At 44.6% G+C, this 62688-nt stretch overlaps 2 protein-coding genes and 1 pseudogene across 2 annotated transcripts; 2 read left to right on the top strand and 1 right to left on the bottom strand.

Moving 5' to 3' along the window:
• The first annotated feature begins 6383 nt into the window (after window positions 1-6383).
• On the top strand, window positions 6384-8350 carry LOC120027897 (annotated as a pseudogene).
• Window positions 8351-15562: 7212 nt separating this feature from the next.
• Window positions 15563-33547, top strand: LOC120027582 (ankyrin repeat domain-containing protein 33B-like). The gene is made up of 6 exons (XM_038972561.1): window positions 15563-16569; window positions 30546-30675; window positions 30818-30958; window positions 31157-31298; window positions 31972-32170; window positions 32328-33547. Exons 1-6 carry the CDS (start codon window positions 16147-16149, stop codon window positions 32877-32879), a joined length of 1587 nt encoding a protein of 528 aa, XP_038828489.1. The 5' UTR covers window positions 15563-16146; the 3' UTR covers window positions 32880-33547.
• An 8294-nt stretch (window positions 33548-41841) lies between these two features.
• Window positions 41842-57252, bottom strand: LOC120027793 (death-associated protein 1-like). Its single transcript, XM_038972824.1, has 4 exons — window positions 57063-57252; window positions 54992-55097; window positions 49858-49900; window positions 41842-42432 (listed from the first exon to the last, which is right to left on the bottom strand). The coding sequence occupies exons 1-4, from the start codon at window positions 57115-57117 to the stop codon at window positions 42313-42315; spliced, it is 324 nt and encodes a 107-aa protein (XP_038828752.1). The 5' UTR covers window positions 57118-57252; the 3' UTR covers window positions 41842-42312.
• Window positions 57253-62688: the final 5436 nt, after the last annotated feature.

Here is a 62688-nt window from a genome sequence, read left to right as displayed (position 1 = left end):
TGTCAAATATTTCCTCAAACATGGGATAATACATGCAGCACAGCACATTAATATAAGAAATACAATTATTACGGTCAGAAATCCAGTAACCATCAATGCAGTGTACTCACCAAACCAGCCACCCAGCCAGGAGAACAGTCCACTCTCCTCCACACCTGCAAGACCCTTCATCTCCACAGATAACTTTTCCAACCCTCTCAAAGCTTTTGAAATGCTCCCATCCGGACTGGTATTGTTAGGGATAAACGTGCAACATTGTTCTCCAAACATTGTACAAACACCCCCCTGGTTGGCCAGAATCATGTCTAGTGCTAGTCTATTTTGTCTACTGGTTCGAGAGGCGGCATCCAATTGTTCAGCCATCCCCTTAAGTGCTGTGTGGGTGTAGTTAACAAATCGTTGTTGATTATAGTAGATATAATTGATCCAGGCATTCTGCTTAGCATCAACAATAGCTGGGCCAATAATGGGCAATAAATGCCACAGGCCATCATTCCTGTTTAATGTCTGGAATTCGTGGGGGACCCCTATTGGGACCCCAACAGGTTGGTGTGGATGTTATCTGTACCCTCGGACCAAGGAGCGTCACATTTCTGCCGTCTCCTGGGTTGGTCCCGAGCCTCTGTGTCATGTGCAGCTCCCAGGAGGTGGTTAGCTGTAACCTCAATAATAGTCAATGGTGTTATCAGACTGGCCAAAGCACATGTGCCCTGCCAGTCTCCTTTCAAAATGGGGGTCAACCGCCTGGCAGGTCCACACATCCACCATACATCAGCAACACCTCTAGTTCATAGTGACATTAGTGATGCAGGCAGTAGTAGGGAGCCTCCCATAGTCTATACCCCTACCTGTACCAGTGATACAGCTGTAATATCCCCCATATGCCTTAACCCCCCTGGTGTCTTCTGGGGAGGGACTTCTGGGAACACAAGACTCAGAGTTTTACACAGGGTTGAATTTGGCTTAAACTTTCCAATATGCACATCCAACCTTCCCCATTGCTTAGGGCAAATGGGTGAGCAGCCAGAACAAGTCTGGCATGTCCACATACGACACAGTCCTTTCTATTAAGTGTTTTGGCTGTGTATCTCATATAGGCCAACCACATATTCTCCCTACCCTCTTAACCAGTTTCAGTCCCCAATTAGTCACTATCTGAGATGTCTTTCACATTTATTACCTGTACCGGATTGGAGAGCTTAGGTGATGGTGTGGGACTTGGTCTTGAAGTGGTGGAGGAGGCCGGCTGAACCTGGCCCGTTGGAACTGGTGGCGGCTCTGGCAGTACTGTGATGGCAACCATCCCCATCTTATCCCAATCAGACAGCTCAGTACTACAAGCAGTCCTGTAAAGCCCCACCCTCTCCCAGAGAACACATCATCAGCCAGAGATCAAGCAACACTTTCACTTCTATGAACGTACACAGTGATGAGAGGGCGGGGTCAGGGATTCTTCATTAAGGAGTTGATCCCCGAACTCTATTAGCTACGGTTCTTCTCTTCAGCAGTTTTCGGCAGTGTCAGTGTGTCTCACCCTCCAAGTGCGATATGCCCCCAGGTCGAGTGAATCACCTTCTCCTTTAATTCACCTGTAATGCATAAAATCTTGGACATACAGGTTTGGTTAACAAACAGTTTCTCATTTGTTCTATCTGATTATATATTTAACTTCTATGCCTATTTGTTAGCTAGAAATTTTTAATTTTAAATTAGTTTATTATCCAATAAGCCCCATCCTATCCTAGACCACAATGTACCCATCCCCCTTTTGATACCTGGCTCTGGCCAGGTAACAACCTTACCTATTCTAAATGATGACTTAGGTAAGATTAGTAAAATATCCTTATGTTATGACATTATCATATAGGAACGCCCCTTTCATTTTCCACATGTTCAATTGTCTCTTGGGTTTGGGTGTCCATTCATATCTATCCTTTACCAATTATCTGTCAAGTGACTTATCTACTTTAAAATGTATCTGTGCTGCTTATATATGTTAAACCTTTTCTCTCCTATCTTATTCCACAGCCTACCTTGCTCATTTCCTGGTCCCCCCTCCCCACTCTGCTCTCAAACCTTCAAGGTCTCAACAGTGCGGGGTAGACCCATCTGTCTGCCTTTTTCTCATAATAGTCAATAACAACTATGTGTTCCTTTGCAATATTAACTAAGTGTCTCACTGTTTTGACTTTATCTAAAATCATGGATTTAAAAATAACAACAACATGTCTTATAGTGTCAATCTCTAAAGTCCTTACATAACCTTAATCAACCTATCTCTATCCTATCAATAATCCTAAATCATCACATATGTCATATACCCCTGTCAATTTTAATACTATTTAAATAAAAATCTTCTAATGGCCAAAACAAATGCTAACCATATAAAATCCTTTCTTTACTAATAAGCTCTCTCCCCCTATTTTATTTAACAATAACATTGGTTATCCTTAAAGTCAGTCTCATAAATAATTAATATATGTTTTACAGTGTGGATACCTCATCCACAGTAAATTACCACTCCTAAGAACTGAAACTTATTACTTCTTATTAATAATTTAAATGCTTATGTATTTTCCTGCCCTATTGGCTTAAAATATCTCCTGTTCAAACCTCAATGTATCATATCATCCCCCATTTATTATCGATGACAAATGGGATTTTTCTGTTGTAATACCAAATCAATAATAGCCAATTCAAAACCGTCATAGCCAATGTTTAAAAACAGAATCCTGACTCCTCTGTGGTTCAAACTACAATTATGGTCAAGAGCTATAAACTCTATTATAATTAATTTACCTCAAAACTAGTATCCCAAATGACCACAAATTCATTATCTTCACCGCATCCCCCCGTGGGTGATCAAACCACCGGAGAATGCAATGAAAACAGGTCAAAGGTTACACCACCCCCTTACATCCGTGTTCCATACCATGTCTAGACATACTAAAAGAACCCTTTATCTTAAAAAAGTCCCTTGTCTAAATAAAACTCAGAAAACAAAACTCCTAATATTTCATATATGAGTTTACCCCTTTAAGATATCTTGTCTCTGGGAACACGGAAACCCCTTAACCCAAACGTTTACTACAAAAACAAAACCTAATAATTATGATAATACCCTCAAATCATTCGTTTTAAATTTCCCCGATGTTTCATGTAACTCATTCACACAACTGTGATAAACGTGTACTGTCCCTTTAAAAACTCCCAGCCAGCCATACCAGTTTGCGGGCCGGTCATTGTTCCCCATAATGAAAACAGATCATGTTTAGAATACGTTTACTTCTTGTTCGAATTCCCTGGTGCTACCTAACCAAAAACCAATAACTTTTAGCCACTTTCGAAAAGTGACTCAAAGCTATAATGCACGCCTTTTCCCTCTAAATGACACAAACAATTTTCTCTGGCATAATTTGATACGGCCACACCCGGTGGGGAAAGTACAAATTGTATTCCGTTCCTCCTATAATACCCAATGCTAAAATCAACGTTGTGGTTAAATATACGGATTTGCCAATCATTATCAAATGTTGAATATATAGCCAATGCACCAAATCAAATAGATTAGTATAGTTCAAATCAAGATATGCGTTTACTAGCGCTCAACCTGTGTTCAGAACGCAGCAACTTTCAACAAACTCTAAATCATTGTTGACTAACTGCAACAGGCAATAGTACGGGTCACAAAGGTTTGATCTTGAATAGAATATACAACGTCAATCAACATCTCTTAATCAAAACTATACTGCAAGAAGTAAAGAAAATAGTGTACCTGAACAATGGCCAAATCCATTCGAGTAACGTAATCGTGTATCCCACCTAATGACGTTGTTTTACGTCGTTACAAAACAAATCATCCTGTCTCCAGCAACGTACCCTGAAAATTAGTAGCCAATACAATACCAAAACTAACTGTCTTATTCATGCCTCTAGGCAAAACATCTACTTACTCCAACTGAGTTTTGCATCAAAACTATCGTATAAGTAAAATTAACTTCTCAACTTACTCCACTCCAAAGTGTAAACTTACCATATACTTCGCTAAATTTATATCGCATGTCAGCCAATCCATAACAATAATAACATTAGTCTGTAAATTTAACCTAAATAAGTTATTAAATGTATTCTCTCTACTCCGAATTGGTTTTAAGTTTTTCTCTATGTCACCAGCATTCAAACAGGCTCCCCGTCGACTGGGAGACCGTTGAGTGTGGCAATGCTGCCCTCTTCTGTCCATTCTCTGTATAGCTTTTCACCCAGCCACCTTTTCAATTTGACACATACCTGTTTCTTATTATATCTTTTGTTTAATAATTTTTGTTTTTATCTGTTATTACCTAGTTAGACTAGAGTGTCCGTGACAAATAATGTGAGATTGTAGTACGTGGTTAATGTGTGACTTAAGTATATATGGTTATGTAATCTACATGCATGACCTCACTTTCTGTTATTATAGTAGCCTGACACAGTTAAAACGTACAGTTCAATCATAAAGCAAAAACAATCATACAGTGAATCTTATCTTATCTCCAACACGTCTTATTCAATCAGTGAATCTTATCTTATCTCCAAAACACTGCCGTAGGTAGTATGTGCACATAAACCCATCTTATCTTATCTCCAATGTTTTGCCGTTCACTTGTTACAGGGAACATGTCTTATACAGTGAATTGCCGTCGAGGGACCACCTAGACTTATCTTATCTCCAATTCTTCTGCCTTTCCCTGGACTATGTTGCCGTTCACTTTTAACATTAAGCGACAATTTATTTTATTTCCAACACACCACATAAAAATCCGTGAATCCGGTATATTGCCGTTCCATTATTAGAATCTTATCTTATCTCCAATATCTCGTCATTCACGGTGGTTAATGTTGCCATTGTCCTCACTCACTTCCCTAATCTTATAGACATTTGAGACAACCCTAGCTTACATACATACACACACACACAATCAGGCTTTTAATTTCACTTCATACACATACAGTCATTCCATTGTTATTCTGTTGGCCAATTGAAAATGCATTCGCCATCAAGTAGTACGTAATTAAATAATACGTAATTAGTTTTATCCTTACTTTACTGTAATGAACATATGGTTCGAAAATTTAGTAACTTACACCAGTTAGGTTTTCTCACAAAATAAATTTGGTTAACGTCAATATGCAGAATTTCAGTTTTGAAACAATAGGCTCTGCTTACCTGCTTTAGTAGACCCGGGCTTTTTGTGAGAGGACCCCGTCTGGCGACAGTCTAGGCCAAAGGCTGGCTGTCTCAATGTCCAGCAAAGTTCCCTCAGATCACGTCGGGGTCACCAATTGTTAGGGTTGCGAAAGTTCAACTGAGATAGGAACAGTAGCACACCTGAACTTGGTTAAAATAATTGTTTAATTCAAAAGTTAATAAATGGCAAATACATTTTTCGTATATACGGGTTCACTGCACCACCCCGCAGGGTGGAACAGAGAAGACACTTGTTCCTGACAAAGATAGTATATTATACTCGTGACAGAGATTAGTTCCCACTTCCGAGCCGGCCTGTCAGAGTAGAGACTGGGCGTGGTTTAGACTCACCCAGCCTATCGTTGGTGTTGGCACATAAGCTGGTCCCAGCCTCTTTGCGCTTTCTGGTGTCCTGTCGCTGTGTAGATTACGCTCCCTCACTCCAGAGACTGGGGTCAGACAGTTTTATAACATTGTCTGAGATATTCGCACCTGTATACAATGTCCACTGTTCTCGCTCAAGGCTAACTACAGCTTCCCAGCACTCTTATCTGAGCTAACTGTTACTTCCAGCACACACGCACAGACATCCAGGCGCCCAGACCAACAGTTTGTCAATATCCAATCACATTTAATACAGTTGCTAATCACGTTTGTTATAGTATTCAATCTCATATGATATAGTTGCTAATATTCAATCACGTGTGTTATAGTATAACTCAGAACCTCACATATGTTAGGGTTAGCCCTAACCCTAACCACAGTCAGCAGTCTCATGATTCACCCCCTCCTGTGTGTCTCTAAGATTAGCACAGTCTCGGTCACACAGTACAGCTTCACACTACTGATACATTTGTTGCATACACACACATATTTCATACACACACATATTTCAGGCTGTGGCCTCATGGTTAGACAGAGCATTGGTAAGAGTAGAGACTAATGGAAAATACAGGTTCACATGAGTCAGTAATTCAAACTTTAATGCATAAGAAGCCCTACTAGCTTATAGTTAGTTAAGCATGTCAAAAAACCTTATAAAACCCCACATCTGCTAAACGTGGCTAGCTAAGACTGCACTAGTTAATACTATTTATACTAGCTAATATATTATCACAGCTTGAATAACATTTAATTCCCACTTTATGTCCCAGCAATGCCTTCTCCAGATACTTTTCCCAGCAAATCAACATCCCCCACTGAACTACCAGACATCCTCAAACAGTTCACCAAAGCTGCCATCAGAACCCAACCCTGGGATGTACTAGCTACGGTGGTCTGCAGCGTAAGTACAGGCTACAGCCTCCCTGGCTGTGACGGGACTGTAGGAGAGTTAAAAAGGTTATTCCAAGTTCAGACAGAAGGGGGGAGTCAGATCGCTATGATGCTAGGAACTTTACTTTTGGTGTCTATTTTTAATTGTTGCGCTACTGGTGCTGCCTGTTGGTGTTAGGTAGGAAGCTACAGAAGCTGAATGATGTTAATATCTTCGGGTTTTGTTTCATTAAATGTATTTTATTTCATCTGGGTGATTGCACCACCTACTAACACCCTGGTATTACCCGTAGCTCCAGTTCTCAGTCCGAGAAAACACTGAGAGAAAGTATATTATCTACCTCACTTGCTTTGGCAATGTTAACACATGTTTCCCATGCCAATAAAGCCCCTTGAATTGAATTGAAAGGTATGTGTTGCAGATTACTCCTTTGTAGAAGTCCATAACGTGAAATAAATAAGACATCCCAATGTTAATGCTGTAGATATTGTTATAAGGGAGTGTGAGACTATTGAAACATGTAACTTTCAGAGTTTTATTGTTATTATTATAGTTTACAGAGTGCTAAAAGTGCTGCTGTTGCTAGCTAGCATGCCTTTCTATGACGCAGACGGTTAGCTTAGCTGCCGACTGGTGCTGGCGTTGCATTATGGGAGATGTAGTTTTGGCCCTCTAAGGTCTGAATGGGATAGAGGCGATTTCACGTTGTAATTTGTTTGTGTTGCAGTGTTTTTGTACATGAGTTGTTGCATTTTGGTACTGTCAACACTGAAAGCAAGCACCTAGCAATGTATTGGGGATGTGAGACAGGATATGTATTTTACCTTTCTTCATGCTTCTGTGTAGAACAACTTGTCAGATGGTGCATTGGAGACTGATGTGTTCCTGTCCTGTCTTTTCACAAGACTATTGCAGATCAACATCAAAAGCCAAAAAGACAGCCGTGGTGTTGCTCTTCATTTCTTGGTTCTCCTGTGGTACATATAAAACCCGCTACAGGACCACCAAGAGAACCGGGCTTTTATGGTACAGGTGGTCGTACATTGGCCGTGTAACTACCCAGTATCTGAGCAGAGTAAGGTGAAATTGTTTCGTTAAAGTGTATCTGTTGTTGTTATATCGGGTACTTCTCTGCCCTGTCCAAAGGAGACATTCTACCAACCAAGGAGAGGCTGGAGAGGCCTGTCGCCACACAGAAGACAGATACCGGACTAACTCCAGGCCTGCTCAAGGTCCTAAACAAACAGATACTCAGTAACCCACAGAATGACACCAGGCCTCCTCTCTCATATTTGGTACTCTAGCTTGCCCCTATTAAAACTGTCCACGGTAGTTGAAACATTGAGAGGAACCAAGCTAATTGAACCCCTGTTCTCCCTCCATGTATGTTTCTAGCCTATTCCCGAGACAATCAGTATGGAGGAGCTGCAGCAGAAGTGGAAGGGTCTGTGTCAGCCCTCAGAGCAGCTGGACACTGCTGGCCCTGGGGAACTTCTTCGCCAACATCCACTGGATGCAGTTATTCGCTCTGTAAAGGGTGATTGACTGGCTCCCATATGTCAGTCAGTCTCCAGAGAGAAAATGTGGTGTAGTTCTTATAAGTACCACATGGAGGCAGTATTGCACTGTCTTGATGACCCGGGGTTTACTGACTTTTCTGTGTGTGTTCAGATCTTCAATGCCCTGAGGTATGCGTGTGAAATCCTGACAGAGTATGAGGGGGGTGGAGCGGCGACGATGCCCTTTCATCTGTTCGCAGGGCTGTACACCTACCTGGCCCACCTGGGCGGAGAGATCCCCAGGACCAGATAGACAGCTTCCTAAGCAGCCTGCAGAAGCCTGTCTGAGTACACTACCCTACACATACTTTCTCTATCACTCTGTAGCTGTCTGTCAGTCTCTCTCACTATCTATCCCCCTCTGTCTCTACCTCTCTCATACTATCTATCCTGTTGTTCATTAGCCGTATAGGCCTAGTACAGTAGTCACATTGGTTTGTAGGGCGAGAACATACCTGTAGTATTCACAGCATATCTGTACTGTGGATGGGACATTACATTACAAAGGCGGTCAATACCCTCTCAAATATCCTAACCCTAATTCTATTGGCTATCATTGCGTAAGATCTGATTACGTTATCAAACACTGCCTAAGACGATTGGGAATATACCCTCAACATGAGATGGTAGAGATACCGTAGTTATAATCATAGATTTGATAGTAAGCAGCATGAAATGGTTCTAAAACAAGGCATTAATGTTTACACCACCAAACAGAATGACATGATTCAGGTGACTAACTTCTACAGCGGCAAAAACTGAGAATAGGAGAGGGAGAGAGACGATAGGGAAGAGGAGAAGGAAGAAACTGAGAATAGGAGAGGGAGAGAGACGATAGGGAAGAGGAGAAGGAAGAAACTGAGAATAGGAGAGGGAGAGAGACGATAGGGAAGAGGAGAAGGAAGAAACTGAGCATAGGAGAGGGAGAGAGACGATAGGGAAGAGGAGAAGGAAGAAACTGAGAATAGGAGAGGGAGAGAGACGATAGGGAAGAGGAGAAGGAAGAAACTGAGCATAGCAGGAAAAAAGGGTTTACTACTTACTCAACAAATACATTCTCAAAATCAACATGAATTCAGGATCAGTGATTTTCTTCTCTATTAATGCTCAGATTTGGACAATAATAATAAATAATAGCCAGTGCTTGAATTATATCTCAAACTGAATGCTCTCACGGTCATTGAGTTTGGTCCATATCTTATTGAGAGTTGCTGTGATATTACATGGAAGGCTACTGTATGTAAGTTAGTATCACTGGATCCAAACACCCGCTTCTGTCATGACAGGTTAGTCGATAGTTAATTTGTCATGCTCATGGCTTATCAGTCAAGTGCCTGTTGCATTCTCTTTCCACTTGGCATATTCTGTGAGAGGTTCTGAGACAGAGCGATTGTCAGCTCTTGTGAAATGGAGATAGTGTTGGTATCAGTGGTCCTCTCGACAATAGAACAGACACTGATAAGGCTAGTGAGTGAGAGAGCCCCCAGATCATCTGTTCAAAGCTAACACACACACGGGTACACAGTAGCACATGCTGTAATACACAGAAGATTGCCTGTGTGTGATAGTGAAAGCCAGAGAACATATCACTGCAGTGGTGGAACACAGGAATCAAAACAGATAATCTCTCACTTTCTGTTTTCCCATACAGTCGTCATGTAGGATGAGGAAATATTACAAGGAATTGACATCTATGTTTGACAATGTATCGAGAACTCTCATTGCATATACCAGTTGACTGCTTGCAGCATAGTAAAATCATCTATCTATCATGAAGCAGCCTAGGTAGATACAGTGCCTTGCAAAAGTATTCACCCTCCTTGGCATTTTTCCTATTTTGTTGCATTACAACCTGTACTTTTAAATTGATTTTTATTTGGATTCCATGTAATGGACATACACAAAATAGTCCAAATTGGTGAAGTGAAATGAAAAAAATTACTTGTTGCAAAAAATTACAAAAAATTCTAAATGGAAAAGTGGTGTGTGCATATGTATTCACCCCCTTTGCTATTAAGACCCTAAATAAGATCTGGTGCAACCAATTACCTTCAGAAGTCACATAATTAGTTATATTGCACACGGGTGGACTTTATTTAAGTGTCACATGATCTGTCACGTGATCTCAGTATATATACACCTGTTCTGAAAGGCCCCAGAGTCTGCAACACCACTAAGCAAGGGGCACCACCAAGAAAGTGCCACCATGAAGACCAAGGAGCTCTCCAAACAGGTCAGGGACAAAGTTGTGGAGAAGTACAGATCAGGGTTGGGTTATAAAAAAATATCAGAAACCATGAACATCCCACGGAGCACCATTTAAATCCTTGATTAAAAAATGGAAAGAATATGGCGCCACAACAAACCTGTCAAGAGAGGGTCGCCCACCAAAACTCACAGACCAGGCAAGGAGGGCATTAATCAGAGAGGCAACAGAGAGACCAAAGATAACCCTGAAGGAGCTGCAAAGCTCCACAGCGGAGATCGGGGTATCTGTCCATAGGACCACTTTAAGCAGTGCGCTCCACAGAGCTGGGCTTTACGGAAGAGTGGCCAGAAAAAAATTGTTAAAGAAAAATATAAACACGTTTGATGTTCACCAAAAGGCATGTGGGAGATTCCCCAAACATATGGAAGAAGGTATTCTGGTTAGATGAGATTAAAATTGAGCTTTTTGGCCATCAAGGAAAACGCTATGTCTGGCGCAAACCCAACACCTCTCATCACCCCGAGAACAACATCCCCACAGTGAAGCATGGTGGTGGCAGCATCATGCTGTGGGTATGTTTTTCATCGACTGGGAAACTGGTCAGAATTGAAGGAATGATGGATGGCGCTAAATACAGGGAAATTCTTGAGGGAAACATGTTTCAGTCTTCAAGAGATTTGAGACTGGGACGGAGGTTCACCTTCCAGCAGGACATTGACCCTAAGCATACTGCTAAAGCAACACTTAAGTGGTTTAAGGGGAAACATTTAAATGTCTTGGAATGGCCTAGTCAAAGCCCAGACCTCAATCCAATTGAGAATCTGTGGTATGACTTAAAGATTGCTGTACACCAGCGGAACCCATCCAACTTGAAGGAGCTGGAGCAGTTTTGCCTTGAAGAATGGGCAAAAATCCCAGTGGCTAGTTGTGCCAAGCTTATAGAGACCCCAAGAGACTTGCAGCTGTAATTGCTGCAAAAGGTGGCTCTACAAAGTATAGACTTTGGGGGGGTGAATAGTTATGCACGCTCATGTTTTCTGTTTTTTTGTCTTATTTCTTGTTTGTTTCACAAGAAAAAATATTTTGCATCTTCAGAGTGGTAGGCATGTTGTGTAAATCAAATGATACAAACCCCCCCCAAAAAACTATTTTAATTCCAAGTTGTAAGGCAACAAAATAGGAAAAATGCAAAGGGGGTGAATACTTTCGCAAGCCACTATATAACAATGGGGGTTTCATGCCAGACAAAGTGTTTCTTGAATCTGTGCCAGGGTTTCATTGGGTTAATCTAGTTCCCTGGCTAGCCTGTCACTGATGGTAATGTAATAAACTCCTTTACCTCACAATACCCTGTCATCCCATTGGCTGTTGGCAGCGCTGCTTAATAAGCCCTGTGATCTGAATTGCTCCTGGCAGCGCTTGATGAGCTCTGTAATCTGATTGGCTTCTTGCAGAAATTGGTTAGGCAATCCTGTGATTTAATTGGCTGCTGACTGTTTTAGGTAAAGGAGTCCTTTGATCGAATTGGCTCTTGGCAGTGATGGAGTGACGGAGCAGAAAAGGGTCTTGGTCAACGTTACCCCTATTGGTTAAGGTTAGGATTCGGGGATTGGGTAATCCGATTCTATATCTGTGGTTCTGACCTCCAGATGCTGGGTTATGGAGAGGTTTGGGTAAGTGTGCTGCTTATAGACACACCACATCATGGTGCCAAAGTCATACACACTGCAAATCTCACAGGGAACACACACCCCTTGAGGCTGTTGAGGTGAGGGCTGGCTGGCTGGCTGGCTGGGTGCTGTGAGACAGACTGCAGCATGATGCCAAACCTGAAGAGCAGACAACTCACTGCTAGGGAATCTCTTAATCCCTAACACACGCACTGCAACTCTCGCAGAGTACACACACACACACAAACCTCTGACAGTGAACACTTACACAAACACACACACACCCTCAGAGAACAAGTTTACAAACACACAAACATAAGTCTCACACACACACGCTAGCATAGGTAGGACAAAGTTGAGGAAAGTAGGGTTTTCCTCTTTATCTTCCCAAATGAAGGGATGTAACCATATTACACAATAGTATAGGTACTAACCAGCAGTAGTGTAACCCTGGCTAGGTACAGGTATAAACATGAGGTTTTCATGCAGTGAGTGTGGAGTGATCCAGCTAAGTTACAAGCCAGGTCAGGAAATAAGATCAGGGGGATTTTATGTTTCCGGGACTGTTTAGCAGCAGGCTAGAGGGGGCAGGAAGGGGGCTCATCAGCACCCCTCCTCTTCTAACTAACCCCCCTCTAGTCTGGGGTCCATGCCAGGACTGGGGGCCATGGAAAGTTGTATATGTTTTTCATGACCAGGTTTTTAACATTTTGTTTAAATGATCTCTTTTATGCTGTGATCCCTTCTAGGATCTGTCCATATAATCATATTCATTTTGATCTAAAAAGGCAAGACTGATCCTGGATCAGCACTCATACTCTGAGATGCTGTGTGGATATGTGCCCTGGTCTCTTTATTGCTCCTTAGGTAGCTCACGACTGAAGCTTGTGCACAAGACACCATAGACCTCAATTACAGTCTGTGTAGCTTTGTAAAGTTAGTGGGCTGGGGTCCTGGAGAAGAATTTGTTGCACAACAGCAGTCTCTACTTTACTGCAGCCTGTCCCTGGGAAATAACATTTCTAGGGAGGTGACGCTATCACAGAATAGTAGGTAGGTAGGAAGGAAGGAAACGAGTGGCCAGGGCCAGAGAGAACACAAAGCCCTCAGTGAGGAGAGGGAGTAACTAGGGAGATGGAACAGGAGGAGAGAAAGAGAAGATGGCAACAAAGAAAGAGTTGGACCCGAAGAGAGGGAGGGAGAGAGTAAGGAAAACAACTTCTGTCCACTGGCAACATGCTGTCAGGGTAGGTCACAGCTAACAATACAGTAAGGTCTCTCTCTCTGCAGAAACTCATTTTCTTTGTTTTACCAAGGAGGAATGGTGCAGCCAGCTGACTTCAGGGATGTGATTTTTCCTGATTTTTATTTTTTTTCTGAAATCAGGAATTACTGCTTTTCTGTCATCCTCCATTCAAAGAGCGTTGGAATTGACTACCTATACCGCCCCCAAAAGCAGTATCCCATTTTCCCTGACTTTGTATGTTGTCTTGAATTATACTGGTCTCTGTATTGTGGACATGCCTTTTTCCAGACCAACAGACTGCACTGAGTAGAACCCAGGACAGATGGCTTTCATATCCAGAGGCCTCATTCAAAGACCTGTCTGTCTATTGCCTGTCTATAATCATGTACTATGATTTGACTGTATGGCTGTCATGAACTGGTTCATTCTGTATGTGTGTATCTGTATCCATGTCCCATCTTATGTATCTGTATCCATGTCCCATCTTTTAATAAATGGTACACACACACAGACAAATACGCACGCATGCGAGTGAGTACATACAAACAAGTCGTGTTAATGAAGGGGATTTGCTCTGTGATTAGAATTTGTTAATTGCCACTCAGAAGCCTGAATAAATGCTATTGGAAGCAGTAAACACACTCCACCTATCTCTCGTTCCTTTGCTTTCTCCCTCCTTTAGTGTCTACCTGGTGTTCTCTGCTCTGGCAAATTAACTTATACCTGTCGGTCAAAGAGCTACTAATCAACCTATTAATACTCAGCAGATTGGTGCTTTATGGGAAAGGGGAAACAACTCAGAGACCTGTATAAACACACACGGTGTACTCAAACCCACACAGAGGCCAGGGTGTGTCTGAGTAGTCATAAGAGGGCTTTTGTACACTGCAGCACAGGGTATTCCAGGTGAGGGGATGGCTTGTTAAAGGGATAGTTCACCTCAGAAATATATGTACATATTCTTTTTTACAGACATTTCCCGACCTCGAAAGTAGAACCACTTTTGAGGGCTGAAAACAACTTCGGGTGGATCTATGCCTTCAAGGTGTTGTGTAGGCTCTGTTTTAAATAAATTAATTGAGAGGTCTACTGACATAGATGAAGAATATAGGCAGTATGAGATATTAGTTGTCAGTTTATCTACTTATAAAGGCATGATCTTCATAGAATTATATATATACTGATGATTAGCATCTATAGAGCATTGACACGGTCCCACAGAAAATGCTTAGGCTTAAAGTTCCGGGTGCTGATCTGTTGAGTGACACCCCTTTCTCTGTAGCTGTCACACACCTGTGATCCTCAGAACATGGGCTCAGGCCAGACGTTTACCTGTCCTTTACCCCCCAGGGGTTCTACTCTGATTGTCTGTCTGGGGATTCCAGGTGCGGCTCACAAGTCAAGATGAGATCAGGTGGGTCAGAATCACAGAGGGATAGATTAATTGCCACATATGAAGTTATATGGCAGGAACCAGGCAGGTTCTTATTCATTGTCTCTGTCGCGCACACAGACAAACCAGCCATGGCCACTGGATGTGTGTCTGCATCAGGCCTTTGACTACATCAGGAAGACCAGGAGAAAACAGGCCTGCTGAACACTAAACAGCCTTGTCATTCACTCCTGTTGGATCTGATTAGCAATGGGCTGATACACTGCAGACTGACTTAGAGGCTGCATAGGCCTCGGGCGGCTAGGACAGCTGGGGCCGGGCCAGGGACAGATTAGGGTCAGATACACCGAGAGAGGAGAGTCCCTCTAGCAAGCAGACACACAGATCCACAGGCCATTTAAAAAGCACAATACCACTGTCTTGGATTGGCATCATGAGATGATGGGACCATATTAAACATGGATTGGTCAGTGAATCAATAGTCCGTTTAGGCCTACTTTAACTTGGCTTGTTCTACAAGTGTGAAAAGTGGCTGCATGGTTGAATCAAGGATGGATATCTGAACTGTTGTAACTGTTTTACTGAGTGTGTGAGTCATTCACAGTGAGAACTAGGGTAATGTAGGGGGATTTCCTGACAGACCTCACATCATCCAAGAAACAGAACATTTGTTTTTTCTGTAAATTTGAAACCGAAAGAATGACTGCACAGACGTTTTGTTTTTTCTTTTGCAGTTTGAATCATTCTAACAATGACCAATGTCTCATGAAAGGGTTGCAATGGGGTTGCCCCCATTTAGCTAAAATGATAATCTCAAAGTATTCCTGTTGTCAACATTTCAGACAGAGCGGAATTAATCTGCTCAAATGAAAACGAAATGAGGGAGGGGAGAGCGATGTAGAGGGGGCAGTTGGCTACGAAACTAATCGGATTATGGGACTACAGTTGATCGAGCGCCTGTTTTTCTACTCTACGCGTTAGCTGGGTGAGTGTGGCTCTTTTACTTTGGGTACTGCGTATCTATTGTTTTCTGTCCTAATGAGGAACATATTTTTTTTCGTACTGATGATGACATAACAAGAGTTGTCGTAACTCTCGGTTTACTTCGTGTCGGCAAAGGGGGATTTTGACTGTTGAATTGCACTTTAAATCAGGGGTATTTCATTTTCTCACTACTCCAGACGTGATGGAAAAACTTTCTGCGTTTTATAAAATGAACAAAAACAATCAACTTTTGACTTCGGTGAAGGCTACAACCCGGTGTAGTTTAGGTTGGTATTCCAGGGACAGCGCAGCGATATGATTTCATGTTAATTTCTCACGGAACGTGGGATGCTGGAGTTGGACTATTATCTGGGGAATATTCCTCAACCGAGTAGGATCAGCAGTTTGCCTGTTAGATCACATCACAACGAGTTGCCAAACCTTCACTGTCATTCCATTTCCAGGCTCTTTGCAAAGTTCAACTCATACTCCGCGTTGATGTTGGAAAAAACGTCCAAGTGTTCTTCGCCCGACATCCACCCGTTCTTCCCCCCTGAGGAGAACAGCCACCTAGGGGGTTAGATGGTGCTGATCACGGATGAGAGAGACGGAGGTGGCTCCTCTACTACGGCCCGAGTCAAACAGCAGCAGCAGAACCCCAAAGGCGCCAGCGGCATCACCCAGGTCCATCCGACCATTACCGAGGAATCACCGTCCTTAACAGACGATGACTCATACCTCGGGTCCTGCGAGTCAGAGGGGGATGAGTACGAGGAATACGGTGATTGCTCGTTATTTCCGGACAGTAAAAGTATCGCTTCGGACGACTCGTTTTACCCACCGGACGATGTGTTCGCGGACAAGGAGCGGACCCCCTCTCCACAGAGTCCCGAGCCGCTGACGTTCTTCCAGGCGTGCTGCACCAACAACGCCACGATAGTCCGGATCATGATCCGACAAGGTGTGGGGGTAGAGGAGGTGAAGGAGATGGATAAAAACAACAGGGTAAGTCGGGTTAAATGTGCCCAAATGTTCTGTGTCAAATATTTTTTTTATCGGAAAGTGTTCTGTTCTAATGCATTTCTATCCAGTGGCTTCTCTTTCTGTCGTGGGTTTGGAGATTAGGTCGTTTGGCACTGCCTTGTACACAATGGTGCGTGCGGTGTGAACTCACCTGTGCGTAATTACGCATGGTCAAAGTGCATATCCAAAGTGATCAACTGTTGTATATTTGTTGAAGTACGTCAACAGTTATGTATTCGCTCATGTATATCAGTGTGTCGAGGGGTTAGACAAATATATTTTTTGAAGTTTTAAGAACATGTCAGCCACGACAACAGTAATCAGATGCTTCATATAACTTGGTCATTGTAGCAGATATTTCAACTTTGAGAGGTATGATTAACATTATATCCCAAAGTTAAGCCTATTCTTCCCATCCAAGCTGAGCTGAGTTGCTAAAGTAGGTTGTTTGACAGTAGAATCAGAACCAGAACCACATCTCATATTAGTTTCATTTCCTTTCACGTGTCTGCCCAGGATGTATGGGTCTTGAGAGAGGAGCCGGAAGTTCTGATAGTGTTTTCCTGTTGCTGTAATTATGACTGAGTCTCTCACAGTCAGCAGAACAACCAGCACTGTGTGTGTGTGTCTTTATGTGTCTGTCTGTGTTTTACTGTTTGTGGATGGATTCAGGGTACCTGTGAGAGAATCAGTGTAATATAGGTTTGCTTACTGTCACGTTGTTCGTTTTAATGAATGTCGGACCAAGGCGCAGCCGTAGAGTTCCACATATTTATTTAGAGAAAGTGAAACTTAGAAAAAACCGTGACGGCAATGCAATGCTAACAGGCAACTAAACATAAACAATATCCCATCACCCACAGGTGGAAAGAATGCTACTTAAGTATGATCCCCAAGTAGAGATTGGGAATCACACAAATCACCAACATAGAAAATAAACCTAGAACCCCACATAGAAAATATAAACTAGAACAACCCCTAGTCACACCCTGACCTACTCTACCATAGAAAATAAATGCTCTCTATGGTCAGGACGTGACAGTACCCCCCCCCCCCCCCCAAAGGTGCGGACTCCGACCGCAAAACCTGAAACAAAAGGGAGGGTTAGGGGGGGTGTCTAGTGTCGGTGGCAGCTCTGATGCGGGGCGAAGTACCCGCTCATCCGCCAGCATCGGGGGCGGCTCTGGTGTGGGACGAAGTACCTGCTCAGCTCTCGGATCAACCATCTTTGGTGCAGGCCGAAGAACCCGCTCATCCCACGGATCCAGCCAGGGACCCAGGCTGAACACTGTGCCTGGACTGGACCTCGGTGCAGATGAAGACTCCTGCCATGGAGCGGGACTGGGCGCTGTGCCTGGACTGGGCACCAACGCCAAAGAAGACTCTGGCCTTGGAGCTGGACTGGACGCCGTGCTCGGACTGGGCATCGGCGCCGCGGAAGGCTCCTGCCATGGAGCGGGACCGGATGCCGTGCCTGGACTGGGCACCTGCGCAGAGGAAGACTCCGGCCTTGGAGCGGGACTGGACGCCGTGCCTGGACTGGACATCGGCGCAGAGGAAGGCTCTGGCCATGGAGCTGGAGGTTCCGGACCATTGACCGTCGCAGGAGGTTCCGGATCGTGGACCGTCGCAGGAGATTCCGGACCGCGGACCGTCGCAGGAGGTTCCGGACCGCGGACCGTCTCTGGAGGTTCCGGACCGCGGACCGTCTCTGGAGGCTCCGGACCGTGGACCGTCGTTGGAGGTTCCGGACGGTGGAACTGTCGCTGGAAGCTCTGGACTGGGAACTGTCGCCGGGAGCTCTGGACTGTGGAACTGTCGCCGGGAGCTCTGGACTGTGGAACTGTCGCCGGGAGCTCTGGACTGTGGAACTGTCGCCGGGAGCTCTGGACTGTGGAACTGTCGCCGGGAGCTCTGGACTGTGGAACTGTCGCCGGGAGCTCTGGACTGTGGAACTGTCGCCGGAAGCTCTGGACTGGGAACTGTCGCCGGAAGCTCTGGACTGTGGAACTGTCGCCGGGAGCTCTGGACTGTGGAACTGTCGCCGGGAGCTCTGGACTGTGGAACTGTCGCCGGAAGCTCTGGACTGGGAACTGTCGCCGGAAGCTCTGGACTGGGAACTGTCGCCGGAAGCTCTGGACTCGGAACTGTCGCCGGAAGCTCTGGACTCGGAACTGTCGCCGGAAGCTCTGGACTGGGAACTGTCGCCGGAAGCTCTGGAATGGGGATAGTCGCAGGAAGCCTGGTGCGTGGGGCCGGCACTGGTGGTACCGGGCTGGTGACACACACCTCAGGGCGAGAGCGAGGAGCAGGCACAGGACGTACTGGACTGGAGAGGCGCACTGGAGGCCTGCTGCGTGGGGCCGGTACAGGTGGCACCGGACTGGTGACACGCACTTCAGGGCGAGTGCGGGGAGGAGGAACAGGACGCACCTGACTGGGAAAGCGCACTTGAGGGAGAGTGCGAGGAGCAGGCACAGGACGTACCGGACTGGGGACACGCACTTGAGGGAGAGTGCGAGGAGCAGGCACAGGACGTATCTGGCTGTGGAGACGTACTGGAGACCTGGTGCGTATAGCCGGCATCAATGGTACCGGTTCGATGGCACACCTCACACGGTGAGTACGAGGAGTTGGCACAGGACGTACTGGGCTGTGAAGGCGTACTGGAGACCTGGGGCGTATAGCCGGCATCACTTGTACCGGAACTTTAACTCACTTCTCAGGATGAGTACGGAGAGCTGACTCAGGTGGCTTTACATCGATAACACGATCCTTAGGGCAAATGTCGTGCATCCTCCACCAATTCAATAACTCTCTCATTTCTCTCTCCACATTCTCCCTCAACTCACTGACAATCTCTGGTTCACTCCCCTCAACTTTTGCCAACCACTCCTCGCTCAATCTGTCCCAATATTCCTCCTCGGTCTCTGACTTACCCCTCAGCGTCGCCGACCACCCCGTGTGCCCCCTCCCCAAAATAATTGGGCTGTCTTTTGGGCTTGCGTCGTGGCCGCTCAATGAACCCTGGCGTCGTCGCTGTCCTTCCCTCACCGCTTGCGCCTGCTTCCACGGAAGGCGATCCTGTCCTGCCAGGATTTCTTCCCAAGTCCAGGATCCCTTCCCATCCAGAATCTCTTCCCAAGTCCAGGATACTTCCTCCTCCTGGGCACGCTGCTTGGTCCTTTGTTGATGGGATATTCTGTCACGTTGTTCGTAATAATGAATGTCGGACCAAGGCGCAGCGTACGTAGAGTTACACATATTTATTTAGAGAAAGTGAAACTTAGAAAAAAAAACAATAAAGAATAAACGAACCGTGACGACAATGCAGTGCTAACAGGCAACTAAACATAAACAATATCCCATCACCCACAGGTGGAAAGAATGCTACTTAAGTATGATCCCCAATTAGAGACAACGATTACCAGCTGCCTCTAATTGGGAATCACACAAATCACCAACATAGAAAATAAACCTAGAACCTCACATAGAAAATATAAACTAGAACAACCCCTAGTCACACCCTGACCTACACTACCATAGAAAATAAATGCTCTCTATGGTCAGGACGTGACACTTACTGACTTTCTAATATGAATCTCCCCACTGTCAATTAAAGGGCCTGTACTGTTAAGACAGTATTTTACAGAGACTCATGAGAAGAGCGTTCTCATGAGAAGAGCGTTTGATTTGACAATGCAAAGATACCTGGAATACCAAGCAGGTAATAAATGCTGTCAGTTGGGTGTGGCTGTGTATCAATGATATATATAAACCCTGGATTGCTGATGCTATGTATTGGCCATTGAGAGGCTTTGAAGCCACTGTTCAGCCATATTGGCACTCCCCAGTAGGAGCAGTCCTCCATAGAAATGATTGGAATTCTACACTATTTCAATTAAATGTTTCAAGGGCAAGATTACATGTATTTAATTTTTTTGTTGTTGCTGTAGTGGGGACGGTATCATTAGTAATCTCAAAAAATTATAATCCAACATTTTTTTTACACTGGTAAGGGAGTGCCAAGATGGAGGCATCGTGGCGTCAACACAGCATCCCTTATTAGCCATCTAGTGTATATGTCACACTCGTCGAAAGGGTGGAAATGACCGGACCAAGGTGCAGCGTGGTGAGCGTACATTTCTCTTTATTATGAATGTCGCCAACAAAACAAGAAACAACAGAAACTAACGTGAAGCTGACTAATGCTATACAGGCCACTAACACAGACAACTACCCACAACTAGGGTGGCAAAACAGGCTGCCTAAGTATGATTCCCAATCAGAGACAACGATAGACAGCTGTCCCTGATTGAGAACCATACCCGGCCAAAACATAGAAACAGAAAACATAGAAATAAAGAAACTAGAATGCACACCCTAGTCACACCCTGGCCTAACCAAAATAGAGAATAAAAGCCTCTCTATGGCCAGGACGTGACAGTACCCCCCCCCCCCCCAAAGGTGTGGACTCTGGCCGCAAAACCTGACTCTATAGGGGAGGGTCAGGGTGGTCATCTACTTCGGTGGCGGCTCCGGTGCGGGACGCAGACCCCGCTCCACCTCTGGCTCCCCCCACTTTGGTGGCGCCTCTGGACTGGGGACCCTCGCTGCAGGCCCCGGACTGGGAACCCTCGCTGCAGGCCCCGGACTGGGGACCGTCGCTGGAGGCTCCGGACTGGGGACCGTCGCTGGAGGCTCCGGACTGGAGGCCGTCGGTGGAGGCTCCAGACTGGAGGCCGTCGTTGGAGACTCCTGACTGGAGACCGTCGCTGGAGGCTCCGGACTGGAGGCCGTCGCTGGAGGCACCGGACTGGAGACCGTCGTTGGAGGCTCCGGACTGGAGACCGTCGTTGGAGGCTCCGGACTGGAGACTGTCGCTGGAGGCTCCGGACTGGTGACCGTCGCTGCAGGCTCCGGACCGCGGATCAATACTGGAGGCTTCGTGCCATGGATCCTCATTGCAGGCTCCGGGCCATGGACCATCACTGGAGGCTTCGTGCCATGAATCCTCACTGGAGGTTTCGTGTCATGGATCACCACTGGAGGCTTCGTGCCATGGATCATCACTGGAGGCTTCGTGCCATGGATCATCACTGGAGGCTTCGTGCCATGGATCATCACTGGAGGCTTCGTGCCATGGGTCCTCACTAGAGGCTTCGTGCCATGGATCACCACTGGAGGATTCGTGCCATGGATCATCACTGGAGGCTTCATGCCATGGATCATCACTGGAGGCTTCGTGCCATGGATCATCACTGGAGGCTTCGTGCCATGGATCATCACTGGAGGGTTCGTGCCATGGATCATCACTGGAGAGTTCGTGCCATGGATCATCACTGGAGGCTTCGTGCCATGGATCATCACTGGAGGCGTCGTGCCATGGATCATCACTGGAGGCTTCGTGCCATGGATCATCACTGGAGGCTTCGTGCCATGTATCATCACTGGAGTGAGGAGACGTATGGACAGCCTGGTGCGTGGAGCAGCCACAGGGCTTACTAGGCTGGGGAGACATACAGGAGGCCTGGTTCTGGGAGCAGGCACAGGACTCACCAGGCTGGGGAGACATACTGGAGGCCTGGTTCTTGGAGCAGGCACCAGATACACTGGGCCGTGGAGGCGCACTGGAGGTCTCGAGCGTAGAGCCTGCACAACGCGTCCTGGCTGGATGGTTACCTTCGCCTGGCAAAGGCAGGGGGGCTGGCACAGGACGCACTGGGCTGTGCAGACGCACCGGAGACACAGTGCGCAGAGCCGGCGCAGGATAACCTGGGCCGTAGAGACGCACTGGCGGCCAGATGCGCTGAGCCGGCACCATCCGTCCTGGCTGGATGCCCACTCTAGCCCGGCCGATGTGGGGAGCTGGAATGTAGCGGTCCGGGCTGTGAACGCGCACTGGACACACTGTGCGCTCCACCGCATAACACGGTGCCTGACCAGTACCACACTCCCTACGGTAAGCACGAGGAGTTGGCTCAGGTCTCCAACCTGACTCAGCCAATCTCCTCGTGTTCCCCCCCCCAAACATTTTTTGGGGAGTGGCCTCCCAGTCTTTCGTGCCAGCCGTGACCCTGTGTAATCCTGGGCCCTTTTACTCGCTGCCTCCGCCTTCCTCGCTGCTTCCACCTGCTCCCACGGCAGGCAATCCTTTCCCGCCAGGATCTCCTCCCACGTCCAGGATCCTTTCCCATTCAGGATGTCCTCCCATGTCCAGTCCTCCTTACCACACTGCTTGGTCCGTTTGTGGTGGGTAGTTCTGTCACGCTCGTCGAAAGGGTGAAAATGACCGGACCAAGGTGCAGCGTGGTGAGCGTACATTTCTCTTTATTATGAATGTTGCCAAAAAAACAAGAAACAACAGAAACGAACGTGAAGCTGACTAGGGCTATACAGGCCACTAACACAGACAACTACCCACAACTAAGGTGGCAAAACAGGCTGCCTAAGTATGATTCCCAATCAGAGACAACGATAGACAGCTGTCCCTGATTGAGAACCATACCCGGCCAAAACATAGAAACAGAAAACATAGAAATAAAGAAACTAGAATGCCCACCCTAGTCACACCCTGGCCTAACCAAAATAGAGAATAATAGCCTCTCTATGGCCAGGGCGTGACAGTATACATAATGGTCCCCAAGTGGTTTTGCATTATTATTATGACACATGGTGTTTTCAGTGTCAGTATGACTCACCAGATACACACCACTATGTTTTCCAACAACACAGAGACCTATGAGGAACTGGCTGGAAACCACCAGTTGGACCCTTCCTTTGAATTGATAGACACTCAAAGCCACTAAAGACCAACTCGCCTTTGAGTATTCGTGCCTCTGTATGTTGTTTAGTTCTCACTGTGAATATAAACATATGCACACACACTCACTCACTCGTTCTGGCAGTGCGCGGGATCAGCCTTTATCAGATTGTACAGTGAAGTGGTCATGCAGTCCTCTCTCTGTGTGTAATCAATGATGAGGTCACAGGGCCTGAGGGAGGAAGAGTGTGAATTACATAATCAGAATTGTAACGCCATGATGCCGACAGGCTGTCTCTCACTGCCTGGCCTTGGGACTGCTACTCATCTGCCCCCATGCTGCAGCCTTCCTCATCAACGCTCTCAGTGTGTGTTGGTGGCGTTGTGCCTGCATTCCTCATCAACGCTGCATGTCGAGGAATTCTTATAATTATGGGCATAATAGGAGGAGAGAAATGTGTGTGGATATCCTCAGTTGGGAGAGAGAGAGAGAGATGGAGGGAGAAAGACATTCTTCATTTTAAGAGTGTATGATAAATCTCATTACACTGGGACACAGTCCTGTCTCCTGTCTGCTGTTCATTACACTGGGACACAGTCCTGTCTCCTGCCTGCTGTTCATTACACTGGGACACAGTCCTGTCTCCTGTCTCCTGTCTGCTGTTCATTACACTGGGACACAGTCCTGTCTCCTGCCTGCTGTTCATTACACTGGGACACAGTCCTGTCTCCTGTCTGCTGTTCATTACACTGGGACACAGTCCTGTCTCCTGTCTGCTGTTCATTACACTGGGACACAGTCCTGTCTCCTGTCTGCTGTTCATTACACTGGGACACAGTCCTGTCTCCTGTCTGCTGTTCATTACACTGGGACACAGTCCTGTCTCCTGTCTGCTGTTCATTACACTGGGACACAGTCCTGTCTCCTGTCTGCTGTTCATTACACTGGGACACAGTCCTGTCTCCTGCCTCGTGTTCTGTAAAACACACATGCTAGGCTTCATGTAGGTTGTAAAATGGTTCTGATGCTTCTGTGATACAATGGAGAGAATGTCTGCACAAATATCTACACAATGCTTGTGTTATTTTTTTGTGTGCAGAAAATCTCTCAGTTGTATCACAATGGTTGTGCCAAAGCAAAAGAGGAATTAAAGGTTAGGGTTTGAGATATGCTTTCAGTTTGCTTAGCCATAGAAATAAGGGGCAATGTTTTCATCCATGAAATTATCTGCTGTATCAGGAATGACAACCTTAGCTCTCTGTCAAACTGTCAACAAAGCTCTGTTTTGGGTTTGTGTCTCTCCGGGTGAGGCATGTCCTATCTAATGTCCTCTGGTGTCACCGAGGCCAGCGTGACGCAATCAACTACTATCTGGCTCTAATTTACACACCAAAAAACACATGTTTAATGGTTTAAAACTGTTGAAATATTAAAGAAATGAGTTATACACATATAATTCTGTTTGCTATTGCTGTAGTTTAGAAGTTGTGACATTTAAAAAATGGATCTGGCCAGCTAAAGACAAAGCACAATAAACAGGCTGCACATGGTATAGTAATATGGTACCATACAGTAACTGCACACGGACATAGTCAACATCCTGTCTAGGGGGTTAAAGGTCACCCTCTGGACTGGACACAACCCTGATGAAAGAGATAACCTCTGACTCTAGAGAGGATGTTCAGCCTACATATTAACTGGAGGGACAACAGAACAATGCTGTTTATTTACAGTCAACATAACACATGCATTCTTTCATGAGCTTAATTTATTTTTTTTGAAATTATTCAACATAAACACACCACTCTCTGTGATCTGTGGATGTCTCTCTCTCTCCTGCTCCCACTCTCTCTCCTGCTCTCTCTCTCTCTCCCACTCTCTCTCTCCTGCTCTCTATCTCCTGCTCTCTCTCTCCTGCTCTCTCTCTCCTGCTCTCTCTATCTCTCTCTCTCTGTCTCTCTCTCCCCCTGCTATCTCTCTCTCTCTGTCTCTCTCTCTCCTGCTCCCACTCTCTCTCTCCTGCTCTCTCTCTCTCTCCTGCTCTCTCTCTCTCTCCCACTCTCTCTCTCCTGCTCTCTCTCTCCTGCTCTCTCTCTCTCTCCTGATCTCTCTCTCCTGCTCTCTCTCTCTCTGTCTCTCTCTCCCCCCTGCTATCTCTCTCTCTGTCTCTCTCTCTCCCTGCTCTCTCTCTCTCTCTCTCTCTCTCCCCTGCTCTCTCTCTCCCTCTCTCTCTCTCTCTCTCTCCCCTGCTCTCTCTCTCTCTCTCTCTCTCTCTCTCTCTCTCTCTCTCTCTCTCTCTCTCTCAATGAAATGAGACATAACAAGGACTACTGCCAGAGTTTAATGTCTTTTCTCTGTCTTTCAATGACTCTCTGACTCTCTCTCAATTCAATTCAAAGGGCTTTATTGGCATGGGAAATATATGGGAAATATATGCAGGGGAAACATATGTTAACATTGCCAAAGCAAGTGAGGTAGATAATATACAAAAGTGAAATAAACAATAAAAATGAACAGTAAACATTACACTCACAGAAGTTTCAAAAGAATAAAGACATTACAAATGTCATATTATGTATATATACAGTGTTGTAATGATGTACAAATGGTTAAAGTACAAAAGGGAAAATAAATAAGCATAAATATGGGTTGTATTTACAATGGTGTTTGTTCTTCACTGGTTGCCCTTTTCTTGTGGCAACAGGTCACAAATCTTGCTGCAGTGATGGCACACTGTGGTATTTCACCCAGTAGATATGGGAGTTTATCAAAATTGGGTTTGTTTTCAAGTTCTTTGTGGATCTGTGTAATCTGAGGGAAATATGTCTCTAATATGGTCATACATTGGGCAGGAGGTTAGGAAGTGCAGCTCAGTTTCCACCTCATTTTGTGGGCAGTGAGCACATAGCCTGTCTTCTCTTGAGAGCCATGTCTGCCTACGGCGGCCTTTCTCAATAGCAAGGCTAGGCTCACTGAGTCTGTACATAGTCAAAGCTTTCCTTAAGTTTGGGTCAGTCACAGTGGTCAGGTAATCTGCCAATGTGTACTCTCTGTTTAGGGCCAAATAACATTCTAGTTTGCTCAGTTTGTTTGTTAATTCTTTCCAATGTGTGAAGTAATTATCTTTTTGTTTTCTCATGATTTGGTTGGGTCTAATTGTGTTGCTGTCCTGGGGCTCTGTGGGGTATCTCTCTCTCTCTCTCTCTCTCTCTCTCTCGCTCTGTCTCTCTCTGTGTGGCTGATAGGAATAGAAAGGCTTAGCCCTGTCTTTCTATATTCCCAGAGATATATATATATATCACTCTCTCTCTCTCTCGCTCTCTCGCTCTCTCTTTCTGTGGCTAAGCCTTTCTATTCCTGTCTTTCTATATTCCCAGATCTCTCTCTCGCTCTCTCTCTCGCTCTCTCTCTCGCTCTCTCTCTCAGCGTCCTGGGATTGTGTGTGTACCTGTGGGGCTGAGAGCGGAGTAGTTTCACTCAGTGACCCTATTGACCTTAAGGACCTTCACCTATTAATAAACCTGCTGTCTTGGTCTTATGCCCACAAGTCCTTTTGTGTTCTAGGAAATGTATTATTAGGCATTTAGTTTCAATCGCAGCTCGTCAAATAGATGTTATTCCTCCTAAAAATAGCTACAACATGTCACTTGTATAACAATTAGGGTTTACCATAGGGAATAGACTTCATGTTTCCACGACAGGGTTCGGATGCAGACATTGATCTAGGCAAAACATGTCCAGAATGTTGTTTTTTAATCAACACATATCTTTGAAAATAGTCAATTTAGATTTGTTCTGGGGATGAAGGATGTGGGCTGTTGCTAACAGGTATAGCCAAATCTTACAGAATGTAAAACATTCAACAACCTTGAATTCTACGCATTTCATATAATGACATCATACACATGAATGGAACTTTTTCACATAAACATTTAATTATTTTAATTCATAACAGTTTCAAGTGCAAATACATGTATTTTTATATATATTGTATTTGAAACTGGAGAAATTGAAAAATTCAGATCGTTTTGAAGCAGTTATGCAGAACATAGTGCTTGGGCTGGGGTCAACCTCAATCCACTACATAACATAGTGCTAGGGCTGGGGTCAACCTCAATCCACTACAGAACATAGTGCTAGGGCTGGGGTCAACCTCAATCCACTACAGAACATAGTGCTAGGGCTGGGGTCAACCTCAATCCACTACATAACATAGTGCTAGGGCTGGGGTCAACCTCAATCCACTACAGAACAAATGTGCTAGGGCTGGGGTCAACCTCAATCCACTACAGAACATAGTGCTAGGGCTGGGGTCAACCTCAAGCCACTACAGAACATAGTGCTAGGGCTGGGGTCAACCTCAATCCACTACAGAACATAGTGCTAGGGCTGGGGTCAACCTCAATCCACTACATAACATAGTGCTAGGGCTGGGGTCAACCTCAATCCACTACAGAACATAGTGCTAGGGCTGGGGTCAACCTCAATCCACTACATAACATAGTGCTAGGGCTGGGGTCAACCTCAATCCACTACAGAACATAGTGCTAGGGCTGGGGTCAACCTCAAGCCACTACATAACATAGTGCTAGGGCTGGGGTCAACCTCAATCCACTACAGAACATAGTGCTAGGGCTGGGGTCAACCTCAATCCACTACAGAACATAGTGCTAGGGCTGGGGTCAACCTCAATCCACTACAGAACATAGTGCTAGGGCTGGGGTCAACCTCAATCCACTACAGAACATAGTGCTAGGGCTGGGGTCAACCTCAATCCACTACATAACATAGTGCTAGGGCTGAGGTCAACCTCAATCCACTACAGAACATAGTGCTAGGGCTGGGGTCAACCTCAATCCACTACATAACATAGTGCTAGGGCTGGGGTCAACCTCAATCCACTACAGAACATAGTGCTAGGGCTGGGGTCAACCTCAATCCACTACAGAACATAGTGCTAGGGCTGGGGTCAACCTCAATCCACTACATAACATAGTGCTTGGGCTGGGGTCAACCTCAATCCACTACAGAACATAGTGCTAGGGCTGGGGTCAACCTCAATCCACTACAGAACATAGTGCTAGGGCTGGGGTCAACCTCAATCCACTACAGACCATAGTGCTAGGGCTGGGGTCAACCTCAATCCACTACAGAACATAGTGCTAGGGCTGGGGTCAACCTCAATCCACTACAGACCATAGTGCTTGGGCTGGGGTCAACCTCAATCCACTACATAACATAGTGCTTGGGCTGGGGTCAACCTCAATCCACTACAGAACATAGTGCTAGGGCTGGGGTCAACCTCAATCCACTACAGACCATAGTGCTAGGGCTGGGGTCAACCTCAATCCACTACAGACCATAGTGCTAGGGCTGGGGTCAACCTCCATCCACTACAGAACATAGTTCTAGGGCTGGGGTCAACCTCCATCCACTACAGAACATAGTTCTAGGGCTGGGGTCAACCTCAATCCACTACAGAACATAGTTCTAGGGCTGGGGTCAACCTCAATCCACTACAGAACATAGTTCTAGGGCTGGGGTCAACCTCAATCCACTACAGAACATAGTTCTAGGGCTGGGGTCAACCTCAATCCACTACAGAACATAGTGCTAGGGCTGGGGTCAACCTCAATCCACTACAGAACATAGTTCTAGGGCTGGGGTCAACCTCAATCCACTACAGAACATAGTGCTAGGGCTGGGGTCAACCTCAATCCACTACAGAACATAGTGCTAGGGCTGGGGTCAACCTCAATCCACTACATAACATAGTGCTAGGGCTGGGGTCAACCTCAATCCACTACAGAACATAGTGCTAGGGCTGGGGTCAACCTCAATCCACTACATAACATAGTGCTAGGGCTGGGGTCAACCTCAATCCACTACAGAACATAGTGCTAGGGCTGGGGTCAACCTCAATCCACTACAGAACATAGTGCTAGGGCTGGGGTCAACCTCAATCCACTACATAACATAGTGCTAGGGTTGGGGTCAACCTAAATCCACTACAGAACATAGTGCTAGGGCTGGGGTCAACCTCAATCCACTACAGAACATAGTGCTAGGGCTGGGGTCAACCTCAATCCACTAAAGAACATAGTGCTAGGGCTGGGGTCAACCTCAATCCACTACAGAACATAGTGCTAGGGCTGGGGTCAACCTCAATCCACTACATAACATAGTGCTAGGGCTGGGGTCAACCTCAATCCACTACAGAACATAGTGCTAGGGCTGGGGTCAACCTCAATCCACTACAGAACATAGTGCTAGGGCTGGGGTCAACCTCAATCCACTACAGAACATAGTGCTAGGGCTGGGGTCAACCTTTAGTGAGGAGAAACAAGTTCATCTAGCCTTAAGAATAATGGTTTAACAACAAGCCTGCACTTTTACTCTACATTTAATAAATGAAAAACTTCAGCGCAGCTATTTTGATGGTGAGGTACAGTATGTGAAAAGGCCATTTTTCACACACATCCACTTTGAGTTTTTCCAGGAATTCCTGATTATACACCACACACACACACACACACACACACACACACACACACACACACACACACACACACACACACACACACACACACACACACACACACACACACACACACACACACACACACACACACACACACACACACATTCCCGGAACAGGAGTAGTCACCTCAGTGCTACAGGTAGAGAGGGTGGGAGGGAGAAACATAGTTGTATTTAGTAGAAGGCAGAACAGTGAGACACTTGTGTTTCCCGTATCTGAGGTAACCTACTAAACAGTCTCTCTCTCTCTCAATGGCTTTATTGGCATGGGAAACATATGTTAACATTGCCAAAGCAAGTGGAAGGGATAATAGACAAAAGTGAAATAAACAATAACTCTCTCTCTGTCTCTCACTCTCTCTCTCTTTCTCTCCCCTCCCCCCTCTCTCTCTCCCTCTCTCTCTCACTCTCTCTCTTTCTCTCCCCTCCCCCTCTCTCTCTGTCTCTCCCTCTCCCTCTCTCTCTCCCCTCCCCCTCTCTCTCTTTCTCTCCCCTCCCCCCCTCTCTCTCTCTCTCGCTCTCTTTCTCCCCCCACCCCTCTATATCTCTCTCCCCATCTCTCTCTTTTTCTCCCCCCATCTATCTATCTCTCTCTCCCCATCTCTCTCTCTCTCTCCCCATCTCTCACTCTTTCTCTCTCTCGCTCTCCCTCAGACGGGGCTGATGGTGGCGTGTTACCAGGGTTACGTTGATGTTGTCATAGCGTTGGCCCAGTGTTCTCACCTGGATGTCAACTGGCAGGACAAGGAGGGGAGCACTGCCCTCATCACCGCTGCCCAGGCAGGTAGGACACACACACATAGACCCATACACATGCCTACACTCACCCGCATGCGCGTACACACACACACTTCAAAAAGGTTCACAGCCCTCTCTTTATCTCTCTCTCTTTCCCTCATTCCCCTCCTTTCCCTCCCTTACTCCAGGTCACATAATGATCAGTAACTACCTGTTGAACTACTTCCCTGGTCTGGACATAGAGAGGAGGAACTGTCATGGCTTCACTGCTCTGATGAAGGCTGCTATGCAGGGCAAGGTGGAGTGTGTACGAGCCCTGATGCTAGCAGGTACTTACACAGATGGACACAAACCAATTACTTTACTTTCACTTATATTTCATAATTTATACAGAATTTCAATATTTAACTTCAAACAGTAACTTCTAGCATGAATAACATCTCCTACCACCAGTAGGGTGATATCTTCAGGATGTCGTCATACATTTTTCTCCTCATGCCTTTCCTTCTCCTCCTCTCCTCTGTAAGGAGCTGACATGGAGACGAGAGACTTTGGTCGTAAGCTGACCTCCAGAGAGTGGGCGCTCTTCACGGGACGCTACGAAACCGCCTGGGCCATGACACGCCTCCTCTCCCGACCCTGTCCTTATCAACTGTGTGACGCTTACAGGTAGACTCAACTTTATGAGTAATGTTGATGATGGTGGTTGCGGTGAGGATGATAATAATGATGATGGTGATGAGGATGATGATAATGATGATGGTGATGAGGATGATGATAATGATGATGGTGATGAGGATGATAATAATGATGATGGTGATGAGGATGATAATAATGATGATGGTGATGATGATGATAATAATGATGATTGTGATGATAATAATGATGATGGTGATGAGGATGATAATAATGATGAGGATGATAATAATGATGATGGTGATGAGGATGATAATAATGATGATGGTGATGAGGATGATGATAATGATGATGGTGATGATGATGGTGATGAGGATGATAATAATGATGATGGTGATGATGATGATAATAATGATGATGGTGATGATAATAATGATGATGGTGATGATAATAATGATGATGGTGATGAGGAGGATAATAATGATGATGGTGATGAGGATGATAATAATGATGATGGTGATATTGATGAGGATGTTGGTGGTGGTGATGATTCTTATTATCATTATATAATGTCATCGATATAATTGAATATTGTTATTCTTCCAATCGTATTATTTCCTAATCTGATATTATTGTTATGGTCCAGAGTGTACTACCACTATTACTAGCTAAGTCATTATATTCATGTAACTGTATTATTTTCCAGTCCAGAGTGGCCTCAGCTGGCTTCTCTAGTATCTAAGGCCCGGGAGCCTCGAGGCTGTATGCAGCGTATATCAGACACCATACGGAACGCTCTGACATTCGCTAACATCACAGAGCCTGACGACGAAGGAGTCTTAGATCACCTAGTCACCGTGACAACAGCCCTAGGGAGCCCCTTTGTGGCAGTGGCGTGTTCCACCGTGAGTTAGAAACTTCTGTTTCTTCTTCCTTCCTCTCTTCATCTTTTTCACTTTCTTCTATTTAACCTTTCTCTCTGTCTTTTTCTCTCTCTCTGGCTTTATGTTCTCATTGCTCCCTCCCCCTCCTTATGTATACCTGTTTGTTCTTACTCTCTAGGTGTGTCCGTCAAGCCCGCCCTGCGTGGGTAAACGTCGCTACTCCGTCCCAGAGATCCTCCGACGCCAACGGGCCAAAGAACTGAAAACCCAGAACCCTGAGAGGCTCGACGACCACCGCAAACTCTTCCAGAATTCACGGGTCACTCTGGTGCCTAAACCTCCAAAGGACCGGCGGTCCAGCCTCCCGCCGCAGAACAAAAGTCCCACCACGACTAACCCTAACCTGGGTACGGTGTCTGGCTCTGAGGCCGTTTCCTCTGTGGCCCTGCGTAGAGCTAGCCTGCTGCCCCTGGGTATGGTGAGGCGTAGTAGTGTACGGCCAGGGCTGTCCATTCCCAAGGTGAGAATCACTAAGGCCCCAACGCCAACCTATGAACCTGAGAGAGTCCGCAGGAAGAGCAGCTTTAAAGACGGTGGGGGCAACTTCCTGCAGCTCCCAAAGTGGAGGTATAAAGAACTGAAGGAGGAGAGGAAGAGAGCGGAGGAGGCGGAGAGGAGGAGGGTGGAGGTGGCCACGAGACGGCACCTGGCTGTCGGGAAGAGGAAATGACACCACAGGAGGAAGTGATGACACTCCACCCTTTCCTCCACTGTTGCCAGGTCAGTAGATAGTGTTCAGAGGGGGTTGGATACTTGAAATGTTTGATGTTAACTTATTTTCGTATTTATTTTGCTTTCTTTGTAGTAAAAGTGACAGCGCTTTATTTTGTAATGCATTTCATTCACAAAATCAGCAGTATTTTAACAGGGTGATTTATGTATTACCTGGCACTTACCCAGGTTACAAACCCATATGACCTGACTGAGTACAGATAATGTTTCACTGATATCTGACGCATCACAAATGGAAACTTTATTGCCTAAAATGATGACACAATAAGCGTCGGGGAAGGGTTTGAATGGGACAAATAAGAAGGGTTACAATATTGCATAGCCTATAAAACCATTGAGTAAGCCTACCAGCATGTCAAACTGATTTACGGCCAAAGCTAAACATAAGATAAGCTTTATTTTAAAAGCAATGGCATTTGTATGAGCAATAATAGTTCCTTTTTAGATAGGCACTATGGTATGTTTATATTGGCTTTTTGAAAGCTTTTTTAATTCTGTGAATGTATTTTGCATATAGATTGTACCTTAGAGCATTGGACCAGTAACCGAAAGGTTGCTGGATTGAATCCCCGAGCTGACAAGGTAAAAATCTGTTGTTCTGCCCCTGAGCAAGGCAGTTAACCCACTGTTCCCCGGGCGCCGAAGACGTGGATGTCGATTATGGCAGCACCCCCACACCTCTCTGATTCAGAGTTGGGTTAAATGCGGAAGACACATTTCAGTTGAATGCATTCAGTTGTGAAACTGACTAGGTATCCCCCTTCCCCTTCCATCAGGTATTTTCAATTAGAGATATAAAGGTAGCTTTTTTAAATCACTTTTTATTTTCTACTAAAGTAGACATATTAAGAGAAAGTGAATGAAATTGGTTTCAATGTCTGAAAGAAATATCCCAACACTACACTGTTGTAATGTGACACTGTTATGGGCTCTAGTCAGTCTGTATCGCTGAAAGCATTACGGATTGCGCGATTGACATTTTAAGGTAATTTCCGATTGAGTTGACATATGCAGTGTTTACCGTGAATGCAGTCTCTGCTAATACGAGTAAGGAACTATTTATTCCATTTAACTTGGTTCAGACATTTAATAGACAATAATTGCTGAAAATAGCTGGAGGTTTGAAGATAAACAGCAACTGGAAAGCACTGATACTATATTATTATGGGATTGAAGAGAAGATCATTTCACGGTAATAACCCCAAGGACAGGAGGCTTTAAGTGCAATCTTCAAGTGTGTCTAATAGCCATGGTGATCAGTTGCTGTGGCGTTACCAGGGGGCAGTGGTTGGCCAAATAATAATTTCTGTAAATAAATGGAGCGGGCTATGCAGGAGTGTAACACTGAAACGCTTCCCCGAGGAAGGTAATCTTAACTTGAAAATGACAAAGTGCATATTTCGACTCGCCTCCAGACATATCGCAAACACTCTGGCCAAATTCTGTGTTTGGCCCATCTCCCCAAAGTGTTCACTGGTGGAAACTCTCTAAACACTCTGCTTATACAGTTGAAGTCGGAAGTTTAAATACACTTAGGTTGGAGTCATTAAAACTAGTTTTCAACCACTCCACAAATTTCTTGTTAACAAACTATAGTTTTGGCAAGTCGGTTAGGACATCTACTTTGTGCATGACACAAGTAATTTTTCCAACAATTGTTTACAAACAGATTATTTCACTTATAATTCACTGTATCACAATTCCAGTGGGTCAGAAGTTTACATACACTAAGTTGACTGTGCCTTTAAACAGCTTGGAAAATTCCAGAAAAGGATGTCATGGCTTTAGAAGCTTCTGATAGGCTAATTGACATCATTTGAGTCAATTGGAGGTGTACCTGTGGATGTCTTTCAAGGCCTACCTTCAAACTCAGTGGCTCTTTGCTTGACATCATTGGAAAATCAAAAGAAATCAGCCAAGACCTCAGCAAAAAGAATTGTAGACCTCCACAAGTCTGGTTCATCCTTGGGAGCAATTTCCAAATGCCTGAAGGTACCACTTTATTCTGTACAAACAATAGTACGCAAGTATAAACACCATGGGATCACGCAGCCGTCGTACCGCTCAGGAAGGAGACGCGTTCGTTCTCCTTGAGATGAACGTACTTTGGTGCGAAAAGTGCAAATCAATCCCAGAACAACAGCAAAGGACCGTGTGACATTTCACATTCTTAAAATAAAGTGGTGATCCTAACTGACCTACGACAGGGAATTTGTACTAGGATTAAATGTCAGGAATTGTGAAAAACGGAGTTTAAATGTATTTCGCTAAGGTGTATGTAAACTTCCGACTTCAACTGTATTTTTAGTTGATGTGTGAATAAGTGTACACTTCTCTCAGGAACCCACACTGTTGTACAGATTAACTAAATGTTTACAACACTGTTTGTTGGTTTGTTTGAGTGGTGATGGAACCACAAGAGGACCAAAAATATCCAGGCCATATATTCTACAGAATTCTTGTTTTATGGTGAATAAAAACCAAACTGTTTTACAAGCTCTACTGTTTGTGTGTCTGTTTGCATAGTTTCCTGATAAGTACCAGGTAACAGCCAGTGGACACAGGCATGTAAAACCCATTGTTATGAAGGGAGAGGGATAGGCTGTAGACAGAAAACCTTCAGATAATATTGAGGTCACTGTTTTGAGCAGCTGCTGTCTGAGATGGTCACCTGAGATTATAAACCCTGAGATGTGGTCAGCACTTCTGTCAGCTTGGAAAATCTCCCTCTGCAAATCCACCTCCTAACAACAGATTTAAAATCAGATTAGCCAAAACCCAATCCTATCCAGAGCAGGGGTAGGAAACACAAGTTGGTACACTCTGCTGGAAGACAGGGGTATTGCAGGCCACACTCATGGTATTGCAGGCTAGGCTCAATTCACTCTATGAAAGAGGCATTATCACTGATTTAGGAAATTAGCATGATGAGAATTTAGAAATAAGCATAAAACCTATTTTATCTGGTCTTTAGTCCTTAAGTATCAGTGCTCATGAAGGAATGGAAAGAAGAGAAGACGGCTTGTAGAATATTAGGACATAGCATCAGTATCAGAGTAGAGGTCTATATCAGTAGTACTTTGTGTCGAGCTCACCCACAGTTCTGTCTACCCTATCAGATGTCAGATAGCCCTGTGTTTGTGAAAAGAAACATGCAGGCCTTGACCAGAGAGACTGTTGTAACTGCTTTCAAGACAATGTTCACAGACAATGTTAGGGTTAGAGTTGAGACTAGGATTAGGGTTGAACCATGATGTGGTCATGAAGCTAGGGTTAGGGTTGAGGCTAGGGTTAGGGTTGAACCGGGATGTGGACAGGAAGTTAGGGTTGAGGTTTAGCGTTGAACCGAGATGTTGACATGAAGCTAGGGTTAGGGTTGTGGTTGAGGGTTAAGGTTGAACCGGGATGTTGCCTTGAAGCTAGGGTTGAACCGGGATGTGGACATAAAGCTAGGGTTAGGGTTATGGTTGTGGTTGAGGCAAGGGTTCCTGCTAAGCACCTCTCTTTTCTGCTCTTCTTTTCCTGTCTTCAATTCCTAAAATCAACCCATAGCCACTAAGCACCATATGGAGATGTGAAAGGAATGGAAAGGTATAGGGAATCTGGTTGAGGTAAAGGAGGGCAAAGAGTGGGAGGGGATAGGAGAGGGAGGGGTGTAGCCTGTGTAACCGATGTGAAATGGCTAGCTAGTTAGTGGTGGTGCGCGCTAATAGCGTTTCAATCGGTTATGTCACTCGCTTTGAGACCTTGAAGTAGTGGTTCCCCTTGCTCTGCAAGGGCCGCGGCTTTTGTGGAGCGATGGGTAACGATGCTTCGTGGGTTACTGTTGTTGTGTGCAGAGGGTCCCTGGTTCACGCCCAGGTCGGGGCGAGGGGACGGACGTAAAGTTATACTGTTACACTTGTGTTCATACCATGTTGTATAGATAGTATATGTAGATTGTGTTTCATACTGTCATGTAGATAGTACAGTGCCTTCAGAAAGTATTCACACCCCTTGACTTTTTCCATATTTTGTTGTGTTACAGCCTGAATTGAAAATGTATTAAATTTAGATTTTTTTTTAATCTGCCCATAATGTCAAAGTTAATTACACTATACAGTATATCCAAAAGTATGTGGACACACTTTCAAATTAGTGGATTCTGCTATTTCAGCCACACAATTGCTGACAGGAGTATAAATTGGTGCTCACAGCCAAACAATCTCCATAGACAAACAATGGCAGTAGAATGGCCTTACTGAAAAGCTCAGTGACCTTCAACGTGGCACCATCATAGGATGCCACCTTTCCAACAAGTCAGTTCGACAAATTTCTGTCCTGCTAGAGCTGCCCCGGTCAACTGTATGTGCTGTTATTGTGAAGTGGAAACATCTAGGGGCAACAGCGGCTCAGCCACAAAGTGGTAGGCCACACAAGCTCACGCAATGGGACCACCGAGTGCTGAAATGCGTAAAAAAAGTCTGTCCTCGGTTGCAACACTCACTACCGAGTTCAAAACTGCCTCTGGAAGCAACGTCAGCACAAGAACTGTTTGTTGGGAGCTTCATGAAATGGGTTTCCATGGCCGCACACAAGCCTAAGATCACCATGCGCAATGCCAAGCGTCGGTGTAAAGCTCGCCGCCATTGGACTCTGAATCAGTGGAAACGCGTTCTCTGCAGTGATGAATCACGCTTCACCACCTGGCAGTCCAACAGACGAATCTGGGTTTGGTGGATGCCAGGAGAACCACTACCTGCCCCACCGAATAGTGCCAACTGTAAAGTGTGGTGGAGGAGGAATAATGGTTTGGGCTAGGACCCTTAGTTCCAGTGAAGGGAAATCTTAACGCTACAGCATACAATGACATTCTAGACGATTCTGTGCTTCCAACTTTGTGGCAACAGTTTGGGGAAGGCCCTTTCCTGTTTCAGCATGACAATGCCCCCGTGCAATAAGCCAGGTCCATACAGAAATGGACTGTCGAGATTGGTGTGGAAGAATTTGACCCCATCGAACACCTTTGGGATGTATTAGAACGCCGACTGCAAACCAGGCCTAATCGCCCAACATCAGTACCCGACCTCACTAACACTCTTGTGGCTGAATGGAAGCAAGTCCCCGCAGCAATGTTCCAACATCTAGTGGAAAGCCTTTCCAGAAGAGTGGAGGCTGTTATAGCAGCAAAGGGGGAACCAACTCCATATTAATGTCCATGATTTTGCAATGAGATGTTCGACGAGCAGGTGTCCACATACACCACATTATCAAAAGTATGTCCAACATTTTTACAAATTAACTATAAATGAAAAGCTGAAATGTCGAGTCAAGTATTCAACCCCTTTGTTATTGCAAGTCTAAATAAGTTCAAAATTAAAAATGTGCTTAACATGTCACATAAGTTGCATGGACTCACTGTGTGCAATAATAGTGTTTAGTGACTACCTCGTATTTGTACGCCACACATACAATTATCTGTCCCTGAGTCGAGCAGTGAATTTCAAACACAGATTCAACCACAAAGACCAGGGAGGTTTTCCAATGCCTCGCAAGGAACGGCACCTATTGGTAGATGGGTAAAATTACAAAAAGCATGGTGAAGTTAATAATTACACTTTGGATGGTGTATCAATACACCCGGTCACTACAAAGATACAGGCGTCCTTCCTCAGTTGTCAGAGAGGGAGGAAACCATTCAGGGATTTCACCTTGAGGCCAATAGTGACTTCAAAACAGTTACAGAGTTTAATGGCTGTGATACGAGAAAACTGAGGATGGATCAACATTATAGTAACTCCACAATACTAACCTAAATGACAGAGTGAAAAGGAAGCCTGTACAGAATACAAATATTCCAAAGCATGCATCCTGTTTGCAATAAGGCACTAAAGTAAAACTGTAAAAAATGTGGCTAAGAAATTCACTTTATGTCCTGAATACAAAGCGTTATATTTGGGGCAAATCCAACACATCACTAAGTACTACGCATCACATTTTCAAGCATAGTGGTGGCTGCATCATGTCATCGGCAAGGACTAGGTGGGAAAAAAATAAACAGAATAGAGCTAAAAACAACCTGCTTCAGTATGCTTTCTAGTCACTGTGACACAAATTCACCTTTCAGCAGGTCAATAAGCTAAAACACAAGACCAAATGTACACTGGAGTTGTTTACCAAGACATTGAATGTTCCTGAGTGGCCTAGTTACAGTTTTGACTTCAAATAGGCTTGAAAATCTATGGCAAGACTTCAAAATGGCTGTCTAGCAATGATCAACAACCAACTTGACTGAGCTTGAATAATTTAAGACTAATGTGCACATATCGTACAATCCAGGTGTGCAAAGCTCTTAGATTTACCCAGAAAGACGCAGATGTAATCGCTGCCAAATGTGAATTTAACATGTATTGACTCAGGGGTGTGAATACTTATGTGCAGTAAATGTGATATTTCTGTATTTATTTTCCAATAAATTTGCAAACATTTCTTAAGACATGTTTTAATTATGGAGTAACGTGTGTAAAGCCACTTCATCCAGTTTGAATTCAGGCTGTAACACACCAATGTGGAATAAGTTAAGGGGTATGAATACTCTCTGAAGGCAGCGTATTTGTAGAGTATAAAGAAGAGATATGCAGGTCACAGAGCTCAATACACAACAGTTCCATTTGTTCATGGATAATACAGAATATTACATAATACATCCAGTAACAATGAAGACATAACAATGATTTTAAAGTTAAATCTTTAATGACAACCACACCTAATGCTTAAGTCCACTCACCGACTAAGGACTTTACTCAAGAAACAAACTGAGTAAAATAAAAATATATAATTTTAAACTTTATTAAATAAACTTAGGAAATTACTCCTTGCCTAAATGTATTTCCATGGAACCCTGAAATGTGGTGTTGACATTAATAACCACACTTGAAATGAAGGAGGATTGTGTGTGTAGTCTATGACATTTCCCTTAGAACTACACTGAACAAAAATATAAACGCAACATGTAAAGTTTTGGTCCCATGACTCATTAGCTAAAAAAATACAATTTTGCTCATATTTTGTGCAAAAATGTGTTTCCACCCCTGTTAGTAAGCATTTCTCCTTTACCAAGATAATCCAGCCACCAGACAGGGGTGGCATATCAAGAAGCTGATTAAACAGCCTGATCACAGGTGCACCTTGTGCTGGGGACAATAAAAGGCCACTTTAAAATGTGCAATTGTCACACAACACAATGCCACAGATGTCTCTAGTTTTTAGGGAGCGTGACATTGGCATGCTGACTGCAGGAATATCCACCAGAGCTGTTGCCAGAGAATTGAATGTTCATTTCTCTACCATAAGCTACCATCAATGTTGTTTTAGACAATTTGGCAGTCTGTCCAACCGTCCTCACAACCGCAGACCACGTGTAACCAGTCCTGCCCAGGACCTCAACATCCGGCTTCTTCACCTGGGGGGTGCTGAGGAGTATTTCTGACTGTAATAAAGCCCGTTTGTGGGAAAATCTCATTCTGATTGGCTGGGCCTGGCTCCCCATGGCTACACCCCTGCTCAGTCATGTGAAATCCATAGATTAGGTCCTAATTTATTTATTTCTATTGACTGATGTCTTTATAAACCCAGCAAAAAAAGAAATGTCCCTTTTTCAGGACCCTGTCTTTCAAAGATAATTCGTAAAAATCCAAATAACTTCACAGATCTTCATTGTAAAGGGTTTAAACACTGTTTCCCATACTTGTTCAATGAACCATAAACAATTAATGAACATGCACCTGTGGAACGGTCGTTAAGACACTAACAGCTTACAGACGGTAGGCAATTAAGGTCAAAGTTATGAAAATTTAGGACACTAAAGAGGCCTTTCTACTGACTCTGAAAAACACCAAAAGAAAGATGGCCAGGGTCTCTGCTCATCTGCGTGAACGTGCCTAGGCATGCTGCAAGGAGGCATGAGGACTGCAGATGTGGCCAGGGCAATAAATCGCAATGTCCGTACTTTGAGACGCCTAAGACAGCGCTACAGGGAGACAGGACGGACAGCTGATCGTCCTCGCAGTGGCAGACCACGTGTACCAACACCTGCGCAGGTCTTATAGGCCTGTTGTAAGGCAGGTCCTCACCAGAAACAACGTTGCCTATGGACACAAACCCACCGTCGCTGGACCAGACAGGACTGACAAAAAGTTCTCTCACTGACGAGTCGCGGTTTTGTCTCACCAGAGGTGATGGTCGGATTCGCGTTTATTGTCGAAGGAATGAGCGTTACACCGAGGCCTGTACTCGGGAGCGGGTTCGATTTGGAGGTGGAGGGTCTGTCATGGTCTGGGGTGGTGTGTCACAGCATCATCGGACTGAGCTTGTTGTCATTGCAGGCAATCTCAAAACTGTGTGTTACAGGGAAGACATCCTCCTCCCTCATGTGGTACCCTTCCTGCAGGCTCATCCTGACCTGATCCTTTAGCATGACAATGCCACCAGCCATACTGCTCGTTCTGTGCGTAATTTTCTGTAAGACAGGAATGTCAGTGTTCTGCCATGGCCAGCGAAGAGCCCGGATCTCAATCCCATTGAGCACGTCTGGGACCTGTTGGATCGGAGGGTGAGGGCTAGGGCCATTTCCCCCAGAAATGTCCGGGAACTTGCAGTTGCCTTCATGGAAGAGTGGGGTAATATCTCACAGCAAGAACTGGCAAATCTGGTGCAGTCCATGAGGAGATGCACTGCAGTACTTAATGCAGCTGGTGGCCACACCAGATACTGACTTACTTTTGATTTTGACCCCCCCCTTTGTTCAGGGTCACATTATTCCATTTCTGTTAGTCACATGTCTGTGGAACTTGTTCAGTTTATGTCTCAGTTGAATCTTGTTACGTTCAGACAAATATTTACACGTTGTTTGCTGAAAATAAACGCAGTTGACAGTGCGAGGACGTTTCTTTTTTTGCTGAGTTTATGAACTGTAACTCAGTAAATCTTTGAAATTGTTGCGTTTATATTTCTGTTCAGTATAATAACCCAAGTATGAGAGTGGGATCACATGGAATGCTTAACAGGGGATTCCCTGGTAACCTGAGCACTTATGGTAATTGGTTGCATGCTTAATTGATTGGTTGTTCAGTTCTTTGATTGGTTTGTGGTTATTGGGTTGGTCGGTAGGCTGCTGTGATAGGTTGGCTGATGTGGTTCATTGATGATGCGTTGCATTGGCTTGCCCTTAGTCACAGATTTAGGATCAGTTTCGCCTCTTCAAATCCTTACTTAACCATTGGAGGGGGGTAAACACAAAACTGACTGTAGAGCTGTGTCTGGGAAGATTACTGGCGCCTTGTGGGGCCAACTGTAGCAGAGTTAGCGGAGGGAAGGTAAGCTTGGCGGTAGCCTCACTTGCGGGGCTGGTGGATTTGCTGGGTGAGGTGCTGGTTCTGGGGCATCTTGCTGACAGACGGCTGGGGCTTCTGGTGAGCTACCTGGGCTGCCGCTGGGGTGAAGTCCTTATCACCCTGAGAACACAACCACACACATCCACTTAGTACAGGTGTGTTACAGTACAAAAGGTGTTCACACACACACACATCTACATATATTCCTCAAGCTGATCGGCCTTTTAGTCAGAGCCCTATAGCTTCAATACATGCCACTGGCCTTTGTGCTCCTCCAAGCATCCAGCAGCACCAGTGTGTGGTGTCTATCACTTGTATGTATACGCGCTGTCTCTCCTGGTGTGCCGATCTGTTTGACCCCAGTCTGTTCTAAATATTCTGGCTCTCTGATTAATTACCACAGGCATGCTGTGTGTGTGTGTGTGTGTCAGTAGAATCCAGTACAGAGACCTAGGAGAGTAAATCCATTTGATTTCAATCACTTTTTGACTGAACCCCTTTTGATTTGAACGAAACCTTCTATACATATTTTCCCATTGTAGAAGTACTCAGAACGTGATCTTTTGGACCTTAAAGAGATAAAAGGTGCTAAAAGGTGCTGAAAGTTGACCCATTTTGCATTCCCCACCCTGCCATGAGACATCCATGTCTTCATCACTGGAAAAGATAAATGGCTGAGATTTACATGATTTAAAAAGCTTACAAACAGGGTTGTCAAACTATTTTATATATATATATATTTTTTTAAAGTAAAAATGTAACCTTAAAAAGGTCAATTATCAAAAAAAAATTAAAAATAAGATTTACATGTTGTAGCTTAGAACCTATTTTACATCATATGAGGTTATGTTGTGCTCGCCATCGGTTGAGATACAACATGCTCTTGAATACAGGGCGAGTGTCATGTTTTGGCTGATAAACGTACTCAAATGTGAATATAAAAAGGTATCACAAAGATGGAGGTCAACACATCATAGAACACTGACTTGAATGGGAGTATCTGTTGTTTTAAATTATACTGTCAATCTTCCATAGGAAACCTATTGAAATCATAGACATATAGATCATAGAATAGACATGAACATTTACTTTAAGTTGACATTCAGCAACGAGTAGACCGGTGGCCATCATTATGTTAGTAATTAGAAGCAAAAATTTCAGTTCAATTTCAAATGGTGTACTAGTCAAATTGCAGTGGTCTGAAGGAATAGGTCCATTATATGAATTATATTTCTATGATTGAAATGATGCCCACCCTGTATTTAAGAGCATGTTGTGTCTCAACCGATGGCAGGCACAACAAATCTCAGCTACAACATAAACAAATAATAACAAAAATCGGTTTACCCATTTTTAGATAAGACGTTAAAGGTTAAAAAAAACACAACTGCTCAAAAGTTTTAGAACACCTCATTCAAGGGTTTCTTTATTTTTACTATTTTCTACATTGTAGAATAATAGTGAAGACATCAAAACTATGAAATAACACATATGGAATCATGTAGTAACCACAAAAGTGTTATACAAATATATTTGAGATTTGAGATTCTTCAAATAGCCACTCTTTGCCTTGACAGCTTAGCACACTCTTGGCATTCTCTCAACCAGCTTCATGTTAACTGGAATGCATTTCAATTAACAGGTGTGCCTTGTTAAAAATTAATTTGTGGAATTTCTTTCCTTCTTAATGCGTTTGAGTCAATCAGTTGTGTTGTGACAAGGTAGGGGGGTTATACAGAAGATAGCCCTATTCGGTAAAAGACCAAGTCCATATTATGGCAAAAACAGCTCAAATAAGCAAAGAGAAATGACAGTCCATCATTACTTTAAGACATGAAGGTCAATACGGAACATTGAGAACTTTGAAAGACTCTTCAACTGCAGTCGCAAAAACCATCAAGCACTATGATGAACTTGGCTCTCATGAGGACCGCCACAGGAATGGAAGACCCAGAGTTACTTCTGCTGCAGAGGATACGTTCATTAGAGTTACCAGCCTCAGAAATTGCAGCCCAAATAAATGCTTCACAGAATTTAACTAACAGACACATCTCAACATCAACTGTTCAGAAAAGACTGAATCAGTCCATCATTGTCAAATTTCTGCAAAGAAACTACTACTAAAGGACACCAATAAGAAGAGACTTGCTTGGGCGAAGAAACACAAGCAATGGACATTAGACCGGTGGGAAATTTGTCCTTTGGTCTGGAGTTGATACGCCATCCCATCTGCTTTGGGCTTAGTGGGACTATCATTTGTTTTTCAACAGAACAATGACCCAACATACCTCCAGGCTATGTAAGGGCTATTTTACCAAGAAGGAGAGTGATGAGTGCTGCATCAAATGACCTGGCCTCCACAATCCCCCAACCTCAACCAAATTGAGAAGGTTTGGGATGAGTCGGATCGCAGAGCGAAGGAAAAGCAGCCAACAAGTGCTCAACATAACTGGGAAGTCTTTCAAGACTGTTGGAAAAGCATTCCAGGTGAAGATGGTTGAGAGAATGCCAAGAGTGTGCAAAGCTGTCATCAAGGCGACGGGTGGCTTATTGAAGACTCAAATATACAGTTGAAGTCGGAAGTTTAGATACACTTAAGTTGGAGTCATTAAAACTAGTTTTTCAACCACTCCACAAATTTCTTGTTAACAAACTATAGTTTTGGCAAGTCGGTTAGGACATCTACTTTGTGCATGACACAAGTAATTTTCCCAACAATTGTTTACAGACAGATTATTTCACTGTATCATAATTCCAGTGGATCAGAATACGGTTTGCAACTGCACATAGGGACAAAGATCGTACTTTTTGGAGAAATGTCCTCTGGTCTGATGAAACAAAAATAGAACTGTTAGGCCATAATGACCATCGTTATGTTTGGAGGAAAAAGGGGGAGATTTGCAAGCCGAAGAACACCATTCCAACCGTGAAGCACGGGGGTGGCAGCATCATGTTGTGGGGGTGCTTTGCTGCAGGAGGGACTGGTGCACTTCACAAAATAGATGGCATCATGAGGCAGGGAAATTATGTGGATATACTGAAGCAACATCTCAAGACATCAGTCAGGAAGTTAAAGCTTGGTCGCAAATGAGTCTTCCAAATGGACAATGACCCCAAGCATACTTCCAAAGTTGTGGCAAAATGGCTTAAGGACAACAAAGTCATGGTATTGGAGTTGCCATCACAAAGCTCTGACCTCAATCCCATAGAAAATGTGTGGGCAGAACTGAAAAACCATGTGCGAGCAAGGAGGCCTACAGATCTGACTCAATTACACCAGCTCTGTCAGGAGGAATGTGCCAAAATTCACCCAACTTATTGTGGGAAGCTTGTGGAAGGCTACCCGAAACGTTTGACCCAAGTTAAACAATTTAAAGGCAATGCTACCAAATACTAATTGAGTGTATGTAAACTTCTGACCCACTGGGAATGTGATGAAAGAAATAAAAGCTGAAATAAATCATTCTATCTACTATTATTCTGACATTTCACATTCTTAAAATAAAATGGTTATCCTAACTGACATAAGACAGGGACTTTTTACTAGGATTAAATGTCAGAAATGGTGAAAAACAGAGTTTAAATGTATTTGTCTAAGGTGTATGTAAACTTCTGACTTCAACTGTATGTTGATTTGTTTAACACCTTTTTTGTTACTACATGATTCCATGTGTTATTTCATAGTTTTGATGTCTTCACTATTATTCTACAATGTAGAAAATTGTACAAATAAAGAAAAACCCTTGAATGAGTAGTTGTTCTAAAACTTGACCGGTAGTGTATTTCTTTTTTAAACATTTATTTCAAGAAATGATTAAATAGTTTGATAACTCTGTTTGTATACTTTAAAATTATAATCAAACTCAACCTTTTCCAGTGATGAAGACATGGATGTCTCATGTTAGGGTGGGGTATGCAAAACGTGTTAACTTTGAGCTTTGACCACTTCTTCCATGGGCAGACGTATGGAAAGTGGTTTAAATCAAAAGGGATTGCTGTCAAAAAGTGATCGAATTCAAATGGATTTACCCAGGAGTGTCTACCCACATGGTCTATCTAAACCCTCAATCTGAAGTTCCAAGAACTCAGCCCACAAATACACATCCTCCCCTTCGATGCCACATCCCATCAAAATCAAACGCATTTACTTTTTACACTCCATTGCATTGCTTCACATTGTAGGCATTCTTAGGCTATGTAGTGCTATAGTTAAGACTAAAGAACTTGATTGGCAGTCTTCTCTCTCAGACAGGGCGGCGCACAATTGGCCCAGTGTCGTCCGGGGTTTGGGTTTGGCCGGGGCAGGCCGTCATTGTAAATAAGAATGTGTTCTTTACTGACTTGCCTAGTTTAAATAAAGGTTAATTAAAAAGAGAAGGCATGGCACTAATAAGGGTTAGGACACAAGTCCATTAATACCATAGGGTGAGGGTCAGATTCAACCTACAGACAGAGGATGAAAGTATAGCTCATATAAAAGTCAACTGCCCCTAGCTCTTCATAATCTCCCGCTCACTCTCTTTCCCGCTCTCCCCCAGGAGAATTGTGTAGCGTTCCAGAAGAGTACTGTAGTGTGTAACAGTGGTGTAGTCATAATATCGGAGTCTGATAGATAAGAGAGATGTGCTGGCTGTGAATGACTCACCAGCTTCAAATCTCTAGGAAATGCTAACACAGCAGTATAGAGAATACACACACACACACGCACGCACACACTTTTATATATCATGTCTGTGTGTCTGTGCATGCATGCGATCTAATGTTGTGCAATGTATATTCGTGAATGTTTCAGTTTAAGACCATAACTCCTATAGATCTGAAAGACCTACAATCAAGGGAGCCAAGGGGTGTGGCAGACATTATCCAGGTTAGGAGGCCTGAATCTGGGCATGACACCACTCAGACCCCTTTATACAGTCCAGTGGAGCTGGTACAATAAAACTCCTGTATCAGTTTATCAGGTTTATCTATATAAACCTCTGGACATACGGACGGGAATGCAAGCGCTCACACACAGTGGAATAAGGTCAAACTAGGATGGCAATGTATATGAGGTAGGTATATATATATATATATAAGAGAAAGGGATGGGGTGTGTATCAGTGTGAGGGAGAGAGAAAGGAAGGGATGGGGTGTGTATCAGTGTGAGGGAGAGAGAAAGGAAGAGATGGGGGGTGTATCAGTGTGAGGGAGAGAGAAAGGAAGAGATGGGGTGTGTATCAGTGTGAGGGAGAGAGACAGGAAGGGATGGGGTGTGTATCAGTGTGAGGGAGAGAGACAGGAAGGGATGGGGTGTGTATCAGTGTGAGGGAGAGAGAAAGGAAGGGATGGGGTGTGTATCAGTGTGAGGGAGAGAGACAGGAAGGGATGGGGTGTGTATCAGTGTGAGGGAGAGAGACAGGAAGGGATGGGGTGTGTATCAGTGTGAGGGAGAGAGAAAGGAAGGGATGGGGTGTGTATCAGTGTGAGGGAGAGAGAAAGGAAGAGATGGGGTGTGTATCAGTGTGAGGGAGAGAGACAGGAAGGGATGGGGTGTGTATCAGTGTGAGGGAGAGAGACAGGAAGGGATGGGGTGTGTATCAGTGTGAGGGAGAGAGACAGGAAGGGATGGGGTGTGTATCAGTGTGAGGGAGAGAGAAAGGAAGGGATGGGGTGTGTATCAGTGTGAGGGAGAGAGACAGGAAGGGATGGGGTGTGTATCAGTGTGAGGGAGAGAGACAGGAAGGGATGGGGTGTGTATCAGTGTGAGGGAGAGAGACAGGAAGGGATGGGGTGTGTATCAGTGTGAGGGAGAGAGACAGGAAGGGATGGGGTGTGTATCAGTGTGAGGGAGAGAGAAAGGAAGGGATGGGGTGTGTATCAGTGTGAGGGAGAGAGAAAGGAAGAGATGGGGTGTGTATCAGTGTGAGGGAGAGAGACAGGAAGGGATGGGGTGTGTATCAGTGTGAGGGAGAGAGACAGGAAGGGATGGGGTGTGTATCAGTGTGAGGGAGAGAGACAGGAAGGGATGGGGTGTGTATCAGTGTGAGGGAGAGAGAAAGGAAGGGATGGGGTGTGTATCAGTGTGAGGGAGAGAGAAAGGAAGAGATGGGGTGTGTATCAGTGTGAGGGAGAGAGACAGGAAGGGATGGGGTGTGTATCAGTGTGAGGGAGAGAGACAGGAAGGGATGGGGTGTGTATCAGTGTGAGGGAGAGAGACAGGAAGGGATGGGGTGTGTATCAGTGTGAGGGAGAGAGAAAGGAAGAGATGGGGTGTGTATCAGTGTGAGGGAGAGAGACAGGAAGGGATGGGGTGTGTATCAGTGTGAGGGAGAGAGACAGGAAGGGATGGGGTGTGTATCAGTGTGAGGGAGAGAGACAGGAAGGGATGGGGTGTGTATCAGTGTGAGGGAGAGAGAAAGGAAGGGATGGGGTGTGTATCAGTGTGAGGGAGAGAGAAAGGAAGGGATGGGGTGTGTATCAGTGTGAGGGAGAGAGAAAGGAAGGGATGGGGTGTGTATCAGTGTGAGGGAGAGAGACAGGAAGGGATGGGGTGTGTATCAGTGTGAGGGAGAGAGAAAGGAAGAGATGGGGTGTGTATCAGTGTGAGGGAGAGAGACAGGAAGGGATGGGGTGTGTATCAGTGTGAGGGAGAGAGACAGGAAGGGATGGGGTGTGTATCAGTGTGAGGGAGAGAGACAGGAAGGGATGGGGTGTGTATCAGTGTGAGGGAGATAGAAAGGAAGAGATGGGGTGTGTATCAGTGTGAGGGAGAGAGAAAGGAAGGGATGGGGTGTGTATCAGTGTGAGGGAGAGAGACAGGAAGGGATGGGGTGTGTATCAGTGTGAGGGAGAGAGAAAGGAAGAGATGGGGTGTGTATCAGTGTGAGGGAGAGAGACAGGAAGGGATGGGGTGTGTATCAGTGTGAGGGAGAGAGAAAGGAAGGGATGCGGTGTGTATCAGTGTGAGGGAGAGAGATTGAGAATGTGTGTGCTATAGAGAAATGTATTTGTGTGTTTGAGAGAGATGGAATGAGAGGTGGAGAGAGATGTACAGAATGTCCAGAGAGATCTTTCTCTCTCCATAGGAAGGCAATATAAATGAGTGGAATTTAGTTTAGTTTACCAAACCTCAACAAATATAGATCCGAGGCAGTAAGGCTAGCCTTAATCAGGGAGATGTAGAAGCCCTCTCTAAGGTCATCTCAGTGGGAGAATATAATCTCTGCAGCTGCCCCCTGGTTCGTCAGGCTTTATTTAAGGCTGTCGCAGCCTGCAGGTATGGCAGCACAGACAAATAGAGAATAAAAAGGCAAGCCTAGATGTACAGATAGAGAGCTAAGTAGAGACCCCAGAGGGGTGAGCTTAGATGGGGGTAAGCATGGTGTGTGAGTGGAAACGGTGGGGGTAAATGGCAATATCCTAGGGGTCAGGGTAGGCTAAGCTTAGTGTGTGTGTGCATTGGTGAAGAATCCAGTCCGAGGTGATATCTGGGTGGGTCATACACACACACACACACACACACACACACACACACACACACACACACACACACTTTGGTCTTACCTTTGTAACCACTCCTGACACGACCACAGTGGGCTTTGGTGGGCTAGAGACAGAAAGAGGGGTTAAACACATCAGACTCCTACCTCAATGTCAATTCTTTGACGAGACATGATCACATTTTGTTGAGATGAAATGCCTAATGAATGTATGCCAGTGTCGATGTCAGAAACACTGACCATCAACTCTGGAGTTTCTCTTTCAGGGGGTTATAAAAGACAGGAACAGAAAGTGCTTCTGTTTGATCCAATTGAACAAACATACACAGAGACGGCGAGAGAAAGAGACCGCCATGATCTCATTCACAGTACTGTGATGCTGTGGACCTGCCTGCCATCCTGCTAAATGACTATCATTAATACTGGGCTGGTTCTACACTGCAACTCACACAGCAGGGGAGAGGGAGGAAAGAAGGAGGGGGGGGGGGGGGGGGGGGGGGGGTGATGAGGGGAGGGGAGAGATCCCGAGATGGAAATGGACCTTGACATGAGAAACGAGTCCTGTCTGGTGTAACAGCAGAACCATTACCGGAGGTGAAAAGCTGTCCTCAGCGTCTACCTCTGGAGGTTTGGGCAGGGCAGCAGAGAGACTTAACGTAGCATACACAATTAAAGTAGTCTACATATTGTCGCTAGCGTCCTTGGTACAACACCAGCGGCCTTGTCAAGACGTTAATGACTGACAGACACAGGCCCACTTCGCTGCAGTATACCTGTATTGGAGTACTTCACTTAAAGTAGCCTAAACATTATCTTCAAGTAATGTCAACATGTTATTACAATCTAACTACACTGGTATGAGAGCAATTTAATCAGGCGCAGTCAGTCAGTCATCTGGAGTGCAGATGCACCAGATAGACAAGATGAGGTTAAAGAGAGAAACAAAAAGAGAGGGGGAGAGAGAGAGAGAGGGGATAAAGAGAATGATCAAATTTGATTTGTTATATACACGTGTTTAGCAGATGTTATTGCGGGTGTAGCGAAATGCTAGAGGGAGAGAGAGGGATAAAGAGAAATAGAGTGGGGGAGAGCAAGAGCACGAGATGAAAAATAACTTCAGAGTTAGGGTTGGTCCCGACCCTCAGGCTGTGTACAGGAAGTGCTTATGGCGATGCTCTGTTGCCTTTACTGTAAACTTCTCTCCCTTTCCTCCCATCTCTCCATCTAGGTCTAAATTGTATGTGACAGGCGTTCCCATGGTGACCTCGCTCCACTGGCTGCTACACAGCATCCACCTGCTCTCAACAGAGTGGACACAGGCATGCACGCAGGACACACACACACACTAACCTTGCTCTTTAATGAGCGACTGAAGGAAAGCCAGAGCCAGGGTAAGAGCCAAGCTGACCGCATCAGAGGATTTTTACAGCATTTCACACGGGCACTTTCACTGCCGCCTCTGATCTCTCCAGAGGACCCGGGGCAGGAGCTGTTATGACAACCTCCCTCTTTAGGCTGGGGCATAGGGTAAGCCAATACTTGAAACCTCTTTCGCTCTCTTTACTTTCCCTGTGTCCATGCCACAATTCCTGTTCGCTCCCAAGGACCGGCCAAAGAGAGGAGCGAGAGCCACAGCTGAGTTTGAACGTTTATACAAAACTCTCACTGTGTTGCTCAACAGGTTCTGGAGAGGACACTCAGCAGTAAACGCAACACACAGTGTGGTGTAAATATTTCACCTGGATAAACTTACATTGCTCAACAGTCGAGACCCAATAGGCCATAATGACAAGTTCTAAGAAAAACAAGGTGGACCTCAGGTTGACAATAGGCAGTGAAGGGATGAAAATTAACAGATATTAAAGCATCAGACCTGGTCGTTGTCTCTTCTAGCACAGATACCGGCCATCATAGGTTATTTGGTGAGTTCAAGTTTGTGGAATGTTCTTATCAGTTCTAAAAATTAAACACATTATTTGGTACAAGGACTATGTATGTATGTGTGTATGAACAGTTGAAGTCGGAGGTTTAGATACACTTAGGTTGGAGTCATTAAAACTTGTTTTTCAACCACTCCACAAATGTCTTGTTAACAAACTATAGTTTTGGCAAGTCGGTTAGGACAGCTACTTTGTGCATGACACAAGTCATTTTTCCAACAATTGTTTACAGACAGATTATTTCACTGTATCACAATTCCAGTGGGTCAGAAGTTTACATACACTAAGTGGACTGTGCCTTTAAACAGCTTGGAAAATTCCAGAAAATTATGTCATGGCTTTAGAAGCTTCTGATAGGCTAACTGACATCATTTGAGTCAATTGCAGGTGTACCTGTGGATGTATTTCAAGGCCTACCTTCAAACTCAGTGCCTCTTTGCTTGACATCATGGGAAAATCAAAAGAAATCAGCCAAAACCTCAGAAATAAAATTGTAGAATTCCACAAGTCTGGTTCATCCGTGGGAGCATTTGCCAAACGCCTGAATGTACCACGTTCATCTGTTCAAACAATAATACGCAAGTATAAACACCAATGTGGCCATCAGCCGTCATACCGCTTAAGAAGGAGACGCATTCTGTCTCCTAGAGATGAACGTACTTTGGTGCGAAAAGTGCATATCAATCCCAGAACAGCAGCAAAGGACCTTGTGAAGATGCTGGAGGAAACAGGTCCAAAAGTATCTATATCCACAGTAAAACGAGTCATATATCGACACAATCTGAAAGGCCACTCAGCAAGGAAGAAGCCACTGCTCCAAAACCGCCATAAAAAAGCCAGACTACGGTTTGCAACTGTACATAGGGACAAAGATCGTACTTTTTGGAGAAATGTCCTCTGTTCTGATGAAACAAAAATAGAACTGTTTGGCCATAATGACCATCGTTATGTTTGGAGGAAAAGGGGGAGGCTTGCAAGTCGAAGAACACCATCCCAACTGTGAAGATCGGGGGTGGCAGCATTGTGTTGTGGGGGTGCTTTGCTGCAGGAGGGACTGGTGCACTTCACAAAATAGATGGCATCATGAGGCAGGGAAATTATGTGGATATATTGAAGCAACATCAAGACATCAGTCAGGAAGTTAGAGCTTTGTCGCAAATGGGTCTTCCAAATGGACAATGACCCCAAGCATACTTCCAAAGTTGTGGCAAATTGGCTTAAGGACAACTAAGTCAAGGTATTGGAGTGGCCATCACAAAGCCCTGACCTCATCCTATAGAAAATTTGTGGGCAGAACTGAAAAAGCGTGTGCGAGCAAGAAGGCCTACAAACCTGACTCAGTTACACCAGCTCTGTCAAGAGGAATGGGCCAAGATTCACCCAACTTATTGTGGGAAGCTTGTGGAAGGCTACCCGAAACGTTTGACCCAAGTTAAACAATTTAAAGGCAATGCTACCAAATACTAATTGAGTGTACGTAAACTTCTGACCCACTGGGAATGTGATGAAAGAAATCACTACTATTATTCTGACATTTCACATTCTTAAAATAAAGTGGTGATCCTAACTGACCTAAAACAGGGAATTTTCACTGGGATTACATGTCAGGAATTGTGAAAAACTGAGTTTAAATGTATTTGGTTAAAGTTGTATGTAAACTTCTGACTTCAACTGTATGTATGTGTGCAGGTACAATGGCTTGTGAAAGTATTCACCCTCCTTGGCATTTTTCTTATTTTGTTGCCTTACAACCTGGAATTCAAATATTTTTGGGGGGTTTGTATCATTTGATTTACACAACATGCCTACCACTTTGAAAATGCAAAATATTTTTTACTGTGAAACAAACAAGAAATAAGACAAATAAACAGAAAACGTGAGCGTGCATAACTATTCACCCCCCCAAAGCCAATACTTTGTAGAGCCACCTTTTGCAGCAATTATAGCTGCACGTCTCTTGGGGTATGTCTCTATAAGCTTGGCACATCTAGCCACTGAGATTTTTGCCCATTCTTCAAGGCAGAACTGCTCCAGCTCCTTCAAGTTGGATGGGTTCCACTGGTGTACAGCAATCTTTAAGTCATACCACAGATTCTCAATCGGATTGAGGTCTGGGCTTTGACGAGGTCATTCCAAGACATTTAAATGTTTCCCCTTAAACCACTTAAGTGTTGCTTTAGCAGTATTCTTAGGGTCATTGTCCTGCTGGAAGGTGAACCTCCGTCCCAGTCTCAAATCTCTGGAAGACTGAAACAGGTTTCCCTCAAGAATTTCCCTGTACCTAGCGCCATCCATCATTCCTTCAATTCTGACCAGATTCTCAGTCCCTGCTGATGAAAAACATCACCACAGCATGCAGCTACCACCACCATGCATCACTGTGAGGATGGTGTTCACGGGGTGATGAGATGTGTTGGGTTTTTGCCAGACAGTGTTTTCCTTGATGGCCAAAAATATAAATTTTAGTCTCATCTGACCAGAGTACCTTCTTCCATATGTTTGGGGAATCTCCCACATGCCTTTTGGCAAACACCAAACATGTTTGCATATTTTTTTCTTTTAGCAATGGCTTTTTTCTGGCTACTCTTCTGTAAAGCCCAGCTCTGTAGAGTGTACGGCTTAAAGTGGTCCTATGGACCGATACTTCAATCTCTGCTGTGGAGCTTTGCAGATCCTTCAGGGTTATCGTTGGTCTCTCTGTTGCCTCCATTATTAATGCCCTCCTTGCCTGGTCCGTGAGTTTTGGTGGGCGGCCCTCTCTTGGTAGGTTTGTCGTGGTGCCATATTCTTTCCATTCTTTAATAATGGACTTAATGGTGCTCCGTGGGATGTTCAAAGTTTCAGATATTTTTTAGAACCCAACCCTGATCTGTACTTCTCCACAACTTTGTCCCTGACCTGTTTGGAGAGCTCCTTGGTCTTCATGGTGCTGCTTGCTTGGTGGTGTTGCAGACTCTGGGGCCTTTCAGAACAGGTGTGTATATTTATACTGAGATCATGTGACAGATCATGACACTTAGATTGCACACATGTGGACTTTATTTAACAAATGATGTGACTTCTGAAGGTAATTGGTTGCACCAGGTCTTATTTTAGGGGCTTCATAGCAGAAGGGGTGAATACATATGCACGCTCCACTTTTCAATTTTTTTTACTTTTTGAAAAAGAAAAATATTTTCACTTCACCAATTTTGTGTGTGTGTGTGTGTGTGTGTGTGTGTGTGTGTGTGTTACCGTGTGTGTGTGTGTGTGTGTTACCTAGGCTCCTCCACAAACTCCTCGTCGTCCTTGTCCTTGACAGGTGGCGGCTCAGGTGGAGCTGCTCCCTGGTGCTTCTGCACTATCCTCATCCCCCCTGCCTTCACTGTCACACACAATGAATTCACATCAACACACACGTCTTTATCACTGTTATACATTAACACCCGACACACATTAGGCAGTGTTTCCCAAACTCGGTCCTGGGGACCCCAAAGGCTGCACATTTTGTTTTTGTTGCCCTAGCACAACACAGCTGATTCAAATAATCAACTCATCATCAAACTTTCATTATTTTTATCAGCTGTCTGGTGCTAGGGCAAAAACCAAAATATGCAGTTCCCCAGGACCGAGTTTGGGAAATGCTGCATTAGGGTAGGGTGGACAAAAGGCTGAGGCGCAACAAAGAATTAAAATGAACCACAGACAGTCAGATAATCAGATAGCCTAAAAGGCTTGTATTCACATATAATCCTGTTTAAAATAACCGATCTCAGTCCTCATTAAAGTGAACTCTGGGGTAAAAAAAACACTAAAGAACTCTGTTCTCTTCGCCTTCACATTGCCCTTGAATGAGGACTCAACTCTTCTGCCAGTTCACAACCTACTATTTTGTGGTTTGAGTCCTCTTTGTATTCACATTGCTATGTTTAGAAAGGAACCAAGATCTTTTTCCAACATTCACTCAATGCAGTCTGGGTTTTTACAATGTGCAAGAAAAGTCAATCCATCTGATCAGAAAGCTATGCCTACTTACATTTTGGAAGCAAAGAAATTGCATTTAGTTAAAATATGACAATCATCGTAATCAGAAGATACTAATAATATTGACATGTTAATAGTAACAGAATAAATAGCAAAAGAATAACTGCAGATTAAATAATGCTGTAATTGAATGTTGTAAGAGCTACAATTGATTTTGTACCCTTTTATCTTCACACTATTCAAACCCCACAATCAATAAACATCTTATGAAGCTCTCTTAGCCTATAGATCACATATTGTAAATAAATAACCTGAACTAAAAACTCATATTTTGGCATTTCTGTGCATCCTTGACAATTGCTAATCAATATCCCAAAACAGCACACGTTTTTTTCAGCGAACCCACACAATCTTCTCTCAATTGTGACACCAATGTGAGGGGTTATGGCAGGGGAAACGGTGTTGCAGTAGTCTAGTGTGTGGTGCGGGAATAATGACAAATGGACCTGGGGAGCTTTGTGTTCACATTGCCCTAAAAAAAGGAAACCGGACTGAGTATTTCAAGTGAACCCAACTCAGATCCCCTCTCGGTCTCAGTTCGTTTTGCTTCAGGGACTCTTGAGGGGTCTGAGTTCCCTTGGAGTGTTCACATTGGACAAAAAATTAAGCGAACCCTACTAAATTAACAAAAATTGTATAAACACCCTTAGAGTATTTTAAGACAAGGCATATCCTGCTAATGAGATCATGTCTTTTCACCACCTGGCAGTCCTAGTAACATTAGCTAGTAGCTACTTGTAATCTTTAGTCAGTTATGGCTATGTGCCCTACTTTCTATGTCCACGTAGGCTACTCCTTAGGACTGTTATCAGATCCCCCACAGACTTTAGCTACATAGCCTGGATGCCAGTCTGTTTCTGCTCTCTTGCCAACTCCTTATGGAATTGTCATGTCAAACCTATAGCAATAAGTGGAATGACAGCCAAACAGACTGGCACCCAGGCTTCATACGGTAGCTTCCACTATACTAACTAGGCCACATGAGAAGACACGGGCCTAGGTTTGATGGCGCACCGTCAATAAAACATTGGCAACATGTGCAACGTTAGATCTCAATGTACAGGCGTAGTGCGTTATTCGGGAAATCAGACTTAGCCACAGGCCACAAAAAAATTATTTCGTAAGCTTTCAGATGTTCTACAGCACACACATGTTAGTCTAGCTACTTGAGTAGTGTGTATCTAACTAACGTTGCCCAACACAATTATTGACATAGGTCTAATGCGTATGCAGTGATACAATGTCAGTTGAACCATGAAAACAAAAGCGATGTTTGTGCTGTAAAAAGCAACATAAGGTTTAATACCAGCCGGGAGGTGTCCTCCTTTGGTCTCGATTTTTTCCTTCGGAGGCGAAGACATCTGTAATCTTTCTATATTTCGAAGGAATGAAAAACGCTCGTTTAGATCTATTTTTCTGGGAAAAACAGCAGCAGTAGACTTCAGTCCAGTTCGTCAACGTGGCTTTTTTGTTTGGCAACGGTGCATGATGAGGACAGAGAAAATATCGACAAATAGGAAAGTCACGTTCAGTCTGACGTAGTGTAGGGTAGGTACGGGACGGGGCTAGTGCCAGAATAAAGAATTTCCCATGGATAAATAAAATCAACAGTGGTCAAAGTAAAAGGATGTATGGTCCGGTATGGCTTCCCGGCAAAATAAATAGTAAGGGTACACCATACCGGTAAAAACATGAGCCTATTACAATAATTAAAGCAAAATGTCAAGAAGACTGTAGGCTATTATACCACTTTTTATCATTGGCACATGTCAGAGGCATGGAAATGGAAGTACTGTACTTGAAAACGGGTGGTATAGCTCCAAAATGCTATGTGGTTCGATGAGAACACAGATACTTTGCCAAGGCAGAGATTTTTATTTAACCTTTATTTAACTAGGCAAGTCAGTTAAGAACAAATTATTATTTACAATGATGGCCTACCCCGGCCAAACCCTCCCCTAACCCGGACGACGCTGGACCAATTGTGCGCTGCACTATGGGACTCCCGATCACGGGTCTGTAGTGACACCTCTAGCACTGCGATGCAGTGCCTTAGACGGCCGCGCCACTCAGGATCACCTGAGTGGACACATCAATTCTGGCCTATTAACAATCGACAAATGTCATTACACTTTCTGGTGTTTTGTGTAACAGATGTCTCTTTCTATTCACCACTGTTTGGAGGCTGGATGAACTTGTCTAGTAAGTGATTGTTTGACAATTCAATTTAAGGGGCTTTATTGGCATGGGAAATATATGTTTATATGAAAATCAGATGAGAACATCATGACTGGTTGCTTTTATGCCACAATAAAAGGTAAAATATTTGAGCAGTTACATGACAAATCTTTATGACTAGGCCCACAGAGATGCTATTGAAATAATATGGATCATATAATTATATGTTTAGGCCCATAAACATTTTTGATATATGTTTGATATATAGCAGGTATATAGGAGGTCCCGTACCAGGAAGAAATTTACATTTACATTTTACATTTAAGTCATTTAGCAGACGCTCTTATCCAGAGCGACTTACAAATTGGAAAGTTCATACATATTCATCCTGGTCCCCCCGTGGGAATTGAACCCTGGTCCCCCCGTGGGAATTGAACCCACAACCCTGGCGTTGCAAGCGCCATGCTCTACCAACTGAGCCACACGGGACCAAATTAATTATACTTTCACCCCTGAAAATCAGGGATCGTCTAGTCAGTGTGTGTGTGCGCGTGCCTGTTCATTCGTGAGTGTGTTCGGTGTGTGTCAGTGTTTGGTTCTGACAGTAGCGAAGACATCCTATAACACCTATTCCCCCAGTCCAGAGGGTGTTGTAGTCCTATGAGAGGTGTCAAGGTGTTGATGTCCAATCAAAAGGCTAGGAGGTCACTGCTGTCCTTCTCTCCTTGTTTTGGAGAACAATGTTGTTGATGAATTCATAACAAAAACAACATTTGTCGATACATGTGAACATAAACACGCATTTAAAGTTAAACCGGGCTGCATTCAGCACATTTTTACGTTCTGGAACGTACAACTGAACGGAAATGGAAGCTGTACTGAAAGACCGGTTGAAAAATGGGGAGGGGTTGGGTTATGGCTTGGGGAACAATGTCAGCATGGTCACCGCCTTTTAAATTCGTCATTCACTGTGTCAAGCCACACCTCGCCACAACCACCAAATGGGAGCAAAGTAAACGTACATCAAAGTCTATTCAATAAAGTTTGGGGGAAAAGTGTTATTCAGTACAACCGTTCTGCAATGTAGCAATCATTCAAGCGAACTGAACGCACCTCATGTTCTTACGCACAAAAATGAGTCAGGCAATTCAAATGGTTGATTTACTAGGATGTGACCAAACGCTAAATTCTATCTCGTCCCATCAGATAACGTGGTACAAGTAGCACCAGGCGGCACTGATTACATCCTGGCACAACTTCTTCTCCCACCTATCAAATATATAATTTCTGTTTCACACACATCCATGTGCTTTTATGGGAAAAAATAAATTTGGTCCTTCCAAGAAAGTTTATCGTACATTGTAATTTTTTTTAAACGAAAATCCTAGGAGTCATATAGGTTATCAGCGCCACCTTAATTGTTTTATTTAACTATTGACTGTTTCTAGGTGGCACCCAGTGCTAAAGCGGTCACTCGTAATTGATAGTGCGTTTTAACCGTGGGTTCGAGCCCACTTCGCATCAAGCTTTTTTTCTCAGGAAAAAACTGTTCAAAGTCGGTCCTTCGATGCTCGATTAAAATTATTATAATTATGCATAAACTATAAAACATTGGAGGCCTACATGTATATACTAATGACAAAGAGTCTTCCTACATTGACTGCCGACTCAAACTGCAATACTGCCATCTGTATGATGATACTGAGAGTGCAAATTATTTCTACTGTATACTTTGGGTCCTCCTCCAGTGAATAACACATACTGTATGTGACTAAGCAGATGATTATGAAAATGCATAAAATGTGGGCTTACATTTAGGTGTACAGGTCCATGTAATATAGCCTGCAATAAGATTATTAGGCGAAAGTAGTGTGTTTGAGTGCAAGGCAGAAATTCCTTTTTATAAATTTTCAAGCTGTTGGCTACGTCCCTTTTCAACACACTTACCCAGTAGACTATATGTACATCCACATTTCAAAGGGGGAGGACTCATGTGAGATTCAACCCCTTCAAATCAAATCAAAATGTATTTGTCACATGCGCAGAACACAACACCACACTGCCAGGCCGTACGCACTACCCTCTGTAGCGCCTTATGGTCAGATGCCGAGCAGTTGCCATACAAGGCGGCGATGCAACCGGTCAGGATGCTCTCGATGGTGCAGCTGTAGAACTTTTTGAGGTTCTGGGGACCCATGCCAAATCTTTTCAGCCTCCTGAAGGGGAAGGTGTTGTCGTGTCCTCTTCACGTCTGTCTTGGTGTGTTTGGACCATGATAGTTCGTTGGTGACACCAAGAAACTTGAAACTCTCGACCCGCTCCACTACAGCCCCGTCGATGTTAATGGGGGCCTGTTCGGTTCGCCTTTTCCTGTAGTCCATGATCAGCTCCTTTGTCTTGCTCAAATTGAAGGAGAGGTTGTTTTCCTGGCACCCCACTGCCAGGTCTCTGACCTCCTCCCTATAGGCCGTCTCATCGTTGTCGGTGATCAGGCCTACCAATCAAATTCAATCAAATGTATTTATAAAGCCATTCTTACTTCAGCTGATGTCACAAAGTGCTGTACAGAAACCCAGCCTAAAGCCCAAACAGCAAGCAATGCAGGTGTAGAAGCACTGTTGTGTCGTCAGCAAACTTAATGATGGTGTTGGAGTCGTGTTTGGCCACGCAGTCGTGGGTGAACAGGGAGTACAGGAGAGGACTAAGCACACACCCCTGAGGGGACCCAATGTTGAGGATCAGCGTGGCAGACGTGTTGTTGCCTACCCTTACCACCTGGGGGCGGCCCGTCAGAAAGTCCAGGATACAGTTGCAGAGGGAGGAGTTTAGTCCCAGGGTCCTTAGCTTAGTGATGAGCTTTGTGGGAACTATGGTGTTGAACGCTGAGCTGTAGTCAATGAACAGCATTCTCACATAGGGCTTCTTTTTGTCCAGGTGGGAAAGGGCAGTGTGGAGTGCGATTGATATTGCGTCATCTGTGGATTTGTTTGAGCGGTATGCGAATTGGAGTGAGTCTAGGGTATCCGGGAGGACACTGTTGATGTGAGCCATGCCCAGCCTTTCAAAGCACTTCATGGCAACCGACATGAGTGCTACGGGGCGGTAATCATTTAGGCAGGTTACCTTCACTTCCTTGGGCACACGGACTATGGTGATCTGCTTGGAACATGTAGGTATTACAGACTCGGACGGAGAGAGGCTGAAAATGTCAGTGAAGACACTTGCCAGTTGGTCCACGCATGCTTTGAGTGCACGTCCTGGTAATCCGTCTGGCCCCTCGGCTTTGTGAATGTTGACCTGTTTAAAATGTCTTGCTCACATCGGCTACCGAGAGCGTTATCACACAGTCGTCCAGAACAGCTGGTGCTCTCATGCTTGCTTCAGTGTTGCTTGCCTCGAAGCGAGCGTAAAAGGCATTTAGCTCATCTAGTAGGCTCGCGTCACTGGGCAGCTTGTGTCTGGGTTTCCCTTTGTAGTCCGTAGTAGTTTTCAAGCCCTGCCACATCCGACGAGCGTCAGAGCCGGTGTAGTAGGATTCAATCTTAATCCTGTATTGACGCTTGGCTTGTTTGATGGTTCGTCTGAGGGCATAGCAGAATTTCTTATAAGCGCCCGGATTAGTGTCCCGCTCCTTGAAAGCGGCAGCTCCAGCCTTTAGCTCGTTGCGATGTTGCCTGTAATCCATGGCTTCTGGTTGGGATATGTACGTACGGTCACTGTGGGGACGACGTCGTCGATTAATTTATGATGAAGCCGTTGACTGAGGTGGTGTATTCCTCAATGCCATTGGATGAATCCTGAAACATATTCCAGTCTATGCTAGCGAAACAGTCCTGTGGCGTAGCATCCGTGTCATTTGACCACTTCCCTATTGACCGAGTCACTGGTACTTCCTGCTTTAGTTTTTGCTTGTAAGCAGGAATCAGGAGGACAGAATTATGGTCAGAATTATGCCACAATCTGCGTTAATTACACGGACTAGGCAAAACACAAAGAGCAATTTGAGCAGTCAGTCAAATCAATCAATCAAATGTATTTATAAAGTCGATGTCACAAAGTTCTGTACAGAAACCCGGCCTAAAACGCCAAACAGCAAGCAATGCAGATGTGATAGCCAAGTTGGTTTGCTTATCAGAGCATAATGTTGGACTGATGTTAAGGACGATTCCATGAACAAGTGTTGGAACACATCCTACAACGTCTCCAATTTTAATTGGTTGCAGAAGTTGTGCCAGGATGTAATCCCTGCCACTTGGTGTGGTTAGCAAAGGGCTAACGTGTGCCATGTTATTTTATGGGACCAGATTTAATTTAGTTTTCTGTCACATGCAAGTAAATCGACAATTACCTTTAAATGCTTGCTTATGTTCACAATATTATGGTCCCCATGCCATTAGGATGTGTGTGTGTGTGTGTACATGTGTTTGTTCTTGCATATGGCCACTAGAGGGGAGAATACAGCTTTTAAAAAATGTCCAAACCTCCCAGTCGGGTGTGTGAGTGTTCATCTAAACAATGTTATTTCAATCCATCAGTGTGTGTGTGTGTGTGTGTGTGTGTGTGTGTGTGTGTGTGTGTGTGTGTGTGTGTGTGTGTGTGTGTGTGTGTGTGTGTGTGTGTGTGTGTGTGTGTGTGTGTGTGTGTGTGTGTGTGTGTGTGTGTGTGTGTGTGTGTGTGTGTGTGTGTATAGAAGTACCCATCACATGTTTGGACCTCAGGAAGAGTATCTGCTGCCTTGGCAGAGGATCCTAATA

Source organism: Salvelinus namaycush, chromosome 33, assembly GCF_016432855.1.
Source record: "Salvelinus namaycush isolate Seneca chromosome 33, SaNama_1.0, whole genome shotgun sequence".
Taxonomy (NCBI): Eukaryota; Metazoa; Chordata; class Actinopteri; order Salmoniformes; family Salmonidae; genus Salvelinus; species Salvelinus namaycush.
The sequence above is the reverse complement of the archived record's forward strand: the minus strand, read 5'-3'. Positions and strand labels throughout refer to the sequence as shown.

Coding starts and splice junctions, on each gene's coding strand:
- LOC120027582 (XM_038972561.1), top strand. CDS start 16,147: ATGGTGCTGATCACGGATGAGAGAGACGGAGGTGGCTCCTCTACTACG. Junction 16,570..30,545: donor AGATGGATAAAAACAACAGG/GTAAGTCGGGTT, acceptor GCTCTCCCTCAG/ACGGGGCTGATGGTGGCGTG. Junction 32,171..32,327: donor TGGCAGTGGCGTGTTCCACC/GTGAGTTAGAAA, acceptor CTTACTCTCTAG/GTGTGTCCGTCAAGCCCGCC.
- LOC120027793 (XM_038972824.1), bottom strand. CDS start 57,117: ATGTCTTCGCCTCCGAAGGAAAAAATCGAGACCAAAGGAGGACACCTC. Junction 55,098..57,062: donor AGGAGGACACCTCCCGGCTG/GTATTAAACCTT, acceptor TGTGTGTGACAG/TGAAGGCAGGGGGGATGAGG. Junction 49,901..54,991: donor GAGTTTGTGGAGGAGCCTAG/GTAACACACACA, acceptor TTCTGTCTCTAG/CCCACCAAAGCCCACTGTGG.